Source organism: Dinoponera quadriceps, unplaced genomic scaffold (genome assembly GCF_001313825.1).
Source record: "Dinoponera quadriceps isolate SergipeBrazil2010 unplaced genomic scaffold, ASM131382v1 scaffold2102, whole genome shotgun sequence".
Lineage (NCBI taxonomy): Eukaryota > Metazoa > Arthropoda > Insecta > Hymenoptera > Formicidae > Dinoponera > Dinoponera quadriceps.
In genome coordinates, this window is record NW_014556306.1 from 7,595 (window position 1) to 77,536 (window position 69,942).

Consider the following 69,942-nt stretch of genomic DNA (forward strand, 5'->3'; position numbering starts at 1 on the left):
AATAGCATTACAGAATTTAGGGATCTCCTCAGAACGCGTTAGCGATGATCTCTGGGTCTTCGTGAATTTCGGCACAACACGAATGAACTTTCAGCTATTACTGCCCATGGCGAGACATATTCTCGCGCGATTCCGCTCCTCCGCTCTTTCCCCGACTTGTTCTCTCGCGGTTTTTTCGCTCTCTGGATTTCGAAGTTTCGCCCGAAGGTCGCAGCGAGGGACTGACCGTTGGACATGCGTCGTCGTTGCGTCTACATCTGCGCGGGATCGACTCTTTGCATATTTAAGCTACGCAATTGACAAGCGCATAAGAACGGGCGTATTATATCAGCGCGTCCCGAGACGCGGGGGGACGAGATCTTACATATTCCCTTTTTCCTCGCTAAGTTTCATGGAAACGTGAAAACAGCGAATGTATATTCGCCGTTTGCGCGTATCATGGTAAAAATATTTGATGAGCAGCCGCGATTGGTCGATCGCCCAAGGGTGCAGTGCGCTGCTTGATGACCTCTCGCACTTTGTTTCCCCAGTCATCGCGTAGGTACCTTGTGACGTGCATCGTCGGAACATACATTCGGCGACTTCGCGCACCGCTCTTACTCTCTCCCGGGAGTGCTCGTTTCATTATAAGTATTCTAATGCGCTCATTTCGACGCGAAAGAAATCATGACTCGTAAGAGCACGGTCATGGCTCGTAAGAACACGATCAGTCGTATGGTGGAGATCCTGCTGCCCATGTTTGGCGTCTGGCCGGGCAGACCGTGCGTTATAATCTTCAGGGTGTTTTGGGTCGCCTCGGCAGTATTCGTCGAGTTTTGCCACTATCGCTATTTCGTCTCGCACCTGAGCGCCGAGAATTTTTTCGATCTAGTGGACTGCCTGTGCAGCTTCTTGGCGCACGGAAAAGTGATCACCAAGCTAATCATGTTCTGGGTGAATCAGCGGTGAGTGAAGGGACGTTGCAGGAGCGACATCGCGGAGAGGAAGTTACGGTAACTTCGCTATTGTGATGTGACGATGATTTTCGAAGGTATTTGAAACTACTTACCACATGCAGTGGTAAACGGTAGATATCATTGCGATTGATTGCATCGGGTTTTCGGGGAAAACATTGTAATGTGATATAACAGGGCGCGAATATAGTGCAATATGCAATGTAGCACTGTCAATTTCGGCTACCTGCGTGCCTGAATCTTTCAGTAACTGATTATACGGCTAATTTCAGACATTATAAAAGATTGATTTTTCGAACAATAACAGATAATTGACAGATGACGTCTGATTTTAGCCGTACACTTAGTTACTGAAAGACTCGGATATCCGGATAGTCGAAATTGACAGCATCAATACGGTGGCATATCTGCCATATTTTCGTTCGTGGCTCGGAATATAATGACCTCCTCTATACCTATTATTTTTAGCATTCAGTTAACTTATCAATTTAATAAGATTGACAACTCCGTTTCATACATCACATGCGAGAAGGAAATTTTTAGACATAACTTAGCGACTAATAATCACCGCACATTCAACGCTCTAGGATTTTTTATCCAAGCAGAAACTTTCAGTGCACAAAAATAATTAAGAGCAATCGTCGAATCGTGTCACCAAAGTTATCGCGATCATATCGTAGATAATTCCTGAATGTATGTTTAATCGCACGAGGCAAAAAAATATTGTCGCTGCCTAAAATCCGTTTCTCTACCGATGCGATTAATTAGGCCGTAATTAACGAGAGCGAACGCCGTGATCGATCGCGCTCGGTAATTACGTAGCCAGCAGTCCACCCCGTCGCAATTGTCTCCTTACGCGTACTCGATGCTTTCCCGCGCGGCCGCTCGAGAAAATCCGAGCGATAATAGAAAGCGGAAAATAAGAAACGAAAAGTCGCGATTTAAATGAAAAAAAGAAAAAAATGATTAACGTCAATACGGTTCCGCCAGTTGAAGATGGCGTACATCTACGACGTCCTGCGACGCGTGGATTAGGATTTCCCCCTGAGGGTAAGCGTGTGATCGAGGAAACGCAATCATTCGCAGAAAACTGATGGAAACGTTGGCGCTGATGACGGACGACTGGAGCGATCGCGCGAATAACAACGATGCCGGCATGCACATGATGGCGCGCAAGGCGAAAACGTGCAATCGCATCACTAACGCGATAATGATCCTTCACACCATGACGATCGTAACATATTGCACCGGGATGATCATCGCCGACGTAAACGTCACCGATCAAACGACCGAAGTGCCTTACATCAACAAAGTGCAGATGCCCTTCCGGGTAGACACGCAGCCGATGTACAGATTCGTGCTAATTGCGGAATACGTGCACATGATAATAAGCAACTGGGGGGCCGGCATCGCGAACGCTATACTGCTGACCCTGGTGAGTCGCAATCGCGTGTACGGAAGAGAATAATTTAGAGGCATGGCAAATCCTTTATGTCGCAGCAAATAAATGTACGGGATATTTCTTAAGTACACGCGGGAAATTTTTGTTAAATAATGTAGCATCCCATAAAGCGTCATCCCGTAAAAACTAACAACAACATAATTGCAACATCACAGCATTGCAATTGTGTCGCTTTCCATGCTTTCTAAATTTCTCGTATTGCCTGAAAATGAAATTATTTCGACGTTATAAGTAGCCGAGCAAGACTATTATAGTATTTTTTCAATTCATGAATGTTTATATCGTCCAGAAAAATGTTCTGCGTGTATGTCTAACATTTCAGAAATTCATATTTGAAGTTATTTTGTAAAGAAAAATTCACGCGAACATATGTTCATTTCTTTACAAAATATTATCAAAAATTAATTCCTAAAATATTAGACAATATTTAAGGAACCCTGTTATATATTTATTCATTAGCTACTACAGCATAAAATTTGCCATCCCTCTAATTTATTTTTCTTTGCGCGTAATAAACAATTAATACATCGACCGTCGCGTTGATTCCCGTTGATTGCGTAATCGCGGCCGAAAAGGTCGGGGCGTCCTTTTCGGAACGCATCCGATCCACTAGGAAAACCTATTTCCTGAGAATTTCTCGAAAACAAATTCTTCCATTGAATGTCAGCTGCGTTCCGGAGTATATCGGAGGAAAAGTGTGTCAACCTTTATGCCCACGATTTCACAAAAGTTCAACTGAAGATTAAATTTACGAGAAGATAAGATAAATAAATCCAATTCGAGAGACGTATACCTTTCGCCCCATTTCATCCAGGCTCTCTATTGACCGCACGACCGATCTTTCTTTCTTTCAAACGCAATTAATTGTACTTCGTATGCAAATTAATGAAATGCTGTAGTAATATAGTGGCGACTGTAAGGACATATTAAATATCGAAGATGAATAAAAATGGCCGGACGCTGTTATCAGTACGCCGAGAGGTAAAACTTCATGCGTTATTATACATGCTTCACATTTAAAAACAAAATTCCCCGGTCCTTTGTTCCTACTTTCTATTATGTGTTGCGTAATTATTATAATGATGAAAAATTAAAATCTTCTACCGGACGATGTTGAAATATTATAGAGCGAGGTTTTCCGAGAACGTCGCTCCCGAAAAACTGAAGGCGGCGTATATCGCACACCCGCCGAATTAATCCGCTGAATACGCGTTTTGCGAGTGAAATTTGTGCAAAGCATATTCACGGAAATGCCACTTTTACCGCTCCTGGGTATAAACCGCTCGCGCGTCTGATCATTTTTATACGCGGCTGATTTCGTGTAAAAATATTCAGCGCGTTGAAATCGGATTTACGCACCCTCAGATCTTGCATGTCGGCGGCCAAATGGATATTCTGCAACGCTGGTTGTCGGAACTCGCGTCTAAGGATCTCGGCAGCGAACGGGAATCGATCGCCAGGACCGCGAGCAAAATCATTCAGAAGCATCAGAGGATCATCTACTTTTCCGAAAACATCGAGAATCTGTACACGCACATCGCGTTGTTCCTGTTCGCATCGAACACCATACTGATCTGCTCGCTCGGATTTCTCATCGTGACCGTGAGTGCAAACTAGTCCAATATCAGGGATGTCCGTTCTATTCCGTCGAGTCGATTGTTCCGAGAGCTTTCTAGACGCTCGCCCGATTCTTTTTCAGGCGATTGGTTCACCCGACGCCACGGAGCAGATTATGAAGTCTCTCTTGTTTTACACGTCGACGAACCTCGAGGCGTTCCTTTTTTGCTTCGCCGGGGAATATCTGAATAACAAGGTCAGTGGCAAAGCGGAAGAATGAAGTATCGCGGCGAAAACAATCGAATATTTCTAAATGTGAATTCTACCACGTAACATTAAAAAAACGTCGTTTCCACCCTCGTAGAGCAAAAAGATTGGATTCGCGGCGTATAATTGCGCGTGGTACAATTTGAAGCCCAAGGAGAGCCGTATTCTACTGTTCATAATATTAAGGTCGCAGAGGCAATTAACGCTCACGGCTGGGAAGATGATGGATCTCACTTTGGAATCCTTCGCAAGTGTAAGATTCACGTTGAACGATATAATAAATGTAGAGCAATTATTCTCCGTACTCGCGATTCAACGGCTTCCCGTGGCCGTGCGATGTCGCGCGATAAAAGCCGCTGGATAAAAAAATTCCGCCGTCCGATGACCAGGAGCATTTTAATTCGCGCTTGCAACATGTTGACTTGTAGATCATGAACGCATCGGGATCGTACCTGTCGGTGCTGTTGGCGATGCAATGAACGTCGCTCGATGACTCTCGATCGGTAGTGATCGGTAGTGAAGCGTGAAGTGTACCGGGCGGATATGTAAATATATCTTCACTAGTTATACAGACACACACGCATTGTAATAGCGCTTATCTCTCGCTCAAATATATTCCGCGAAGCGTATGTGATTCACGGAATCATTTGCAGGACAACGTTGTCAACCGCCCGAGAAATTGTCCGTAGCATTTGCTTGGGGACTGAAACAACCACGATTGTTTCCACGGATCGTAAAATAAAGAAAAGCCCAGAAGGAAAGTAATCAAACGAAGTGAAAGAAATGAAAAAGAAACTTGCGGATCGAACGCAGCTCGAGCGGAGAAAGAGCGTCGCACACGCAGAGGGGGACACGTAGTCTCGCGATAAATCGGTCATTTCTTCTCCGACGTGTCACACCTTTTAAATATTAGAGCCAACACCGAAGTTCAGTGAACGCGATCGCATATACAGCGTTCTCGCACGCAATATTGTATATTTAAAGCGGACAATTCGCGGCTGCGCCGCCCACCGAGCCAAGGAGCTTCCCTCTTCCAAGGGAGAAACAAATCCAATTGTTCTCTCTACTTGCCATTAAAATTACCAGAACTCTCTGTGTACGGCGAATATAGTCGCAATTTACATACGGTACAATAAGAATATTTAATGAGAGGCTCCCATTGGTCGGCGGAGTCGCAGTCAGAGGCGCAGTCGATGATGACTCTTCGGCATTGTGCGATTACTCCACGATACACTGCAAACGTTGAATACGTTGGGACTCGCGGCGGAGATACTTCCTCGTTTCGCACCCATTCGATGCACTCGGTCGATTAGACGTGACGAGAACGAGAAGCAAGCGAGCATGACGATCAAGAGGAGCACGATTAATCGTACATTAGAATTCATGTTCACTCTGTTCGGCATCTGGCCGGGTGCCTCGTACGTATTGGTGCGCCGAATGTTCTGGATCGTTACAATAGTAATCGTCCAATACTGTCATTACCGGTACCTGCTCACACACTTTTACTCCGACGATCTCTTCAACCTGATGGACTGCCTGAGCAGCCTGCTGGCGTATGCGAAGGTGATGAGCAAACTCGTTATGTTTTGGTTGAATCAACGGTAAGTAGCGCGGTCGAGCGACGGTGTACTTATCTTACGAACGCACCGCGTTTGCGAACGTCGCGACGTTGTAGAAATGGTGACCCGCGGCGAAAGCGAGCCGACCGCTTGCTTGTTTCGTTTATTCAATTGTGCTGACTAATTAAGCCGCACGACGGGGTCCGGTTGAATAATTACATACTGTGTATGTACTCGCGCGAATTCGACGTTTACCTACTTTTAGCGTGAGCATGCTTCCGAAAAACGATAACATTCTCAAAGAGCCGGGAAAAAGAGAGAGAGAGAGAGAGAGAGAGAGATGTATACATAAATAAATAAATAGAAAGAAAGAGAAGAAGGAGAAGAAGAGAAAAATCTGTCTATTAGTCTATAACTGCATTCTTAAAAATCTACATTCTAAATTTGGCGCATTCATTTAATATAATTTGCAACCTACTTCCGGAAGGATTTTATATTTCTTTAACCCCTTGGGTACCGATTTATTTGAGAAAATATTTGCATGTGGAACGGATATAATTTTTGGTTGCTTGGAGTAGTATGTAAAAGCAGTACATTTTACGTAAGAATTTATTTATTTCTAAAATATTGGTGACATATGTAGTATTAAGATGTCTTCAAGTAATTAGAATCGCAAAACAAAAATAAATTAATAACAACNCGAAAGGAAGTAATGCCTGCCTTGGTTGTGCAGTTGATTTTAGAATATAAAACATGAGCATTATAAAAGGCCATATCTATTAGATAAAAAAACATTTTCTTATAACCCTTTACACATTTTCTCATAACTGGGAAGCACGCTAGCAATTGGTCTTGTTGAATAACGTCTCTCAGACGTCAAATATACCCAAGAGTTTAATTTTTGGTTTGACGTCTTAAACACGTCATCCGCTCCTAGGGGAAAAAAGTGAATGACGTGTCTCAGACGTCAAATGTACCCAAGAGGTTAATATTCTATTGATTCTCTGGTAACCTATTGTACATATTCAAACCGTGATAAAGAGAGAGAGAGAGAGAGAGAGAGAAGGGAAAAGAGAGAATTCGACGAGAAAATCCGCTCGAGTGGAGCAACCGTGGTCGACGTTGCGAATGCAGGCGTTTTTCGGAGAAGACGGTTTCCCGATCGATTATTAACGCGTCCGATCATCCGCAGAAAATTCGTCGAGACGTTGACGATGGTGGCGAAGGACTGGGACGATAGCGCTAACAGCGAGTTCAGCGTACGCGAGACGATGTCCAGAGCGAAATTATCGGATCGCATCACAAACGCGATCATCACTCTGCACACGTTAAGCGCCATCGCGTACAGCAGCCGCGCCGTGCTTGCCAGCACCGATATCAACGACTCCACATCCGAGCCGCTCTACGTGCACAAAGTGGAGATTCCTTTCAACGTGGACAAGCAACGGACGTACGGGACGATCTTGACCGCGCAATTAGTGTACGTCGTGATGGGCAGCTGGGCGGCCGGTGCTGTCAACTCGTTGCTTTTGACTCTGGTAAGACGCGAATACCAGGTGGGCTAATTTATAACCATCGCTGTACCGTCAGAGTACTTAATTTTGCTCTTATTTTGCTCGTAACATTCAATATTAATTTTCATTTTAATTCATGGATCTGATGTTATAATTTTGGAATTTTTGACAGTTCTAACCACTTGTGAATGTCGATGTGATTTTGATTACTTCTTAGAGGAAGCGTTTCGAAAAACAAGAAGAAAATTTACTTTCTTTTAGACGGATAGAAATCAGTCTATCTTGAAATGAGCATATAATATGGCGTATCGAGGATTAAACGAAATCAGTATTTCTGTGTTCTCAAACTTCGCGAGCGGAGCTTGAAAAGCTTCGATCTCTAATCGCATCTAATCGCATTTGTGCCCCTTCTGTACTCTATTGCAACTTTATGCTCTAGATCGCAGTTCTTCCTTCTCTTTCCTTTGTCGAACTACGGCATATTTCTTGTTTTCAGATCTTACACATAGGCGGCCAAATGGACATCGTGCGTTCCTGGTTGAAGGAGTTTGCGTCCCAAGAGGGCGAGAAAAAGTCGAGTGTCGCGAAGACTAATGAAATCGTCGAGAAACATCGGAGGATCATCAACTTATCGGAAAACGTCGAGAATCTGTATACGCACATCGCGCTGATGCAGTTCGCGTCGAACACGATAATGATTTGCTCGCTAGCGTTTCTCATCGTGAGCGTAAGTAAAAAATCGAGAATATCGCGTACCCTCGATAAGATGGATGCTCGCCGTTTCTTGCGTCGTCGCGATATGTCGATTTATAAACGTAAACGCGACAGAGACAGCCGCACGCGCGAATACACTAATGAGCTTTTGCATGCCGGTTTGATGTTACAGGCGATAGGCACCCCCGACGCGGTAGAGCAGATAATGAGATCCCTTTTATTTTACGCCATAACGAATCTCGAAGCGTTCGTGTTCTGCTTCGCCGGGGAGTATCTGAGGAACAAGGTTAGCACGGTGAGACGATAATTACGACGATTATGTGAACGTACGCGGAAAAAGTGCCAGATTCGAGCAAATAATTGCCCCAACATTTCCCAACAAATTCATCGTTAGATCAGTAATGTTTACTTGATCCGAGTAAAATATTTTCCAAGTAAATTATTCAAGTAAAATATACTTACTTCATCCGAATAAAATTTATCTGATCTAAGTAAAATTTCGCCAAGGAGTATTGGAATAATTATTCACTTGAATCTAATCTTTTTCTGCGTAATAATAACGGATGCAATGTATTCGCTATGTTAAAAAGGGATACTGTAAGATATACCGTAATCGATAATATGAAAATCTCCTCATATAACTTCTGTCTTCGCAGAGCAAAGAGATCGGAGCCGCCGCTTACAATTGCGCGTGGTACAACTTAAAGCCTGAACACAGTCGTTTGTTGATGCTCGTAATACTCAGGTCGCAAAAGCAATTAGCGCTCACTGTGGGAAAGATGACGGATCTCTCTTTAGAATACTTTGCAAGCGTAAGAGAATCGTGCGCACGAAATCATTTCGCACCGTAATTTTATTCATACACTGAGAAGAAAAGTTGCGGAATCAACAAAATTTTGCTCAATCGAGCGGAATTTTTCAAAGCACAACGTTCAATCCACTAAACAAATTATGCAGCTGATGTAATGAGTTATCAATTGTTTTAACGATTGCGATTTGGTCAGCAACTGTATCAACGCAACGTATTGTTGCGCCAACGCACAATTTCCCCAGTGAACACGATACTTTTTCTCAATGTAATGTGACGGTCGGAAATGTTTCGTTATAATATTTCAGAATTAATAAATTAATAATAGGGACATATTGCTGGAATAAATAGCTTTCTGTATCGACGTACTAACCAGTACAGTCAATCTCCGAGTACCCGGATATTTGGATACCCGAGTCTGTCGAGTATTTCTCGAAGACCCCGATAACCGATTACTTTACCAGTTACTCGAATACTCGAATGTATTCTTTTTAATGAGTTAACCTTAAACTTCAACGCCATAATATTTAGTATGCACTTATTTGCCATGACTCTGTAAATGGTTGTTTTTAATGCAAACAACAATATTATTATAGATCATGAACGCCTCTGGATCGTATTTGTCGGTGATGTTGGCGATGCAATGAACAACACCACGACATCGATTTCTTGCCAGTACTTGCGAAGCATGCAGCGAATAGCGCGTAAATCACCGGGAAAGATACATTGCAACATAGCCTCTTATTTCAGATATGTTTTCTTAGCTGAATTGATTACACGACATAAAATGAGTTTATAATGTATTAAATTGTCAAGCGAAACCGAGATATATTGTGCTTACAGTAAAAATTAGATAAAATATTAGGTTGGTGCAAATGAAATGGCCGTTTATAAATATAAAGTTGAAACTTATATTTTTCAAATTTATAACTTACGTAACTAATCAAAATAGCTTCCACCTATTTCAATATACTTCTGCCAACGTGATCCAAGTGCATCAATGCACTTTCTAAAAAAATCTAAGGAGTGTGAATCGATAAACTCCTTAATGCATTTTTCACACTTCTTTCTTCATTGAAATTTTTGCCCGCCAAAAACGCATCCAGATGCTTGAAAAGATGATAATCTGTTGGTGAGATGTCTAGAGAATAGAGAGGGTGAAGGAAAACTTCAATGTTCACTCGGCGAGTTTTTGAACGGTTTGTTTTGCAATGTGTGGTCTAGCGTTATCGTGCAACATGCCGTGTCTGTTGACCAATGCTGGCTGTTGAGCGCACAGTTTTTGGTGCATGGTGGCAATTTCCTGACAGTACTTATCAGAATTTATAACCTCACCTTATTTGGTAAATAAATAGTGAACGATACCTTTACTAGACCACCATACAGACATCATCATTTTCTTGGAGTGAAGATTCGATTTTGGAGCCTCATTCGTATGTAACCACTACGCAGAACGTCGGTGGTTGTCGTATAAAATCCATTTTTCATCATAAGTCACAATCCTGTGTACAATTCCATCTGTATTCTGTCGCAATCGCAAAGAAATGCAAATCTCCAAACGTCTCAATTTGTTTCTCTCTATGATTTCATGGAGGACCCATTTACCCAATTTTTTCACTTTTCCCAACTTGTTTAAATGTCGGACGGCAGTTGAATGATCAACTTCGAATCTTTTGACAATCTTTCAGACTGTTAACCTTGGATCTGTTTCAACCATTTCCTTCAAAACAACGTCATCAATAACGGAAGGTGCGTGTCCGCGAGACAAATTGTCGAGGTTTGTGTCCCCAGAGCGAAATTTTTCAAATCAATCCCTCGTCGTTCTTTCACTTACAGTACCTTCACCAAATGCAGTATGAATGTTACGCGTTGCCTCGGCTGCAATATGATCAAATTTGAACTCGTGTAAGTAAATTATACAAATTTCTCTATTTTCCATCATGGCGCTAATACAAACTTCTATGACTAACAGTATAATATAGAAATAAGGTTATGTGCGCTAAATCACATAAGGATCATGTACTTTTCACACAGTATATATACACCGTCCTCTGTATGAAAGAAAAGTAATCTATAGGAGTGGGAAATTTAAAACACTGAAAACGGCCATTTCATTTGCACCAACCTAATATATTCGAGATGGGGACATCATTGAAATAAATATCTCTCCATGTCGATGTATTAAACAGAAGTGTCGATTTCCGAATATCTGAGTATTTAGATAACTGTTCTAATACCCGAGTCCATTGGATATTTCTCGAGTAGCTCGATAGACGATTACTTTACTAGTTACCCGGATACTCGAGTATCTGAATCGGTATATACTTTAGAAAAACGAGAAGACATGCAAAATCAGCTAATATGACGCTAATATATGACGCTACGTACTAAGCTCGTTATTTTTTGGTTGAATCAACGGTAAGTGACGTAACGTAAGGAACGCGTACGCGGTATGAAAAGTATTCGGTTGATTCGGAAGTCTTTTCCCACAGAATATACGTGTGTCGGCATATTTCTGTTCGAAAAATGCTTCCTTCACTTGTCCGACATTTTCGACATTTGTGGAAAAGGACATTTTAATCCTATTCTCACATTCAATTCTCAAATTTAAATTAAATATTTTAAAATTCGATTTCCGAATTTAATAAGTATTACGATCGATACGATAAATCGCAGCACGTGAAGCGCAAACGCGTGATTGTGTGTAGAACTTTCGGCAAAATCTTAAAAATGATGGCAGACGACTGGATCGCTAACAGCGACATGGAGATGCGCGAGACGACGAACAAAGCGAAAACATCGGACTGCATCAACAACGGGGCCGTCGTCTTTCACGCGGTTAACGTGATTGTGTACAGCTTCGTTAACATTACAATCGACACCGACGTCACTGATCACACCAATGAAATAATTCACATCCACAAAATTCCATTCGACATACGCACGCAGAGCATCTACAGATTCGTATTAATCATCGAGCTGGTGCACTTCGTCGTGTGCGCCGTAGCGATCTGTATTCTGAACATTTTGCCCATAAGCTTCGTAAGTGCGTGTTTAACGCGAACGACGTGTCGGTGTAAGGAAAATGAAAGAAAAAAGAAAAAGTAATACCTGTGAATGTCGAAAAAAATCTCGAGCGCCTTCGAGCTCTTGGCAGCCGCAAACGTTAAAGCGGTATGTTTGCTTCGTTCGATACGCTAATTAAACGTTGATCCATCAAATTCGTTGCTCCGAAGGAAATTCCTTAATTTCCCGGCTGAACATGAATCTCCACTTTCATAGGCGGTGGGCTGTTTCTTTTTAGACCCTACACGTGGGTGGCCAAATAGACATACTGCATTGCTGGTTGGCGGAACTCGTGGTCGAGGGAACCGGGAAAAAAAGCGGGTCTGTCGTCAGCATGATACCTAAGATCATTCGGAAACATCAGAAAATCATTCGCCTTTCGGAGAACATCGTGAGCATGTATTCGCTCATCGCATTGGTGCACTTCATATCGAACGTGATTATTATTTGTTTAGTAGGATTTCTGTTCATAACGGTGAGTAAAGCGTATGAAATATCCAATAATACGAACAGAGAAATATGTATAATTAATATTAAATATTTAATTGCTACGCGGACCGCCACGTTTTCGATATCGTTTATGCGTGTTTGTTTGCGTTCGATTGATTATGTTAATATTATACATCATTAATTTCTCTATATTGCATTCGCGTATAGAAAATAGCGCTGATAAAGGCAACTGGTTTCGCGGTTTAACGCCACGTCAAATACGTTCGTTTCGCGTTTCATTTCGATATTACAGGCAATTCCGACACGGCAGGAAAGATAGTGCGATCACTTACGTACTGCGTGACGAATGTGGAAGGGTTCATCTTCCGCTGCGCTGGAGAATATTTGATGAACAAGGTTAGCGATGAGGGGGGTGAGATTATAGTAGAATGATTGAGAAGCGATGAGAATAATACGAGAAATTTCCTCAAGGACAATACGAAGAATCCCCGTCACTTTTCATCTTTACTTTCGCAAAGCAAAGCGATCGGACACGCTGCGTATGATACCGCCTGGTGCGACATGCAACCGAAACATTGTCGCATTTTGTTGTTCATTATACTGAGATCGCAGAAGCAATTGACGCTCACAGTTGGAAAATTGATGGACCTCTCGCTGCAAACATTCGCGAGTGTAAGCCGCACTTCGTGCATGCTGCACAAAACAGTTCCCTTGATTGCTCGCGACGTTTCTGGTTGTTCCTTCGATGTTTTCGCGGATTAAAAATTAAATCGTCAGAAATCCTGTTGGTGTTCCATGAAAAATGAGTAAAATCGAATAAGGTTGTTATTCTCAGGCGCAAAATAAAAAATAAGCATGTGTGCATCAGTAAATCAATTTTAATTAAATCAATGCTATGTTTAGATCCTTTTCCGTAAAATTTTCAAAATGTGCTGATTTATTAGTGCATCCACGCTTGTTTATTTATTTTATATTACACTATGGGGTATATTACACACAGGGTATTACTGGCTCCTCTTTAGCTAATTCCACTGATATCTTCCAACACGTTATCATATGCATCATAATAATGTGTTGGAAAATAAAAATATGTATATGAAGAATATATCGAACTCTCATATGAACAACATTGTAATAGATCATGAATTGCGCGGCATCCTACTTGACGGTGTTGTTGGCGATGCAATGAACATCTCGCACGTGCGTCTCGTTTTCATCCGGACATCACGAAATGCGTATGTTTCGACAACTGACATGCAACTGACATCACTAGTCAGAAAAGCGCATGTAAATAGGACTCTTATAAAATTTGTTATTTATCAAACCGGCTTAATTCTAACACATTTCTCTGAGATTGCATTCTTTGAATCGGGTAATAAAACAATTTCAAAAATTACGTCAAGCTGCGAGCTAAGCTTATTTATGATCACCCAAACCGTAAGCTAACAAAACATTACCGTAGTATAGTCAATGATTTTCACGAATTATCGTACGACTTTCCCTTCAGTGCAAAACTCCTCTTCATTTTCTTGAAATCGTCGCGCGAGACTCTCGGGACGTAGACCACCTGCGTTCATCCGTCTCGCGCGTGCATTTTTAACGGCAAGTGCATACACCGCACCCTAAGCGTCTTGGACGAAAAACGTCTCCCTTTGTTTTTCCTACCATCCGCCAAATTATCGATCATTGAACATGCGTACTGCGCCTACATTGTACGCGGAACGGTAAAAATATTTAATGACCAGTTCCCATTGGTCGTACGTCCCGAAGTACCGCCGTTTGAAGATCTCTCACGACCACTCAGTCCTCGCGCGGCTATTCGATTACACACATCGTGCTCTCATCGGTTACACTTGACTCGAAACACAATTCTGCTCTTATTTTTTCGGGGGGCTTCTTTTCTATATACGTGTACTTCAATGGACTCGCTGTGCACAAGCGAGTACCAGAATTCTAATGAGAAGTACCACACTGTTAATCATGAACCGGCAAAGTTGGAGATAAACGTTGAAATAAAAAACCTACTTAATTAAACTTAAATAAGGGACATTTCGAAGTACGTGTAACCAAATATCCCCTGTAATTACGTAGAGCTTTTATTTCAAAGTGTACTTTTAACTTTGGCGATATTTGGTTAACACTATAAAGTTATCGCTCGCGAGAGTATGATCAATAGCACGGTCAAATACTTGCTGATCTTGTTCGGCATCTGGCCAGATATATCGTACGTAGTGTTATGCAGAGTGTACTGGAGCATGTCATTAACGATTATCCTAGTTTGGCAATACCAATATCTTCTTGTGCATTTTTATACCAATGATTTATTCGACTTGATGGATTGGTTTAGCACCTTTATAGGATTTATGAAATTATTCTTCAAGATCGTCGTCTTTTGGTGGAACCAACGGTAAGTAATCATTTTCCTCGATTAGAAGCAATTTCTCAATGTCCGATTGAATCAAAATCCACAAGTGTCTTCTCATAGAATACACATTTTATTTGCCGGCGCATTTCTATTTGAAAAATGCATCGTTCAAATCAATACTTATCCGGTATTTATCGAAAAATACTTTTAAATCAACTTAATAAATGCTAATCAAAGCGAAGCTTACGAAAGAAGAAGCGAGACGTTAAATTCGTATAATAATTTACAAAAGAGATTGTCTATAGAATATTCAATCGAATTTTGAAAATCATGGCGGAAGATTGGAAGAATTGCGCGAACAGTGATATCGAAATGAGCAAAGCAGTTAACAACGCAAAGATATCGGATTACATTGCCAATGCGATGATCAGTCTGCACACGCTCGCTGTGCTCTTTTATGGCATCGGAATAATGCTAGATGATGTTGATCTTACTGATCCCACGATCGAGATACCTCACATATACAAAATAGAATTTCCATTTAACATAAAGACACAAAGCACGTATAAATTCGTGTTATTCACGGAAATGATACAGCTCATCATAAGTAGTTGGGTAATGGGTATTATAAACACAATGCTCTTGATATTGGTAAGTGCAATTAACAAAATATGTGCAATTAACAAAAACAGACACAATTTACGATTGCACTGAACGTAGGTCGAAATATTATTTTTCGAAACAACTCTGGGAATCTGGACAAGATACTTCAGAATATTTAATAGAAACGCCTGTTTAGATAGATATTTTAATTTTTTAAAGTTTTTCCTTAAATATATCACTTACATAAGATTATTCTTGAGTGAATTGCTTGAATATGAATTTTCATTTTCATGAGAGGACATTTTCTTTTCAGACCATACACATAGGCGGTCAAATAGATATATTATGTTGCTGGTTGACGGAACTAGTGTCTGTAGAGGATACAAACAATAATAGAACTAAAATGATGGAAAAAATCATTCAAAAACATCAAAAAATCATATATTTCACGGAAAATATCGAAAATTTATATACATTTATTGCGTTGATGCAATTTGCAACGAACGTGCTAATGATTTGCCTATTAGGATTTTTAATTATAACTGTGAGTAAAACTGTTAATTATACAAATACAACAGTTAAACAAAGATAAACACGCGTGTCGGTTCGTGAAATAATACAGACAGAAGTAAACATTTAATTTGTAAACTTTAATTTTAATCTTTAAACTTTAAGTTTAATCTTTAACCATCAATTAACTTTAATTGCCAAGAATTTAATTAGTTCCTACGCACGATCATATTAAATATTATTTATTCTCTCTGCTTTATTACTATTCAACGTACATATCATGATAAAGACACATGTTTATGACGATCAATAAAGCTAACCGTTCATATAGTCATTGCTATTGCAGGCACTCGGTAATCCCGATGCGACAGGGAAGATAATGAGATCACTTTCGCTTTACAGCGTGACAAATGTAGAAACGTTTATATTCTGCTATGCCGGGGAATATCTAATTAACAAGGTTTGCGAAAATTGTACAGAAAAGTTAGCAACCGGTATTAAAATATTTTGTATTCCTTCTGTACTCCTTCGATTTTTACCTTCGCAGAGCAAAGCGATCGGATATGCTGCGTACGATACCGCCTGGTATGACATGGAACCCAAGCAATGTCGCATTCTTTTGTTTATTATTTTAAGATCGCAGAAGCAATTAACACTCACGATCGGGAAGTTGATGGACCTCTCGTTACAACGTTTTGCGAGTGTAAGTATATCTCGCGCACAACGTGAGACAATTCTTTAGTGGTGTAGGAAGCATTTATATATTTATATATATTCATATATTGCGTAACCTTTCTTTCGTTATATAGATTGTCTGTATATACATTATGTACTTGTAATAATATCCCTAAAAGTGTTTATAACTTGCTATAATTTGCTATAATAAAGGCAAAATAACGGTTTATAATATATGAATCACTAATCGAATTTTGTATTAATTTTGTATTAATTATATTGTAATTGCAATGTGTTGCAGTTATATTGTAATATGTAGTAATAGAATTATAATAATAATGTCTTGTAACTGTCACAGATCATGAACTCTGCGGGTTCGTACATCTCGGTGTTATTGGCGATGGAGTAAAGAATAATATAATAAGGTATTCGACATCTTGTCACCGATAGTTGTGGAGTACGTATCGAATAAACATATCTAAATCACCAGTTAGGAAACGGCACATATAATGTAACTCTCGTGTGATATCTTCTTCGTGATAAACAGAATTAAAAAATTTAATTAGTCGTAAAACAATTTCCAGAAGTAAAGTCGAAACTACGAAATAAGCAATTTCCTCCCTGACTATGAGTTAAAAGCGTACCATAATGTACGAGGAAAAAGCATACGACAACGTACCTCTTGGATTCTATGAATTAGTGGGTGACATTTTCCTTTATCTCGAGCGCGACCCTCCGAAACTCCTCTCTGTTTCCTTGATATATCATTGCGCATGATCCTCGCTCGGCCATAGACCGTCGGGGCTTGTGCAGGTCCGTCCCGCGCGGAATCGTGCATGTTTAACGACAATTGCATATATCGTACCTTAAGTACTCTGGACGAAAAACACCTCTTTTGTCTTCCGTTCGCCAAATTATCGATCATTGAACATGCGTAATGCGCCTATATTGTACGCGGAACGGTAAAATTATTTAATGACCACTTACCTCGGTCGTATGTCCCGAGGTATCGCCGATTGAAGCGCACCTCTCACAACTACTCATTCCTCGCACCGCTATTCGATGACACACATCGTGCCATCATCAGTCACAATTGATTAAAATACAATTCTGTTCTTATTTTTTACGGAGAATTCTTCTCTACGATATACGTGTATATTAATGTACTCTCCGTGCACCAGCGAATACAAGGGTTTTAATGAAAAATATTAAAGTTATCGCTCGTAAGAGCACAATCAATTGCATGGTGAAATATTTGCTCATCTTGTACGGTATATGGCCAAATACATTGTGTGCCTTGTCCTGCAAAGTGTTCTGGAGCGTCTCATTAGCAATTATCCAAGTTTATCATTGCCGATATCTTCTTGTACATTTTTATAGCAATGATGTGTTCGACTTGATGGATTGTTTTAGCACCTTTATAGGATTTATAAAACTATTCTTCAAGATCATCGTCTTTTGGTGGAAACAAGAGTAAGTAATCAATTTCTTCGATTAGAAGCAATTTTTCAATGTCCGGTTGTATCAAGATCCAGAAGTGTCTTCTTACAGAACATACATTTTATATAAAGGCACATTTGTATCTAAAAAATGGTTCCTTCAAATCAACGCTTATTCGGTCTTTATCGAAATAGACTTTTAAATCATCGTAATATATAGCTAAATATGTCAACTCCCTATTTAACATTGCAATATTTTCCGTATAAGTTCCTTTTTTCGCGTTGTTAATGAATTTCGGAAACAAGAAAATTCTAGAAACGGTAAACTGTAATCTACCCACGCAATTCTTACGAAAGAAAAAACGAGACGTTATATTTGTACTGTAATTTACACATACACGATCATCCATAGAATATTCAATCGAATTTTGAAAAGTATGACGGAGGATTGGAAGGATTGCGCGAACAATGATATCGAAATGAGAAAAGCAATTAGCAACGCCAATTTATCGCATTATATTGCCAACGCAATCATCGGTCTACACACAGTCGCTGTGCTCTTTTATGGCATTGGTATAATTCTAAACAATGTCGATCTTACTGATACCACGATCCAGATACCCCACATATACAAAATAGAATTTCCGTTTAATATCCAGACACAAAGCACGTATAAATTCGTGTTAATCACGGAACTGATACAGCTCACCATGAGCAGCTGGGGAATGGGAGTAATAAACGCTTTGCTCTTAGTATTGGTAAGTTATATATGCAATTAATAAAAACGACATAATTTACAATTACATCGAAAGTAGATCGAAACAAAGTTTTTCGTAATCGCCGAGAATTTGAATAAGAAACATGCTAATATTTCATTGAAACATCTGTTCAGACAGATATTTCGATTTTAAACAGTCATTTATCAAATTTTTTGACACTTATACATAATTATTCTACAATCAACTACTTGAACATGAGTCTTCATTTTCATAGGCGGTGGGCTCTTTCTTTTTAGACCCTACACATAGGCGCTCAAATAGATATATTATGTTGCTGGTTGACGGAACTGATGTCCATACAGGGTGCTAACGACAGAAACAACATGATGAAAAAAATCATTCAAAAGCATCAGAAAATCATCTATTTCACGGATAATATCGAAAATTTATACACATTCATTGCGTTACTGCAATTCGTATCAAACGTGCTCATGATTTGCTTATTAGGATTTTTAATTATAACAGTGAGTTGATAAACTGTTAATTATACATATATGAGAAAGAGACACTTTTGTGAAATAATATAGACATAGAAATAAACATTTAATCTGCAAACTTTAATCGCAAAGCGTCTAATCATGTGTTTGCTTCCTACGCACCACTAATTATGTAATATCAATTATGATAATATCACAAACTACTTATTCCTTCTGTTTTATTGCTAATCAAATATATCATAATAAAGACACACGTTTATGACGATCAATAAAGCTTAACGCTCACACAGGATCGCAGGATAATGTAACAATGCTCTTCGCTATTGCAGGCGCTCGATAATCCTAATGCGATGGAGAAGATAATGAGATCACTTTCGTATTACAGCGTGACAAATCTAGAAGCGTTTATATTCTGCTATGCAGGAGAATACCTGATCAACAAGGTTAGCGTCAATTGTTGAGAATCGTTAACAAGCAGTGTTAAAGTGTTGTATAATCCTTCTGTATTCTTTTGTTATTTTTACCCTCACAGAGCAAAGCGATCGGAAACGCCGCGTATGATACCTCCTGGTACAGCATGGAACCCAAACATTGTCGTATTCTTTTATTTATTATTTTAAGATCGCAGAAGCAATTAACACTAACGATCGGGAAAATGATGAACCTCTCGTTGCAACAATTTGCAAATGTAAGTGCGCTTCGCACACATTATATGAAGTAATCCTTTAGTTACGCACAAAGCATTCGTTATGATATATTTATCGCGTTTATATATGTTTATACATTTATGTAACTATTCTCTTGTCATACAAATTGGACGCGCATATTATATTCTCGCAATAATATCTCTAAAAGCATTTATAATCTTGCTTTAATAAAGGTAAAGTAACAATTATAAATATATGAAACTCTTATATTAAATTAATTATAATGTCATTTTAATGTGATGCAATTATATTGTAATGTTATTATAATTACATAGTAATCATAATGTCTTGTAATAATATTATGTTGAGATTATTATGGTATTGTAATTGTCGCAGATCATGAATTCTGCGGGCTCGTACATCTCGGTATTATTGGCGATGCAATAAAAAACAACGTAATGAAGTACTCGCCTCATCCTGTCATCGATAGTTGTAGAGTATGTATCAAATAAATATGTAAATCACTAATTAGCAAACGACACATATAATGTAACTTATGCGTGATATTTTTTCCGAGATGACAAGAGTAAAGAAATTTAATTGGTCGTAAAACCAAATCCATAAATAACGTCGGAAATATAAAATAACAATTTCCACAGCCCCGACAATAAGCTAAAAGCATATCATGAAGTACTCTATAGTTTCCATAAAGCCTCGGGAGACTTCTCCCACCATCTCAAGCGCGATCCTCCGAAACTTCTCTCTGTGTTCTTGATAAATCAATGCGCATGACTCTCGCCCGGCCATAGACAGTCGAGTCTTGTGCACGTCTGTCTCTCGCGAAATTGTGCATTTTTAACGGAAATTGCATACATCGTATTCTGAGCGGTTTTGAACGGAAAACGTCCCCTCCGGTTTTTCCTTCCGTCCGTCAAATCGTTGATCACTGAACACGCGTTTTGCGCTTATACGGTACGAGAAACGATAATAATATTTAATGAACAGCTGTCATTGGTCGTATGTCCCGGGGTACCGCTGTATAATGACCTCTCACGACCACCTAGTCTTCGTGCGTCTTTTCGATGACACACATCGAGCTCTTATCAGCCATATTTGATTAAAACATAATTCTGTTCTTATTTTACCAGGAGAATTATTTTCTACGATATACGTATATATTAATGTACTCGCTGTGCAATAGCGAGTACAAGGATGCTAATGAAAAATACTAAAGTTATCGCTCATAAGAACACGTTCAATCACATGGTGAAATATTTGCTCATCTTGTACGGCATCTGGCCAAATACATCGTGTGTCATGTTCTGCAAAGTGTTTTGGAGCATCTCATTAACAATTATCCAAGTTTACCAGTGTCGATATCTTCTTGTACATTTTTACATCGACGATGTATTCGACTTGATGGATTCCTTTAGTTCCTTTATAGGATATTTGAAATTCTTCGTTAAGATCGTTGTCTTTTGGTGGAACCAACAGTAAGTAATTACTTTCTTCGGTGCAGTAGAAGCAATTTTTCAACGTCTGATTGAACCATTAGGTTTTTCTACAAGTGTCTTCCTGTTGAATACATACTTTATTTGTCAGTACATTTCTATTGGAAAAATGGTTCGTACAAATCAACACTTGTTTGGTCTTTATCGAAAAGACTTTTAAATCATCGTAATATATAGTTAAATATGCCAACTCACTATTTAATGTTGCAATATTTCCTGCGTAAGTTCCTTTTTTCGCGTTACTACTGAATTTCGGAACCAAGAAAATTCTGGAAACAATAAACTGTAATCTCCCAATGCAATTCTTACGAAAGAAAAAACGAGACGTTACACTTGTGCTGTAATTTACATATACACGATCATCTATAGAATATTCAATCGAATTTTGAAAAATATGACGGAAGATTGGGAGGATTGCGCGAACAATGATATTGAAATGAGAAAAACAACTAGCAACGCCAAGTTATCGGATTATATTGCCAACGCGATCATTAGTCTACACACATTCGCTGCGCTCTTTTATGGCATTGGTATAATTCTAAATGATGTCGATCTTACTGATCCCATGATCGAGATACCCCACATATACAAAATAGAATTTCCGTTTAATATCCAGACGCAAAGCACATATAAATTCGTGTTAATCGCGGAACTGATACAACTGATTATGAGCAGCTGGGGAATGGGAGTTATAAACGCTTTGCTCTTAGTATTGGTAAGTTATAACTGCAATTAATAAAAAGGACGCAACATACAATTGCATCGAAAGTAGATCGAAACAAAGTTTTTCGGAAACTCGGAAAATCTGGACAAGATACGTGCAAATATTTCATTGAATCATCTGTCCAAACAGATATTTCGATTTTAAAGAATCCTTTATCAAATTTTTTTGTAACTTAAACATAATTATTCTATAATCAATTGCTTGAACATGAGTCTTCATTTTCATAGACGATGGGCTCTTTCTTTTTAGATCCTACACATAGGCGCTCAAATAGATATATTATGTTGCTGGTTGACGGAACTGATGTCCATACAGGGTGCTAACGACAAAAGCAACATGATGAGAAAAATCATTCAAAAGCATCAGAAAATCATCTATTTCACGGATAATATCGAAAATTTATACACATTCATTGCGTTGCTGCAATTCGTATCAAACGTGCTCATGATTTGCTTATTAGGATTTTTAATTATAACAGTGAGTTAAGAAACTGTTGATTATACATATATGAGAGAGAGATAATTTTGTGAAATAATATAGACATAGAAATAAACATTTATGTGCAAACTTTAATTGCTAAACGTTTAATCATGTGTTTGCTTCCTACGCATGACTAATTACATAGTACCAATTACAATTATATCACAAATTGTTTATTTCTTCTGTTTTATTGCTAATCAAACATATCGTAATAAAAACACATGTTTATGACGATCAATAAAGCTAACCGTATACACAATATTCTTCGCTATTGCAGGCGCTCGATAATCCTAATGCAATGGAGAAGATAATGAGATCACTTTTGTATTTCAGCGTAACAAATTTGGAAGCATTTATATTCTGCTATGCTGGAGAATACCTGATCAACAAGGTTAGCGTCAATTGTTGAAAACCGTTAGCAATTTGTATTAAAGTGTTGTATAATTCTTCTGAATTTATTCGTTACTTTTGCCCTCACAGAGCAAAGCGATCGGAAACGCTGCGTACGATACCTCCTGGTACAACATGGAACTCAAGCAGTGTCGTATTATTTTATTTATTATTTTAAGATCGCAGAAACAATTAATACTAACAACCGGGAAAATGATGAACCTCTCGTTGCAACAATTTGTAAATGTAAGTGCGCTTCGCACACATCGTATGAAGTAATTCTTTAGTTACGCACAAAGCATTTGTTACGATATATTTATCGCGTTTGTATATATTCAAATATTTATGTAATTATTCTTTCGTTATAAAAATTGGAAGTGCATATTATACTGTCGGAATAATATCTCTAAAAGCGTTTATAATCTTGGTTTAATAAAGGTAAAGTAACAATTATAAATATATGGAACTCTCATATTATATTAATTATATTGTAATTTTAATGTGATGCAATTATATTGTAATGTTATTATACTTACATAGTAATCATAATGTTTTGTAACAATATTATATTGAAATTATATTTCAATATAAATTATGTTGAGATTATTATGGTATTGTAATTGTCGCAGATCATGAGTTCTGCGGGCTCGTACATCTCGGTATTATTGGCGATGCAGTAAAACGCAACGTAACGGAGTAATCGCCTCGTCCTCTCATCGATAGTCGTAGAGTACGTATCAAATAAATATGTAAATCACTAGTTAGCACACCACATATATATAATGTAACTTGTGCGTGATACGTTCTCTGAGATAAGCGGAGTAAAGAAATTTAATTAGTCGTAAAATAATTTCCAGAAATAACGTCGAATATATGAAATAAGTAATTTCCACGGCCCTAACCATAAGCTAAAAGTATACCATTGAGTACCCTACTGGGTTTCCACAAAGCCTCGGGTGACTTCTCGCACCATCTCAAGCGCAGTCCTCCAAAACTTCTCTCTGTTTTCTTGAAAAATCAATGCGCATGACTTTCACCCAGTTATAGACAGTCGAGGCCTGTGCGCGTCTGTCTCTCGCGAAATTGTGCATTTTTAACGGAAATTACATACTTCCTGAGCAGTTTTGAACAGAAAACTTTCCCTTCGGTTTTTCCTTCTGTCCGCCAAATCGTTGATCACTGGACACGCGTATTGTGCTTATATGGTACGCGAAACGATAATAATATTTAATGAACAGCTGTCATTGGTCGTACGTCCCGGGGCACCGCCGTATGATGACCTCTCACGACCACCCAGTAGTCTTCGTGCGGCTTTTCGATGACACACATCGAGCTCTCATCGGCCATATTTGATTAAAACACATTAAAACAGTTCTGTTCTTATTTTTCCCGGAAAATTCTTTTCTACGGTATACATGTATATTGATTTATTCGCTGTGCATCAGCGAATGCAGGGCTTCTAATGAAAAATGCTAATGTTATCGCTCGTAAGAGCACGATCAACCGCATGGTGAAATATTTGCTCATCTTATACGGCATCTGGCCAAATACATCGTGTGTCATGTTCTGCAAAGTGTTTTGGAGCATCTCATTAGCGATTATCCAAATTTACCAGTGTCGATACCTTCTTGTACATTTTTACATCGACGACGTGTTCGACTTGATGGATTGTTTTAGTTCCTTTGTAGGATATTTAAAATTCTTCATTAAGATCGTTGTCTTTTGGTGGAACCAACAGTAAGTAATTACTTTCTTCGGTGCAGTAGAAGCAATTTTTCAACGTCTGATTGAACCATTAGGTTTTTCTACAAGTTTCTCCCTGTTGAATACATATTTTATTTGTCGGTACATTTCTATTAGAAAAATGGTTCGTTCCAATTAACACTTGTTCGGTCTTTATCGAAAAAGACTTTTAAATCATCGTAATATATAGCTAAATATGTCAACTCCCTATTTAACATTGCAATATTTTCCGTATAAGTTCCTTTTTTCGCGTTGTTAATGAATTTCGGAAACATGAAAATTCTAGAAACGGTAAACTGTAATCTACCCACGCAATTCTTACAAAAGAAAAAACGTGACGTTATATTTGTACTGTAATTTACACATACACGATCATCCATAGAATATTCAATCGAATTTTGAAAAGTATAACGGAGGATTGGAAGGATTGCGCGAACAATGATATCGAAATGAGAAAAGCAATTAGCAACGCCAATTTATCGCATTATATTGCCAACGCGATCATCGGTCTACATACAGTCGCTGTGCTCTTTTATGGCATTGGTATAATTCTAAACAATGTCGATCTTACTGATACCACGATCCAGATACCCCACATATACAAAATAGAATTTCCGTTTAATATCCAGATGCAAAGCACGTATAAATTCGTGTTAACCGCAGAACTGATACAACTGATTATGAGCAGCTGGGGAATGGGAGTTATAAACGCTTTGCTCTTAGTATTGGTAAGTTATATATGCAATTAATAAAAACGACATAATTTACAATTACATCGAAAGTAGATCGAAACAAAGTTTTTCGTAATCGCCGAGAATCTGAATAAGAAACATGCTAATATTTCATTGAAACATCTGTTCAGACAGATATTTCGATTTTAAACAGTCATTTATCAAACTTTTTGACACTTATACATAATTATTCTACGGTCAACTACTTGAACATGAGTCTTCATTTTCATAGGCGGTGGGCATTTTCTTTTTAGACCCTGCACATAGGCGCTCAAATAGATATATTGTGTTGCTGGTTGACGGAACTGATGTCCGTACAGGGTGCTAACAACAGAAACAATATGATGAGAAAAATCATTCAGAAGCATCAGAAAATCATCTATTTCACGGATAATATCGAAAATTTATACACATTCATTGCGTTGCTGCAATTCGTATCAAACGTGCTCATGATTTGCTTATTAGGATTTTTAATTATAACAGTGAGTCGATAAACTGTTAATTATACATATATGAGAGAAAGATGCGTTTGTGAAATAATATAGACATAGAAATAAACATTTAATCTGCAAACTTTAATCGCTATACGTTTAATCATGTGTTTGCTTCCTACGCACGACTAATTACATAGTATCAATTACAATCTTATCACAAATTGTTTATTCCTTCTGTTTTATTGCTAATCAAACATATCGTAATAAAGACACACCTTCATGACGATCAATAAAGCTAACCGTTCACATAATACTCTTCGCTATTGCAGGCACTCGATAATCCTAATGCGATGGAGAAGATAGTGAGATCGCTTTCGTATTACAGCGTGACAAATCTAGAAGCGTTTATATTCTGCTATGCCGGAGAATACCTGATTAACAAGGTTAACATCAATTGTTGAGAACCGTTAGCAATCGGTATTGATGTGTTGTATAATCCTTCTATATTCTTTCGTTATTTTTACCCTCACAGAGCAAAGCGATCGGAAACGCTGCGTACGATACCTCCTGGTACAACATGGAACCCGAGCAGAGTCGTATTATTTTATTTATTATTTTAAGATCGCAGAAGCAATTAACACTAACGATCGGGAAGATGATGAACCTCTCGTTGCAACAATTTGCAAATGTAAGTGCGCTTCGCACATATCGTATGAAGCAACCTTTTAATTACGCATACAAAGCATTCGTGTTTTCTTATGATATATTTACCGTTGTAATATGTTTATCGCGTTTATATATATTTAAATATTTATGTAACTATTCTCTTGTCATACTTATTGGATGTGCATATTATATTCTCGCAATAATATCTCTAAAAGCGTTTATAATCTTACTTTAATAAAGGTAAAATAATAATTACAAATATATGAATCTTTTATATTGAATTAATTATATTGTAATTTTAATGTGGTTGCAATTATACTGTAATGTTATTATAATTACATAGTAATCATAATGTCTTTTAATAATGTTACATTAAAATTATATTTCAATCTAAATTATATTAAAATTATTATAGTATTGTAATTGTTGCAGATTATGAATTCTGCAGGCTCGTACATCTCGGTATTATTGGCGATGCAGTAAAAAGCACCGTAACGAAGTAATCGCCTCGTCCTCTCATCGATAGTCGTAGAGTACGTATTAAATAAATATGAAAATCACTAGTTAGCAAACATATAATGTTACTTGTGCGTGATATGTTCTCTGCGATAAGCAGAATGAAGGAATTTAATTAATCGTAAAATAATTTCCAGAAGTAAAGTCGAAAATACGAAATAAGCAATTTCCACGGCTCTGACCATAAGGTAAAAGTATACCATACCCTATGGTTTCCACTAAGCCTCGGGTGACTTCTACCACCATCTCAAGCGCGTTCTTTCAAAACTGCTCTCTGTTTTATTGAAATCATTGCGCATGACTTTTCCCCAGCCAAAGACCGCCGTAGCTTGTATGCATCTGTCTCCTACGAAATCATGCATTTTTCACGACAATTGCATGTACCGTACCCTCAACGCTTTAGACGGGACAACATCCCCTTCGGTTTCCATTCTGTCTGCCAAACTGGCGATTATTGAACACGCATACTGCATTCTACGCGGAACGATACAAATATTTAATGACCCGCTCCCATTGGTCATACGTGCCAGAGTATCGCCGTTTGATAACTTCTCACGACCACCCAGTCTTCACGCGACTATTCAATGACACCCTTCGACCTCTCATGAGTTACGCTTGGTTAAAACATAATTCGGTCCCTATATTTACTGGAGTATTTTTTTCTACGATATACTTATATCTCGATACAGTCGCTGTGCATCAGCGAGTACAGGGGTTGTAATGAGAAACACTAAAATTGTTGCTCGCAGGAGCACGATCAATCGCATGATGAAATTCTTGCTCACATTATTCGGTATCTGGCCAGATACATTGTGCGTCACATTCTGCAGAATGTTCTGGATGATCTTATTGGGAGTTCTCGAAGTTTGCCTATACCGACACCTTCTTACACATCTTTATTCCAGTGATGTGTTCGAATTGATGGATTGTTTTAGTACCCTCATAGGATATGTGAAGTTATCCCTCAAGTTTAGTATCTTTTGGTGGAACCAGGGGTGTGTAACTGTTTCCTTCAATCGGATAGAACAACAATTTCCTCGTTGTTTTGTTATATAGAGACATGAATTTTCCCTTTGAGCCATATTAGATTCACTCAGAAATTTTCTCTCATCCAATATATAATTCAGTCACCGGCATATATTTATTTAAAATTAAAAACGCTTTTCTCATATTAACACTTTTTCAATGTTAATAAGAGAAGATTTTTGAATCAACATAACATATGGTTAAACGTATCTATTTCTCATCTATTATTATAATATTTTTCATATCTCCTTCTTTTGCGCTATTGCTGATTTTCGGAATAGTCGAGAAAATTCCAAAGACGCAAAACTGAAAAATTGGTGGTGAACGTGGTTTCTCCGAATATAGAAATAAGACTTTAAAATAAAATAATGAGTTACATGAACAATCTTCTATAGAGTATTCAATCAAATCTTGAAAATGATGACGGAGGATTGGAAGGATTGCGCAAACAATGATAGTGAAATGTATAAAGCAGTCAGCAAGGCGAAGTTATCGGATTACATTGTTAATGCGACCATCAGTCTACACACAGTCGCTGTGTTCTTTTACTGCATCAATACCGTTTTAGACAATGTCGATATTACCGATCCCACGATTGAGATACCCCACATATACAAAATGGAATTTCCACTTGACATAAAGACACAAAGCACATACAAATTTGTTTTAATTATAGAAATGATACATGTTCTAGTGAGCAGTTGGGGATTAGGTATTTTAAATGTTTTACTTTTGACATTGGTGAGCTATATATGCAATTAATAAAATAGAAAACAATTTACAATTCCACCGAAAATGAATCAAAACGCTATTTTGCGCGGAATATCTGGAATTTAGGCACTATATATTTAATCGAAACATTTGCTCAAACATCTATTCAGATATTTTATTTCTGGAAATTTTCTTTAATTTTCCGCTTACATGAGACTATCTTTGAATCAACTGCTTAAACATGAGTCTTCATTTTCATAGGCGGAGAACTCTTTCTTTTTAGACCCTACACATAGGTGGCCAAATAGACATATTGGTTTGCTGGTTAACGAAAGTAATGTCCATAGATAGTGCCAACAAACACAGATCTAACATATTGAGAAAGATTATTCAGAAACATCAGAAAATCATTTATTTCGCGGAGAATATCGAGAAACTGTACACATTAATCGCATTGCTGCAATTTGCGACAAATGTAGTGATGATTTGTCTATTAGGATTTTTAATTATAATAGTAAGTAAAACTGATAATTATGCATTTATAAGAGCAGAACAGATATGCACGCATGTGCGTTTGTGAAATAACATGGATAGAAATAATTATTTAATCTGCAAAATTTAATTGCTATGCATTTAATCGTATGTCCACTTCTTGTGTAGAACTAATTACGTTCATGTCACATACTGCTTATTCCGCCTATTTTATTGCGTGTTTTCATTGTTCCGTTTTACTTACGTTTCATTAAATACATCAATAATGACATACATTCATGATCAATAAAGCTAATTGTTTATATGCGCTATTCACTATTGCAGGCACTCGATACTCCTGATGCGACAGAGAAGATAATGAGATCACTTTCATATTATAGCGTAACAAACTTAGAAGCGTTTATATTCTGCTATGCCGGAGAATACCTGATCAACAAAGTTAGTGACAATTACTGACAACGATTAGAAAACGGTATTAGAATATTCTATAATCGTCTCTTCGTTTTTTATCTTCCTAGAGCAAAGCGATCGGATACGCTGCGTACAATGCAGCCTGGTATAATATGGAACCTAAGCATAGTCGCATTTTGTGGATTATTATTTTAAGATCGCAAAAAGAATTAACGCTTACGATCGGAAAGTTGATGGATCTCTCATTACGTCGCTTTGCAAGTGTAAGTGTGACTTATCCGTAGCGTATGAGGCAATCATTTAGATGCACACAAAACATTCATCGTGATATATTTGTCACATTTATATATTAAACATTTTCGTAACTTCCTACTCGTTAAATGTATTGGGTATGTGTGTTGTATATTCGTTACAATATATTTAAAAGTGTACACCCACACATAAACAGATATACATGTATATTCTCTATATATTACAACATAAATACAGAACATTTTTATATATTTATAATTATAATGTAATATATATGTATTATTATGTATATATATATACATAAGATCATATGTATATATTGTTGTAATAATGTACTGTAATGTAATTGTAATTATATTGCAATTGTTATAGATCATGAATTCCGCGGGGTCATACATCTCGGTGTTATTAGCGATGCAATAAAAATCCACATAATGAAGTATTCTTCTCGTCTCATGTCTTGCCATCAATAGTGAAATATGTATCGAATAAATTTGTAAATTTCAGGTTACTGAACAACACATATAATACTATTGGCGAGCGATACCTTCTCCCAGGTGGGAAGAACAAAGAAATTTAATTAATCGTAAAACAATTTCCAGAAATAACGTCGGAACTATGAAGTAAGCAATTTCTACGGCTCTGACCATAAACTAAAAGTATACCATAATGTAGCCCACGACTTTCACAAATCCTCGAACGACTTCTGCCATATCGAGCATAACTTTCTGAAACTCCTCTCTGTTTCTTGAAATTAATACGCATGACATTCGCCGGGCTATAAGCCATTGTGCCCGTCTATCTCTTGCGAGGTCGTGCATATTTAATGACAATTGCATGCACCGTACTCTCAACGCTTTGGATGGGGCAACATCCCCCTCGGTTTCCATTTCGTCCGCCAAACCGGCGATTATTGAACACGCATACTGCGCCTACATGCTACGCGGAACGATACAAATATTTAATGACCCGCTCCCATTGGTCATACATCCCAGAGAATCGCCGTTTGATAACTTCTCACGACCACCCAGTCTTCGCGCGACCATTCGATGATACACATCGATCTCTCATCGGTTACGCTTGGTTAAAACATAATTCGGTTCCTGTATTTACTGAAGTACTTTTTCCTACGATATATTTGCACATCGATACGCTCACTGTGCATCAGTGAGCACAGAGGTTCTAATGAGAAACATTAAAGTTGTTGCTCGCAAAAGCGTGATCAATCACGTGATGAAATTCATACTCACATTGTTCGGTATTTGGCCAGATACATTATGCGTCGCATTCAGCAGAATATTCTGGATAACATCAATAGGAATTCTCGAATTTGGCCTGTACCGATACCTTCTTACACATTTCAATTCCAGTGATGTGTTCGAATTGATGGAGTGTTTTAGTGCCCTTATAGGATACATAAAGTTATCCCTCAAATTTAGTATCTTCTGGTGGAATCAAGGGTAAATCAATAAACTGCTCTCTTCAATCGAATAGAAGCAACTCAAGCCATGATTTCCTCGTTGTTTTGTTATATAGAGACATGAACCTTCCTCTTGAGCCATATTAAATTCACTCAGAAGTCTCCTCTCATTGAATATATAATTCATTTAACGGCATATATTTATTAAAAAAAAAAAATACACTTTTTTCATATTAACCCTTTTTCAATTTTAATAAGAGAAGATTCATGAATCAACCTAACAAATTGTTAAACATGTCTATTTCTTATCTATTATAATATTTTCCACATGATCTTCTTCTTTCGCGCTATTGCTGAAGTCCGGAAAAGTCGAGAAAATTCCAAAAATGAAAAATTGAAAACTTGGTGGTCAACGTGATTTTTCCGAATATAGAAATAAGATATTAAAGTCGCATAATGAGTTACATAAACAATCTTCTATAGATTATTCAATAAAATCTTGAAAATGATGATGGAGGATTGGAAGGATTGCGCAAACAATGATATTGAAATGTGCAAAGCAGAAAGCAAGGCGAAGATATCGGATTACATTGTTAATGCGACCGTCAGTCTACACACAGTCGCTGTGTTTTTTTATTGCATATCCTTTGTAATCAATGCCGATATTATCGATCCCACGATTGAGACACCCCACATAAGCAAAATGAAATTTCCATTTGACGTAAAGATACAAAACATGTACAAATTCGTATTAATTACAGAAATGATACATCTTCTAGTGGTCAGTTGGGGATTAGGTATTTTAAATGTTTTACTTTTGACATTGGTGAGCTATATATGCAATTAATAAAATAGAAAACAATTTACAATTCCACCGAAAATGAATCAAAACGCTATTTTACGCGGAATTTCTGGAATTTAGGCACAATATATTGAATCGAAACATCTGTTCAAACATCTACTCAGATATTTTAATTCTGGAAATTTTCTCTAATTTGCCGTTTACATAAAACTATCTTTGAATCAATTGCTTAAACATGAGTTTCCATTTTCATAGGCGACAGACTCTTTCTTTTTAGACCCTACACATAGATGGTCAAATAGATATACTACTTTACTGGTTGGGGGAAGTAATATCCATGGGTAGTGACAATAATTACAGATCCAACATATTAAGGAAGATTATTCAGAAACATCAGAAAATCATCTATTTCGCCGAAAATGTTGAGAAATTGTACAGATTAATCGCATTGGTGCTATTTGCGATAAATATAGTAATGATTGGTCTATTAGGATTTTTAATTATAATAGTAAGTAAAACTTTTAATTATGCATTTATAAGAGCAAAACAGATACGCACGCGTGTGCGGTTTGTGAAATAACATAGAGAGAAATAATTATTTAATCTGTAAAATTTAATTGCTATGCTTTTAATCGTGTGTTCACTTCCTGTGTAGAACTAATTACGTTCATATCGCCTACTGCTTATTTCGTCTATTTTATTGCGTGTTTTCATTACTCTGTTTTACTTACGTTTTATTAAATATACCAATAATGACATACATTCATAATCAATAAAGGTAACCGCTTATATACGCTATTGCAGGCGCTCGATACTCCTGACGCGACGCAGAAGATAATGAAATCACTTATGTTTTACGTCGTTACAAATTTAGAAATGTTTATATACTGCTATTCAGGGGAATACCTGATCAACAAGGTTAGTGACAATCACTGGTAACAATTAGAATGCGGTATTAAAATATTCAGTAATCGTTTCTTCGTTTTTTTATCTTTGCAGAGCAAAGCGGTCGGATACGCTGCGTACGATGTAGCCTGGTATAATATGAAACCTAAGCACATTCGCATTCTAGTGATCATTATTTTAAGATCGCAAAAAGAATTAACATTCACGATCGGGAAAATGATGGATCTCTCGTTACGTCGCTTTGCAAGTGTAAGTGTGGCTCACCCGTAGTGTATGAGGCAATCCTTTAGTTGCACACAATGCATTCGTCGTAATATATTTGTTACGTATATATTGAAACATTTTCGTAACTTTCTACTCGTATTGGTTGTGCATGTTGTATTCTCGCTACAATATACTTAAAAGTGCACACACATAAATATAAACAGATACACACGTATATTCTCTATATATTATAATATATATACAGAAAATTTTTATAAATTTATAATTATAATATATATCGACATAACATCATATTTATATATGTATATATATATATATGTATATATTATTGCAATAATGTACTGTAATATAATTATATTGCAATTGTTATAGATCATGAATTCTGCGGGGTCATTTATCTCGGTGTTATTAGCGATGCAATAAAAATCCATATAATGAAGTATTCTTCTCACGTCTTGCCCCCGATAGTTGTGAAATATGTATCAAATAAATTTGTAAATTACTAGTTAGTGAAAAACACATATAATATTATTGGCGAGCAACGTCTTGTCCCAGGTGGAAAAAATAAACAAATTAAATTAATCATAAAAGAATTTCCAAAAATAACGTCGAAACTATGAAGTGAACAATTTCCACAGCTCCGAGTATAAACTAAAAGTATATAATATAATAATGTAGCCCACGATTTTCACAAATCCTCGAACGACTTCTCCTACCATTTTGAGCATGACCTTTTGAAACTTCTCTCTGTTTGTTGAAATCAATACGCATGACTTTCGCTGGGCCATAAGCCATTGTGGTTTGTGCGCGTCTGTCTCTTGCGAGATCGTGCATTTTTAATGGCAATTGCATGCACCATACCCTGAGCGTTTTAGACGGAACAACATCCCCTTCGGTTTCCTTTACATCCGCCAAATCAACGATCATCGAACATGCGTGCTGCGCCTATATTCCACGCGGAACAATAAAAATATTTAATGACCAGCTCCTATTAGTCGTATGTACCGTCGTTTGATAACCTCCACCTCACGACCACTCAGTCTTCACGCGGCTATTCGATGACACACATCGATTTCTCATCGGTTGCACTTTGGTAAAACATAATTCTGTTCTTATCTTTGCTGAAGTATTTTTTCTACAATATACGTGTATCTCTCGATGCACTCGCTGTATATCAGCGAGCACAGGTATTATAATGAGAAGTACTAAAGTTGTGGCTCGCAAAAGCACGATCAATTGCACGATCAAATTCTTGCTCATAGTGCTCGGTATATGGCCCGACACATTATCCGTCACATTCTCTAGAATATTCTGGAGTATCTCATTAGGGGCTCTCGAAGTTTGCCAGTACCGATACCTCCTCACACATCTTTATTCCAGTGATGTGTTCGAGTTGATGGATTGTTTCGGCGCCTTTATAGGATTCGTGAAGTTCTCCTTCAAGATCAGTATCTTTTGGTGGAATCAGCGGTAAGCGACTGCCTTTCTTCGATCGAGTAGAAGCAATATATTCAAGCAATGATTTCCTCGTTGTTTTATTATATTTAAACCTAATTCTTCCACTTAAACCGTATTAGGTCGATGCAAAAATCTTTTCCCATTAAATAATTCATTAATCTGTACACATAAATTAAAAAAATAACTTTATTCATATTAACATTTATTCGTTGTTTGTGGAAGATGATCCTTGAATCAATCTAATATATGGTTAAATGTACCGATTTCTCATTTACTGTTATAATATTTTCCACGTGTTTTCTTTTTTCATGTTAATGATAAATCTCAGAAAATCCAGAGAATTCCAAAAACAAAAAACTAAAATTTTTCAACGCGGTTTTTGCGAATATAGGAGTAATATGTTAAATTCCCGTAATGAATTATATAAACGATAATCTATAGAATATTCAATCAAATTTTAAAAATGATGGTGGAGGATTGGAGAGATTGCGCAAACAATGATAATGAAATGAGCAAAGCAATCAATAAGGCGGAGATATCGGATTGCATTGTTAATGCGATCGTCAGTCTGTACACAGTCGCTGTGTTCTTTTACGGCATCAGTATCATTCTAGACGATGTCGATATTACCGATTCTTCGATCGAGATACCCCACATATACAAAATGGAATTTCCGTTTGATATAAAGACGCAAAGCACGTACAAATTCGTATTAATTATGGAACTGATACATATTTTAGTGGGCAGCTGGGGATTGGGAGTTTTAAATGCATTACTTTTAACACTGGTAAGCTGCATGTCTAATTAACAAAAAAAACAATATTACCGAAAATGGACTTACAAAATACGGTTTTCGCCGAACTTTTAGAAATTAGGCAGGATTCGTTTAATCGATATATTTGCTTAAATAGATATTTCGATTCTGAAAATTTTTTTTAATTTTTCACTTGCATGAAACTATCTTTGAGTCAACTGTTTAAACATGAGCCTTCATTTTCATAGGCGGTGGACCCTTTCTTTTTAGACCCTACACATAGATGGCCAAATAGACATATTGCTTTACTGGTTGGCGAAAGTAATGTCTATAGATGGTGCTAACAAACGCAGATCTAACGTACTGAGAAAGATTATTCAGAAACATCAAAAAATCATCTATTTCGTGGAGAATATCGAGAAACTGTACACATTGATCGCATTGCTGCAATTTGCGACAAATGTAGTGATGATTTGCCTATCAGGATTTTTAATTATAACAGTAAGTAACAGTGTTAATTATGGATATATGATTAGTTAGTTATGGATATATGACAGTGTAGTAGATATGTATGCGTTTGCATTTGTGAAATAACACTGGTAGAAATACAATAAATAAACAGATAGAAATAAATATTTAATCTGCAAAAATTAATTGTTATGCATTTAATCGCGTATCCGCTTCCTGTATTCGACTAATTACGTTCATATCACATATTGTTTATTTCCTTCGTTTTATTGAATACTAAATAAAGATACGTTCATGATGATCAATAAAGTAACCATTTACATACGCTTCGCTATTGTAGGCTCTCGATACTCCTGATGCGACGGAGAAGATAATGAGATCACTTTCATATTACAGCGTGACAAATTTAGAAACGTTTATATTCTGCTATGCCGGGGAATACTTGATCAACAAGGTTAGTGAAAATTACTGATAACAATTAGGAAGCGGTATTAGAATATTCTATAATCGTTTCTTCGTTATTTTTATCCTCACAGAGCAAAACGATCGGATACGCTGCATACGATGCAGCCTGGTATGATATGGAATCTAGGCATAGTCGCATTTTGTTGATCATTATTTTAAGATCGCAAAAAGAATTAACACTTACCATCGGGAAATTGATGGATCTCTCGTTACATCGCTTTGCAAGTGTAAGTATGACTCGCGTGCAGTCTGTAAGGCAATTCTTAGTTGCGCACTCGTAGTGACGCGTTCGTAGTGATATATTTGTCGTATATGTATTTCAATGTTTTCATAATTCTCTGTTCGTTAGATATATTGGTTGTACGTGTTATATTCTCGCAATAATATGTTTAAAAGTACACACACATATATATAAACAAACATACAGATATATATATATATATATATATATATATATATATATATATATATATATATATATATATATATATATATATATATATATATATATATATATATATATATATATATATATATATATATATATATATATATATATATATATATATATATATATATATATATATATATATATATATATATATATATATATATATATATATATATATATATATATATATATATATATATATATATATATATATATATATATATATATATATATATATATATATATATATATATATATATATATATATATATATATATATATATATATATATATATATATATATATATATATATATATATATATATATATATATATATATATATATATATATATATATATATATATATATATATATATATATATATATATATATATATATATATATATATATATATATATATATATATATATATATATATATATATATATATATATATATATATATATATATATATATATATATATATATATATATATATATATATATATATATATATATATATATATATATATATATATATATATATATATATATATATATATATATATATATATATATATATATATATATATATATATATATATATATATATATATATATATATTGCTGTAAGAATTATATTGTAATATAATTGTAATTATATTGTAATTGTCGTAGATCATGAATTCCGCGGGTTCGTACATCTCGGTATTATTAGCGATGCAATGAAGAACAACACAAATGAAATATTCGGCTCGTCTCATGTCTTACCACTAATAGTCGTGAAATACATATCGTATAAATATGTAAATTATTAGTTAATAAACGACATATATAATGTAATGTAACTCACGCACAATATCTTTTCCCGGAAAGAGAAAGTAAAGAAATTTAATTAATCGTAAAACAATTACCAGAAGTAATATCGAAACTCTGAAGTGAGCAATTTCCATGATCCCGATCATAAGCGGAAAGAGAGAGAAAGAGAAAGTGTGTGTGTGTGAGTGTGTGTCATAATATACTCCATGATTTCCACGAATCCTCAGACGACTCTCCCTACCATCTCGAGGGCGAACCTTCGAAACTCCTCTTCGCCTTCTCGAGATCATTGCGCATGACTTTTGACGGCCTATAAAAAAAAAAGAAAATATGAAACCTGACTGTGCGTCGACCTCCGCGTTTCCTCCCACGGAATCGTACATTTTTAACGGAAATTGCATGCATCGCACCCTCGACGACAGAGCGGCCGGACGGAAGGACATTGTCCCCCTCGATTTCCTTTCCGTTCGCGAAATCGCGCGATCCACACGATGCAACTTGATAGCGTACGTGGAACGATGAAAATATTTAATGAGCTGCTCCCTGTCCGCTCGACGGTGGGCGAAGGTAGGGCTCGCAACTCTCAGCGAGTGACCCCCCGGTATCCTTCAGTCTGTCCGCGGAGTCTACAGGTGCGCGTCCTCGAGTCTGATCAAGTGTCGTACGCGGAATCGACGTTTCTTCCGATCTTCCGTGCGCTTTGATCGAGTACCAGCGAAGTGCGTCTTATTAACGCATTAATTTTATCAATCGACTGGTGACGCAGCAGGCGGACCAAGCTATTCTCGTTGTCTCCGTCCGCGTTATTTCGACGAGTCGTTTGATTGGCCTCGATAACTTCGATTCGTTTCACTTCGAAAAGTTTCTGCACGTGTTCGTGCAGACGAGCGTTCCCTCTGGTAGACGTGCAGCGTTCCGAAAAAAGCATATCGAAATCCGAAAAGTGGGACAATTTCCCGGACGTTCGCAATCCCGAAATCCGAATATCAAGGCAATCTTCCGAAATGCAAATTTTCAGAAATATTGGAAATATGCAATTGTCATGCAAAGTTACAATATTGAAATCGGTGCAACGAGATGAGATGATCGAAAAATTATTCATATGGGAATGAAAGGAAATAAAATTATTTCAAGAGAGTTGTTTCTCGGAAAAATTATATTATTATAAATAAAATAAAATTATCAAAAAACCCGTTCTCCGAAAGAGCGTCTTGGTGTTTGGATTTCAGAGTTACGACTTCGCGTGAGATTGTTCCAAATCTCGAGATTCGCATTCGTCGGGAAAACGCATGTTCACTTTTCTGCTCAATGAACACTTTTCTAACGCTAATTCGCAAATGTATCTAATTTCCTAATTCTCTGCACGCTGCTTATCCGCGTCTCGGTTCCACGTGCATGATAGTCGAGTGTTGGCATGGTCAGTGAAAAGTCGAGTAGCTCGCCGACGATGTTCGCGTTCACCCGCCCAATCGAGATCGGGCTTCAAGTTATCGGTATCTGGCCAGGCGCGCCTTACGCGATCATCAGTCGAATCTTGTGGACGACGTCGATGCTGGCCGCGCAGACATTTCAGTACCGCCACATGGTGTCGCATTTACGTTCGGAGGATTTGTCACTGCTAATGGATGGCCTGAGCGCGACGCTGTCGTACAGTTTGTTGTGTGTCAAGTTGATTGTTTTCTGGACGAAGCAACGGTACGTCGTTACCACTTGAAGCTTGCTCTCCGCAACTCGGCCGAGTCGTGCGAGTCGAATGAGCACTTGGTAATACGAAGCAACTCGCATGCGCTCGTAATTATCACTACGAATGTCGGAACTTCGTAAAATTACTGATTGCGTCTGTCAATACGAAATCATGACGTTAGATCGACAATTTTTATATTTTATTCAAGTCATGATAAGCCATAAGTTTCGTCTATTATCCTTTCTTATCACGATCGTAAAGAAACGAAAATCGCAAAGAACCGACGCGCAAACGCACCCTGGCGATATTTCTATTCTCATCTTTCCGACTCACATTTCTCGTCATCACGTATAGACAAGTAGTTCCGTAATCATAGTCTTCGAAGGGGCACTCGCTTCTCACGCAGTGCAAGCACGATATCGATTCTCCCCAGAATATTCCACGACGTGGTAGCGGGTATCTCGACGGACTGGGAGGAATGTGGAGAAGCCGGCGGTGCCTTGTGCAACATGATCAACGTGGCCAGCCTGTCTCATCGTTTCTCCAATTTAATCATCGGTTTGCACTCGCTGGCCGTGCTGTTCTACTGCATCGGGGTGGTCGCGCTGCGCGGCAATGACGCCGATCAGAGCGACGTCGGGCGTGAGCTCTTCCTCAAGATGGATCTACCCTTCGAGAGTGACGCGTCGCCGGTTTACGAGCTCGTAATGACCACGCAGTTCCTGCATCAGATTACGTCTGCCACCGTGATCGGTGTGCTCAGCGCGCTGCTCGTTACGCTGGTGAGTCGGCACCTCTCCGGGTTTCTCCTTGCCTTGCCTGCCCCCGGGAGATTTCCAACACCCGACTGAGATTACCTTCGGGAACGGGATCCCTGGAGACAGAGAGAGAGAGAGAGAGAGAATCCGCGGGCGTCCCAGCTATTCACCGAGATCGTCGATGACGCGTTCCGGCTTATTCGCGGGAAGAGGTTGGGAAAAAATTTATTCCCGCGAGATTGATTCCGAGCTGGCGCCGATTCCGCGGGATTATTTATCGACAGTTTCGACGCGTCGTTTCGTATCGTGTCTGACTGATCTGGCCAGATCGATTTTCACATCACCGCGATACGCGCCTGATTATTACGTTTCCCATCGTGGAATTACGTTAAGAGAAAAGGTAATCGGTGCTTGTGCTTATAATTACACGGTGAAGCGATTACAGTCAAGATAATGATTTTTCTAATAAGCGTTGCTATAATATTAGCGATAATAACTGTAAATCCTGCATATCGCCATTGCTATTATTCTATCAGAAAGAACCAAAAATATGGTTTGTGCCTCAAGTGACTGTGATTTTAATCGAATTTTAATTGAATTAACCAGTTCTTCGCTCAGTGCATTTGTTACGTTTAATTTCACTGTTTCCTACCGTAAAATTATCCATCGTGTCCGGCTGCCGTGTTTTTCGTCGTAAAAATGATTTGTTCCCATATTCCGCGGGAGATTTCGGACTTGCTCAGGACTCATCGATGAGACTTCGTTTCAGGACGAGCTTCACGATGTTTTCACACGTGCCGGCAATTCACTCTTAAGCTGTCACATACGAGAGCGGATAACGGGCTCGAATTTCTAGGTGCTGCACGTAGGCGGTCAAATAGACATCCTGCGTGAGAGACTGCTAGAAATTCTGCCGACGGACAGGAAGTCGACTATATCCGTGATCACGATGGGCTCGTTGATCCGTAAGCACCAGAACATCATCGTTTTCACCGACAAAATCGAGAACCTGTACTCGTACATCGCACTGGCGCAATTCATATCGAACACCCTCGTCATCTGCTGCTTAGGGTTTATCATCGTGAATGTAAGTCGCTCTCTCGAACGGCCATCGCCGTCAAAATGGATGCAAATTGATAATCGGATTCCAGATTCGCAAGCCAATGGCTCGCGCATATATCGAATGCATGCGAGCGCAAACCGATCGAGACTTGCATGAACGTGGTTCATTTCGTACTTTGTATATATATTTTCCATATTACATTCTGTAAAACGCGGTTTCGATTTATACACGAACAGGAAAAAGCATTTGATTCTAGTAATTATAATATTACATAGTAAATAATTATAGTAAGGGAAATCATATATATATTATATATTCTATGCCGTTTTTTTATTAAAACAACAAAAAAATATGAATCACGCGGGGAATGCTCGTAATTTTACCAAAATTGACCATTTTCTTCTGTCAGTGCAATACAAGCCGTAATGCAAAGAAAAAAAGAAGGAAAGAGAGGAACAAACTGCGTGTACTAATACAATTTTAACATTGCAGTCGATCGGCGACGATCAGGGCTTCTCTATGCTATTGAGATCTCTCTTGTTTTACGTCGTCATCAATTTGGAGGCGTTCATCTTTTGCTACGCCGGCGAGTACTTAAGCATTAAGGTAGGCACAATTTGGTGAGGCGGGAATTTCGAGTGGCACCCGATTTTTTGTCCGGTTTCAGACGTTGTCCGAAATACCCGCTCTCTCTCTCTCTCCCTGCTTTCCAGAGCAAAATGATCGGCGACGCGGCGTACGAGTCTCTGTGGTACGATTTGACTCCCAGCGAGACCCGAATCCTGCTACTCTTGATAATGAGGTCACAGAAGCAATTGACAATCACGGTCGGCAGATTTACGAATCTCTCTCTGCAGCAATTCGCGAACGTAAGCTTCATCCGTTAGTTTATGCGAGATTGCTCGATAAACTTGGCGCACAGTCGCGATTAAACTCGCAAGCGTGTGTGTGTGTGTGTGTGTGTGTACTGCATGTGAGTATGCTAGATGACACCTTATAATTATCTTAACGCGTAATCACGACGGTATTCATTTCTTACGCACTGCAGCAACGTTGTCTCCCCGGCAGATCATTAAATCGTCAGCCTCGTACGTCTCCGTGCTTCACGCGCTGTAACCAACGGCTGTGCCCCGACTCTCGCCGGTCGATATTTCGCGCGCACATCGCGCACCATCGCCGCCGGCCGTGAGCCAACCGTTGCGAACGTTATTCCGACGTAAGTCGCATAATTTAATAGAACGTTATTCTATTTTTCAATAAAACTCCACGATCAACCGTGAACGCAGCGCTGTTCATCCCCCGTTTATCACCGTCTCGACCCCCCTTCCCCTCTCTCCCTGTAGCAACGATATTTTAATGCGAATGTTGTCGAATGCAAGCGCGAGTCCATGCTCATACACCGCCGCCGGCTCATTGAAAATATGCCGTTGCTCCTCCCGTTACGGGGGGGTGGAAAATATTTTTCGCAAAGCCGAAGCTCACCGCGCGAGTTTTCATCCCCTGAAAGAACTTCGGGACATCGTTTCGCGTTAAATTGCTGAAGTTGCCCCAACTAGACGGCGAAGGGGCGGTTTTTCCTCCCCTCCCCTCGCACTCTCCCTCGATATATATATATATATATATTGGGGACTATGTATCTCTTTCTCTCTCCCTCTCTCTCTCTCTCTTTCTCCCCTGCGTCGAGAAAGCTACGAGCACGCGCGCGCGCGCGCAATAGCGCCAGATGGCCAGCGAACGGATCACAACACCGACGAAATTATAACCGGGATTACTTAGCGCTACTTCGCGCGTATAATCAGGACGCGACGATGGGAACTGGCCTGAAGGGACTGTTTTATTAGAGGCGACCATGGTGGAGCGCGGTACACCACGGTAACATTATCGCTCCTCGCGACTGGCGCACGCAATTTGCAAACTTACGATTCGCGCTAGCTCCATGCGAGCGCAGGGAGTTTACGCTTGCACCTCGCGAAAAATGCACACCTCGCCGTTCGGACCATGCCAAGGCAACGTATACGTGCAGTATGAAAAAAAAAAAGAAGGAAATGGGAATAACTCAAATCGAGTCAAACTCAATTTCGGGGTCGTGTATGAAAAATTGATTTTTGCAGAGAAATTCGGAACTCTAAAAGTCGGAAATGAAATTCCAAATTGTGAAAATCTGTGGACGTTCTTTTACTCTCTCGTTCGTGTAAAACATGCTCAAGTTTAGTTCAATGAGAGAAATATAAAGTAGTAGAAAGAATATTTATGTCATACACGCAGCTGAGTATCGTTAAATTTTTTTCTGTTGTATACATTTCTTACTTCAAATTGCTAGATTCCAGATCGTGTGTGACAGATCTGACTGGATTTCTGCTTGATTTCAGCCAATCGCAGTTGAATGACAAAATCTGCCTTGAACCTCGGAACTTGACTTCATTTAATTCGGTTTTTATTTCAACGTGTGAAAGTAACTCGATTCTTTTTCTTCCAATGATCTACCGTCTATCGAGAAAAGTCTAAGTACCGAGAAAATGTCTATAATTTGCTTCTACATTCGAATGGATTTTTTTAACATCGAGATCCGCTGCAAATAAATCGAGAGTCATTCGTGTTACGTATGAAGAAAATGTAATTCTGAGAGATTTTTAATTTCTGATATTAAACACCTCGCGAACGAACGCGTGCACGTTTATGTTCGCGCAAAGGGAAACGTAAATTGTGTTTTATTCGAACGACAAGACCTCGCGAACTGCTCATGAATATTCCGCTTTGGCACTTTGTACGGAGCGTTTTTCGAGAAAATTGCCTTGCAAATTCATCTCGCGTAAATAGTACAATCTTGCGTGATCTCGCGCGGACTTTGCAGTGGCCTCGTCATCGTCCGCGCGGGAAAATCGATTTTCCGGATTATCCCGGGAAATTATATCCCGGCGATGTGTAAATCACGAATTTCCGTCTCGGGCTCGCTAAGACTCAGCGGTGACGTCGCCGCGTCTTACTAAGTGCCAAATTATCGGCGCGTCGAAGACGTAGGCGTCGCAAATTCCTTCTCAAGTTTCTTATCGTCGTGCCATGAGAACACTCGATTTTCCTACTTACAGCCGCGTCAGTGTCAAGTTTCGCGCGCGAATTTACGTGCTCTTACGCAGGTGACTAACGATAAAACGCCAAATCAGAAATTAATATGCAGGGAAATGCCGATATCTGAAAGCGGCGTGCGTCTGATTGTCATTATTTCCTCTTTACCGCATCGACTCAACGCGCGAACTCTTCGTAAAGCGACTGTATGAAAAAATAAATTCTCGTTACACGTTATGCTTTGATGTAAATCTCGCCCCGGGGATTCGTCGGATGCAAAACTGCGCGTCGCGAAAACATTCGATTTGTTTTTCATCCGTTTCTTTTTTCCCTCTTTCTTTTTTTTAATATCTCCGCAGTAACCTTCCCACGTGTACACCCAATATTCGCCCTCTCATTAGAAGGTAAATAACGGAAGACGGAGTTGCAGAGTTGCCGCGCTTGCTCGTTACACCGAAGCGCGACGCGAATTTACCATCGGCGCCCGAAGGTAATCCGCGTCGAGCACTTAACTCGAATTTAATCGCGACGGGGTAATTTCGCGCCGATGAGCGACTCAGCCACGATGATTTTATTTTTGCGCGGAGCGAAGATCTCGTGGCCGAACGAGTGCTCGCGGGCCGATCGTTTCCAACTTTTTGGCGTTTAGAGAAACCATACGAATTTTCCGGGGAAAGCTGCGTCAGTGGCGGCAGTAACGACGGCGGCAGCGGCGGCGGCGACGACTTCCCCGGGCCGAGCGAATTGGTCTCCATGGAAACCATCCCGAAGCCAATCCGGGGTGCATTCGTACGTACATTTACCCTTGTCGTGGCACGTCTGCAGCACCCCTCTCGCCACCCTTCACCCCTATAAACTCGCACCCTCTCCGGCTCTCTCTCGCTTCCCCCGCGTAGCTTTTTCCGTCCGCTCTATTCCGTCGTTCGGTCCGTTTCTTTCTCTCGCTCGCTCTTTCTTTCGCGTTCTCTCCCTTCTCTACTTTTCTCCTTGATTCGAATTGTTCTTTCGTTCGCCATTCCTCACCGCTCTCTACGTCTGCCGTTCCCTCTTTCCCTCTTTTCATTTTTTTTTTCCGTTCCGTCTATCTTCCATTCTTTCTTTCGTCGTCTCCGCCGTCGCCATTTTATTTATTCCCTATCCACTTTTGTTGTCTCGTCTGTGTGCGGCACGGTCTTACACCGTATCTCCGCACTTTCATTTGTACAGCCAGGCGATGCTCGGGAATAAAGTTTCCGTCTCCATTTAAACGTTTTTGTCGACTTTCGGGCGAACGCGTCTGCGGGAATAACAGGCAAAGAGGAACAGTTGGATTCATGTCTGCGTATTATGTGCTCTAATTTTACGAATGAACTTTTCTCAAGTCGCCGTCCCCCACTCCGCTCCCCTCGACACCTGAATTATTCTAACATGTATTTTCGGTGTGACAGAGGTCATGACGCGAAGAGAACCGCGCCCTTTCGGTGCCGCATGACACGCCCGGGCAATTGAAAAATTCCGCGCGACGATAGAGCGACTTTCAGCGGCTCTTCTCGCTTTCCGTCGCGAGAACGGGAATATTTAATGTTCTCATTTATAATTTCATAGTTCTCTCGACAATTTTCCCTCGGTCGCCCGATTTTTCGCCAGCTTCCCCAGCCGCTTTCAGTCGTCGTATCGGCGTGCATTGTTCCGGCTCTCTCTCTCGCTCTCTTTTATCCAATCCACCACTACACAAACCCGCCAAATCCATAGGGCGACGATTGACGTGTCGATCGTTATGCGACCCTACAGATGTTATTACCCCTGTGTTCCATTAACCCCAGTCCGAAATACTTAGCAGCCTGATTCAATGGTCTATAAGGGTGTAGTTCACCGCGTCGTAACGTTCGACGAAGTGCGCGCAACGTGTGCTTTCATGCGCTCGAAAACGACGCGGGTTTTGTTCGGGGATTCACGCGAGAATAGCATCGTCGCGATGTCGATTTCGCATTGGCAACTTTTCGCCTCTAATCTGTATCTCGCATCCGAAATACATAACGTAATATAGAAAGGAGAGAACAGAAGAAGGGATACAAAGGCGAGTTATTGGATTCTATCCGTGGGAGAAGGCTTGTGTTCAACGGAAGACGGGATCGATCCCGGAAGACGAGGTTCTGTTCGCGGGACATGAAATCGAATCGAGACACGCGGGCTGACTCTTTTGTTTCCTCTTGAAGAAAAAAAAAAAATCAGACGACGCGACGCTCATGCATTGGACGAGGGAGAACGTTCGAAGAAGTTCGACGTCGGTTGTTCGATACCCCGAGAAGGTACGGCTCCTTTGTCGAGGGCTCAAGGAGCGGCCACTTCGTAAATACAGTATAAGCACATCTTCGTTTAATTAATAGAGGAATGCAAAAGTTGGCCGGAATTTTAGTCACATCTCGAGTCAAAATTTTGTGATACTTCTTTGATACCTCTTAGGGTAGTTTGACGCTTTTAAGAATAGTTTGTGCTTATTTAAATAACCTATAAATTGGCGAAAATCTATTTTGACAATATTGACACTTATTAATATACTTCTCTCCTGAAACTGTAATTCTGCGGATTTAACTTTAATGCTATTTTGAACAACCTATATTGACGCTAAAACAGCGAAAACGAAAATTGAAGACATTATTGAAGTCAAAGTAGGAGTAAATTATATTACATTACAGTGAAAGTTCCTTATTCACGGTTTCCTTATTCGCGTTTTCACTATTCGCGGGTTAAAAAAATTGCGACACAGTTCCTGTATTCACGGCTAAAAATTTCTTTATTCGCGGATCCAATCGGTATATAATCGGTATCCAAATGTAAAGGTGATATTTTTGCCACCTAATACGACGGCTTTACTTCAACCCATGGATCAAGGAATAATCCAAGCCTTTATTACATTAAGCGAACCTTCAAAATCATATTGGACGCCATGGAAGTTGATCCTGATATGAACGTTATGCAATGCTGGAAAAAATTTGACATAGCGAAATGCATTGTTAACATAAAAGAATCGTTGGGAGAACTGAAGCCAGAGACATTGAAATCATGCTGGAAAAATCTGTGGCCTGTTCTGACTGTCGAAAATGATGAAGAATCCGTGCAAATTCAAACTTTAACTGCAAACATTGCTGAAGTTGCGAATGGAATAGAACAAGATGGCTTCGAACAAATAGAATCAAATGACATTCAAGAGTTGCTTGAATCGCAAGATGAAGATTTGACAGAAACCGACTTAGAGGAAATGTTAACTCCGCATCCCATTGAAGAAGAGGCTTCAACGAGTTCTGAAAAGGTGGTCTTCAACTTGAAAAATCTGAGTGAAGGCTTACGGATGGCAAATGAGCTTTGTGATTTTTTTATGAAAATTGATCCGTCTATGGAAAGAAGTCTCATTTTTAAAAGGCAAATTATGAATGCCACAGCTGAATATCAATCTGAATTGAAAAACCTTTTAAAAGCAGCAAAACAAGAAAAAATTACTAAGTTCTTTAAACCCTTCCCTAAGCCTGACAATAACACAGGACCACAAAAAAAAAATCGATGAAAGGTTCTTTCGACCAGACTACGTGGATTATATGTTTTTTGGGTCGCTGAAACCGAATCCGAAGCCAGTTTTTCTCCATCACGTCAGGATTTTTCATAACCTCAAAATTAAGCCCAAAACTCAGCAACTCGTGAAATCATTAATCACCGCAAATTCTAATCACCGAAAATTCCTTGATCCCATAACCCTTCTACTTTGAAAACCCAAAAACGCATAACTTCATTACCACATAACCTCAAAACCCGATCCGAAACAATAACACGTATCTCTTACGTCAGAAAATCGCAGTAAATGAGCTCTTAATCAAAGTATTATAAACCTCATTATGTTCAAAACCTATAACCTCTTAACCCCTTAACCCTTCGACCTGTTAACCCAAAAACCCTATAACCCCGTAACCACATAACTTCGAAACCCGATCAGAAACAGGGACACGCATCTTTAACGTCAGAAAATCGCAGTAAATGAGTTCTTAATCAAAGTATTGTAAATCTCATCTTGTTCAAACTATATAGCCCCTCAACCCCTTAAGGAAATTCTTATCAAAAAGAAGTTTGAAAAATCTGAATCGTGCTAATTTTTTTCAAAATTGCAAAATGTACTAGCACGTGAGACTGAAGCTCCGAATCTCAGTTTTAGCTCGTGTGTCGACATTCGGGGCGTGGTGACGGTGAGCAACGGAGTTGTCGGGTTTGAAAGTTATTTAGTTACGAGATTATGGGGTTTTTGGGTTAAAAGGGTGTAGAGTTAAGAGGTTAAGAGCTTATAGGGTTTGAACAAAATGAGGTTTACAATACTTTGATTAAGAACTCATTTACTGCGATTTTCTGACGTCAGAGATGCGTGTCCCTGTTTCTGGTCGGGTTTCGAAGTTATGTAGTTACGGGGTTATAGGGTTTTTGGGTTAACAGGTCGAAGGGTTAAGGGGTTAAAAGGTTATAGGTTTTGAACATAATGAGGTTTATAATACTTTGATTAAGAGCTCATTTACTGCGATTTTCTGACGTAAGAGATACGTGTTATTGTTTCGGATCGAGTTTTGAGGTTATGTGGTAATGAAGTTATGCGTTTTTGGGTTTTCAAAGTAGAAGGGTTATGGGATCAAGGAATTTTCGGTGATTAGAATTTGCGGTGATTAATGATTTCACGAGTTGCTGAGTTTTGGGCTTAATTTTGAGGTTATGAAAAATCCTGACGTGATAGAGAAAAACTGGCTTCGGATTCGGTTTCAGCGACCCAAAAAACATATAATCCACGTAGTCTGGTCGAAAGAACCTTTCATCNTAAGCCTGACAATAATTAGTAATAGATATTGTTAAAAATCACTTATTAAATTTATTTTATTCTGATATTTTTTTTATATTTTGGAACCATGGAACGTATCCCCTATAATCCTATACAAATTACCATTCCATATCCACGGTTTCTGTATTCGCGGCAAATTTATGGAACATATCCTCCGCGAATAAGGAACTTTTACTGTATTAGAATTGAAAATGCGAATTTATTTTGCCATCTTACTACTGTGTTATAGAATTAAAGGTTAGGATTTCAAATTTTCAACTCAAGGGATTTCTTTTATTATTAAGTTGGTGAAAAAAATTTGTTATTTTTTTTTTATTAAATTCTCGTGCAACGATATTAATAAATTTTGCTAATTCTCGTGTCCAGATATTAACAAAAGGAAAATAGAAAATCTTTGCCGTACATCCAAAAATACCGAGTCAATGTTCAGTTAATTTGTAAAAATTAATTTTTCAAAATTAAATAATTTCTTTTCACATTTCATTTGACAAGCACAATGAAACTTTTTGTGCTAATCTAATGATAGTAACGAAACAATACATGTATAGTCAAAACATCTTCGTTAAACCAACTTTTTATTCAGCGCTATCTGCCACGTTTCAGATAACGTTCTGATTCCACGCTTGTAAAGTGACTCGCATCGAGCCAATCACAGACGACCTGGTGAAGTTTAGCAAACTCTTAATAATCATCGAAGAGCCGACGACCGTGAAAACTCTCCTCTGCGAATCAAGTCAGATCGTGGAAGTATGTAAAAAATTATGCTGGCTTTCTCTGGAGCGCAAGTGCCAACGATTCAAATGAAAAGTGAAAGAAAAGCGATTGAGACGATATTGATACGACGTCGCGTTAACGCAGTCGTTTAATTAGAAGCCAAGTCACCAGAACAGCGCTCATCGGTCCGGTTTCAAGATGCTGATGTTACAATGCCTATCGATCAACTTCGCAACGTCTGGGCGCGATCGTCAAGGGCGATCGCGGCGGCAAAAGAGAGACGGCGAATCGGAACGTTCATAATTCATGCGGTGTGGCTACGATATGTAAACGAGTGCGATAAGCGAACGGTCTATATAATTCATGCGTTACCCTCCGGTTTACCATTCATGAATCATCGGACGCTTGCACATTCCCGCTCACCATTCGCGACCCCGGAACATCCATTCGCGGAATTAAAATTCATACCGAGCACTATCTGCCCGCGATTAACACGCTTCGCATATTAACCCGGCGGAGCTGGTTTGTCACTATCAACGACGACGGAGGAGGAGGAGTGGAGAGAGGACGACCGACCCGGCTGATCTAAGCCACGTCTTTTCCACCAAACCGCAACGCAATTAATGGTCCGTGCGTCCGAACCATACATTAGACGTGCATTCGAAATCAGGAGCCGCGCGGTAGAGCGCAGTGGAGAGCTTCATTATTCTGCGTACAGGCGGCGAGTTAATGCCGGCCGATACCGTCGATCTCCCCGCCGTGCACGGCAATACGCGAGCGGGGATCGTGAGAACGAGCGTTTGGCTTGCGCCTGTTAAGTCTGGATTCGCAACGATCGGCCGAGATACTCTCATGCGCGCAAACAAGCGCGCAGCGTGTCGTCCAAAGGCTACCCTCGTGTGAGGGCTCATTATTCACCTAGACTTTCTCTCTCTCTCTCTCTCCTTCTATTTTTCTCTGCCCCCGAGTTCGTTTTCCCCGTCTCCTGTCGTTTCCCGACATCGTGGAAAACGGCTCGTCCCGACCAATGAGAAGGACACTATCGTTCATATTCTGAGCGCGTACTTAACACTAAATGTCAGACGCTTGGCTTGAAGTATAAATGCACGCGACCTTCGTGCAAAGACAAACGAGGCTCAGAATCAACGTTCGATGCTATGTACGCGCACAGTCGATCTCGCGTATATTGCGCGCATAGTATCTGAGGTAAACCCCGCTCACAATGGCTGTCGATACCGGAAAAGTGGGACGCGTTTGTCTGCGTTAAAGTTTTCAACATCAATTTTACGCATCAACTGCCTTGGATGCTAAGCTCCGGATCTCCTACTTTCGAATCGCATCTGTCGCCGTGTACGAGCTGCTCGAAAATTCATCGACGAGCGGAGCCACATCTTCGTGATTCCGGGACAATTTAAATTCAAATTGCCGCGGCGAATCCGTGTATCGCTGTTGGACGCTGTTGTTTCATAACGCGGATTAAAATAGCGGGCACGGTTGCGCGTCCGTCCTCCCGCACCGAAATGTCCACTCTGTATCCGAGGGTGTTTTTTTTTTCTTTTTTTTAATATCATATCGGTTTTGCGCGGTGGAAAATTTACAGGCTCGAAAGCGCGGACATCGCAGCACTGATAGAATTTTTTTGCCCGCTACATAAACGCTTCGCCTCGCGAAAGTCGTTTAATTTTTTCGAGAATGTAACTCCAAAATCACTCGCTGCGAAAAACGACGCGCGCTTACGTAACAATCACGAGCGAGAGCGCGTAAACGTGATAAAGAGGGGAGGGAGAGAGGGAACGTTAATGGAAAATAAAAGTCCCGTTGACGATCCTATTTTAGTTTTGTAAGCGACGTTCATAACAATTACGCAATAACGAACCAAGTGCGGATCTAAAATGGATAAACGTGGTTTATCATGCGGAAACCGGTTATACAGAGGAGAGCGCCTTCCTATCAGCATTACGCAGTCGTTCTACTCTTCCGTTAGAACAATTAATATGCATGAGGTGGAATTAATTCGATTTATCGTACAAAAATATCATAGTTTATCCCCGCCGTTACGTAACGCCGCCGTTACAATCACAAATGTATTGTGTCGAATACGTCACTGTCCCACTACCATTCCGCAAACGTTGTCGTTGAGTTCCGCGCGCAAGCAAGCCGGTTATGTTCGAGTTTAGCTGCAATCTCCCGGTTCAAAGCGGGAGAGAGAGAGACCTTTCTAAGGTCGAGCCTGTCTGCTAGCAACCCGCCAATTTCGGCGCAATTTACATTCGAATCGCGAGCGACTCGATCTCGCGGCTACCAAGTGCGCCTATTACGTGCAAACGCCGCCTGAAAGAGACTTCCTACGGAGGAGAGACGCGACGATAACGAGACTTGGACATCTTCGGTCGGCTAAAGCAGCAGCCACTACCGACGGCAAAGGAGAGAGAGAGGTGGGGAAGAAGGGACGCTTAATTAAGCCGCCTTCCTCTTTTCCGTTCTCCCGGCCCTTTTTCCACCCTCTCGTCCCGCCGGGCACAAATCCACGCGACCCTTCGTCCCTGCTCCTTGTATAACTCTCCTCGGGGGTATTCGCGGAGCGGCCACCGTAATCGCGTAGCGATCGACATCAAACGTAGGGGGAGGAGAATCTCTCGCGAGTTTTAATGAGCGGTCGCGTGCGCAAAGCGAGCGCGACTCCGTCGCGTAGGAGCGTCTCGTAATTATTCAATTACCGCGACTCTCCTCATGAACATCGACGGCCAACCGAGATCGAGTTAACTTCTTAATCGACTTCGGATCTTTTTCCAGCCGAGCGTCCCTCAAAAACCCTGAAATTAAAGCATCCTCGGCACAAAAGTGTGATTTTTGATGTTTAACATTTCAACATACTTTATTAAATAATGTATTCGTCATAATATGCTTACATATAGTATGCATACGAGAAAAAAGTACTATCGTACAAGTAATATTTACTCGATCCGGGTGAAATATTTCCAACTCCAACATTGCTTGACAAATATTTACTAGAAGTAGAATTATAATTTGAATTATAATTGTATAAGAAGACATTTATTTGTATGTATTAAAACAATTGCGACAAATTCATATTGTGAATATACGAATTTATTTTTAGAGGACATTTACTGCGCGAAAATGTTTAATTTAACCACTAGATTTCTTCAATAGAAAAAAAGGTTAAAAACAAATTTGGAACCATTTTATACTTACATCCAATAATCCATTTATAAATTAAGGTACTGCGTTCAAAAATAAGTATTTACTAAAAGTTATTAAAATACATTTAATTTGATAAAAATATTATTTGATTTAAGATCCGAAAAAAAAAGGTAATTACTAGCACTTTCTCTCTCTCTCTCTCTCTCTCTTTCTCTCTGTAGAAATAGTTACGAAAAGTAATGTTGCACGGAGAAAAATAATGTTAATCATGTACAGAATTTTTTAAGAATGTATTCGTTCTTCGATCCAAATATAATAAAATGGTTAAAGGAAGATGAAGATTATTGTTCTATGCATTTCCGATTATCTCCTACACGATAAACCGACGAGACACGCGTCCATTGACAAATCGTTCGCGGATGTTCCGTGAAGATCGAACGTTATCACGACGGAACAGACGATTCTCATGTGTATTACTCGCGGCGGCTTAATGGCACGGGGGCTCTTAAATCCCTCATACATTCATAAAGACTGCCTGCGAGCAAACAAGCAAGACGGATCTCCGTCCCTTCGGCCACAAAAGGGCCCGTTTACACCGAAAAAGATGGGCGGAGCGACATATGCGGGCTTCCTTCTTTGTTCTGCCGTTCCCTTCGTTCTTATCGATTGGCTTCCACGTGACGGATACGCACGCACTCACGCACACACTCAGCCACCCACACGGCGGATCAAAGTGCACGAGTATATCTCATGTGCATGTATGTGTACGCGTGTACAGAACGTGGCAGCAGGCCGAGGGTCTTTCGCGTGTACATCTGGCAATTTCCGTCGATACCGCTCGAATCCTGCGTATCGTCGCAATACTCGAGAGAATCTAGGAGCTCGACGCAATTTTATTTCATTTTCAGTTGCGTCCGCAATCGCGCGATAATCCAGCTTGCGAAACAATACGGCACTTTACTCCCTCGCGGTGTCGTCTCTTCGAAACTTTAAAACCATATTGTCCAAAATATTGAAAGTCGAAGATGTTGAATGTGTGTGTAGTATGAAATAAATATATACGGGTTTTCAGGATAGCCCGAAACGGATTTAAGTCAAATTTCTAAAATTTGAAATGACAGATTCGTTTAAACGACAGATTCGATATTAGCTACAAATATCGAAATTTAATATGGTAATTACACTAGTTTGCGAACTGAAATCCTACGATCATTTCCTGAACTCAATAAAGTAATTTAAGGTTGGTGCGCTGAATCCCAAAGTCAAATTCATTTATTGCTATCACGTAAGAAACTAGTAAAATTGCAATAATCATATTATACAACTACAAATAGAAAAAATAATAGTCGCTACATGATGGGAATTTTCTGGCCTCAATTTTGGATTTAGCGTGACGTCAATATCCTAAAATCATAAAAATATCCGAAGCGAATGAATTCATCGCAGAGTAGTGTCGTTTTTATTATACTTTCAAAATTGTTATTAACATGCTGCCGATTTTTATCCAAAAGGAGCGCCTTTTCTTTCCACGTCGCAACATGGGGAACAGTCACGCGATTTCCAAAAGGATCAAACGGGAAAACACTGGGCGATTTCATTAACATTCGGTCAGCTGCGAGAGTTAACCGGCTCTTTGCCGCTCTCTTACTCCACGTAAAATGGCGAGCGGATGATCCGCTGTAGTTGCCCGTTTAATTCCTGAACTCATCACCCGATAACACATGGCAGGAAAGAAGGTCGACAATATCGCGTGTGCACCTTTCAGCGAAGCACCGACGACACGGAGAAAAGGGCTATAGGCTCCGCAGGTCTTAACTTTTAATTTTTCAAAGATAGCCAGCCGCCTCGGGAGAGCCAGATGCACGAAACCCGTAAAAGCGTCTAACAGTTGTCTTTTGGGAGGCCGGCTACAGTTTCAGTGGCACGAACGTGTCGTGCATGGAAAGAGCGAGGGTCGAAAAAGAAAAAATGCCGGAGACGGGCGGCAAATGATACTTTCCGAGGAAAATCATCTGACTTCTTTGTAAAACAATATTCTGACATGTAACTTAATATCGCGTGGACTTATATGTACAAAGAGAGTCCGTACAAGGATACTAGCTATAATTTTTGCTTTTGATAAGAATACTTATCAAGAGTAACCGAGAGTTTCCAAACATGTTAATACGTCTATTTTTTTTTTATTTGTTCAGTCAATGATTTTTTAGTTAAAATTTTATTTACTGGTTACAATCGACACAAATGAATCGATTTTCCTTTATAGCATCTTTTTTGATAAAAATACTTGTCAATGCGCGTGACTAAAATTTCAGATATGTTAAAGCATCATTTCTCTTTAATCTTTCTGCCAATCCGCGTGTCTATCGATCATAAATCAATATGAACCAATCAACTTCCCTTTTCAGAGTCCCTTTTTCAGCGCTATCGCCAGAGCATCGTCGAGATAACTCCTCGCGCTTACATCTGCCTCGTTCAATGGCCCGCACCGAGCAGCGTGCAAATCTGCAGTAAAAAAGAGAAACGGTAAGCTTTTCTTAAAGCCGACCGGCTTCGTTGTACGGCTGGAGCTTTTTTTTTCAAAACCACCCGGAGCCACGCCCTTGAGCTGCAAGCGGAAGATCGTCACCTCGACTATTGTTGCACCCCTCATGTCGCGTGTCGCCTCTCTGTGTGTCATGCAAGCACCCCCTCTGTTCACCCTTCGTCATGCTAATTCTTGCGCGGCCCTCCCTAGGAAATTGTGTATGAAACGCGAGAATACGATGGAGGCGATTTCTTTATCTCCCTCTCCCTCTTCTCTCGTGGGTTTCGTTGCGAGCATTCGTCTGCGTATTTACGTGTGTTCGAAGTTACATGTACAATGGCTCTCATTTCATTCATCCCCGTACACATCCATTCATTCTGTGCGCGCATATCATTAAGTCCGCTACTTCGTGAAGGAAATCAAACGGAACCTTTGTAACTTCGTTATCTCAGATAACATCGTTTGACGCTGATGAACAGCCTGAGTTGATGAGACAAAAATTCAGAAGACAAATGAAAATTAAGAAATGAAAATAAACACCCTCCGAACGTTTTTCAGACACTTTCACCGTTCATTCGCTACACCGCAACAATAAATTATTCTCCGAGATTTCCGTTGCTTCGTATGCATTCGTTATTACCGTTGTTACTCACCGCCCCAATAAATGACCAGAAATGAATCGGCCACGGCAGTGCCGTCGCGTAACAATCGCCCGTATAGTATCTCTTTACAATTCCGCGCCGGCGAAGAGGAGAGAAACCATGACGCGCGTCGAAACGCGCACACACTGTATTATGATGAGGCCATTACACGAGGCCTCGGGGAGGCCCGACGAAGACCCGTTCGCGCGTGCACGCGTGCAGCCTCTAATGGCAGATGGTACCGTGTGCGGGGCAGCTGCGAACGAGAAGAAGGGGCCCGAGATCCCGCGGAATCGGAGTGACCATCCAACCCCCCGTGATCAACGCGGAGTCTGCTGCCCCGCTGTTGCTATTAACCTGTTGGCCGTATCAACTTGGCAATTATTGCGCTCGGCGCGAAAAAAAGGTCGTCGAGAAACCGGAACGAGCTGACGTGTGCGGCGCGTGAGAGAGCGTGAATCTTGTTAGCTGCGATGTGCGAGCGAGCGCGTGCCTGCTGCGGATGATGATGAAAAGCTCGCGCCCGCTGGATGCGGGGGTAATGGATGTACGTTAAGCACGCGACAGCGAGCCCCGTCGTTCAGCTCCGCCGATACGCCCACTCTGCAAATGGAAAATGCACGCTCCGTCGTTTAGTAAATTGATTAGTATCGGGGTAGTGCTGTTTAATCAGATTAGAACGGAAAGCTCCGAGCGTGCATCAAGATTTTCGAAAATTGACTCGCCTACTTGGAGAAGCAACTACTGAATAGCACGTGCGAGAGAAAGAGAGAGAGAGAATCGGATTTTCCGAAGTTTAATTCGGATTTGGATTCGAAGGTTTAATTTGCCGCTCGTGCACTCATCGCAGAGTTTAATCCTTAAATACCGCGGCTGAATTTAGGTAGCCGCTGACGACGGGGGATAGTGAAAAGAATTAGAAATTTATGCGAATCTACTCCTGATGCTTAATAAGAAGATAACCGGAGCTGAAACCGAGAGCCCCCTTTGCGGCAAATGAGCATCAGGTAACGATGAGGTATAAGAAATGCCTTTTTGCGACGATACGTTTCTCGCGAACGAATTCGTAACCATTCGGCTGAGACGGAATTCATAAGGATTCGATTTCGTATTCATGGCTCTCGATGTATCAAAGAGATTAATAGCGAGAGAGCAAGACAGAGAGGGAATAGCGACTACCGCTGATTCCTTTAACGTTCTAGCCGATAAAACGGGACTTTATTATTGCACTACATGTCGGAACCAGTCGCGACTGCAGTCCCATATGTATCGCACAGCCGTAGGCTCGTCCATGGAAACGGTGAATCCTCTGAACGAAACAGCAGCTGCAACGCTCTCGGCGCAGCGGGGAGAGAGCAGCTGTCCTCCCTCTCTCGCCCGATCTCTCTCTCGCTCCCTCTTTTCATCCATCGCTCTCGAATCTGGATCTCGATTCTGGTTCTGGCTGCCGTATCTGCCGCGCCATATGGGCAAATTCATTGCCCGCAGAGGCCCGCAGCTTCCAGAAAGCGGATTTGCCTAAATAAAATAAACGCCACACTTGCAGCGACGCGATCGTACGAAAACCGACACGAACGGATTAGATCAAACGCGCTCTCTCTCTCTCCTTCTCTCTCGCTCGCAATAACATTTTATCTTATTTATTTTAGTCTCCGCGTTGGTGAAACGCAAATTTTAGTTTTTGAAACATACAGAGAAAGAAAAAGTGAGAGGAGAGAGAGACTTGATCGATTTGTGGGAAATTAATTTATACTTGAGATTTCTCCCATTGTCAGACTAACACTTTTATCCCCCCTCTAAAATGAAACTCAACCAAATCTCTATATTTTAAAAACGTATCAACGATATTTATAAGAACAAATGGTATATGAATGGGTTTCTACGGGTAACGGGTATCCCCTTGTTACGTTTCGATGTGACGACCGATATGATTGACGCAACCGCAATAAGCGCGGATTTATCGAGTCGGTGCATCGACGATACGCGTCGCGGCAGCTTTGTCCAGGCCGCAGACACCGGTAAACAACGAAAAAAACACACACCCATAAAAATACGTACAGAGTACAAAGAAGTTACGGTGAAAACGATGGAAACTGCAGACGGACATGAAAACGATCGGTGTGAGGTCTTTTATTCCGCGCGCGGGAACACCATTCGCTTATCTGCGCGTTGATATCGCGAAAACCAGTACGATAACGAAAAAGTAAACTCGCAGGATCTTCTTCGCGGAGACCTTAGGTGGGATCGATATGAACTCATCATGGTTATTTACGAAACCGGAACATACATTCGCGATAAACTGATACACCGTGTCCGATGTTCCGTAATTGTGTTCGTCTTCGACGAAATCAATGTATTATAACAATAATAATCTTTATTTAAGGAGAAATCCCTTTTACATGCGATGATAAAATAAAATTAAAAAAAAATCGCAGATGAATAGATCGGATTCAATCGGATTCAATCGGATTCAATCGGATATATGAAAGTTAGGGAACTTTAAATAAAATTAAAAAATATAAATATATCATAGATATTCATTAGGGATGATCGATTTCGAATCGACTTTTAAGAAAATCATTGTTTTCTTAATAAGAACCGAATATTTTCAATCGATTATTTTCAATCCGATTTCAACGCGAATTGATTCTTTTAACAAAAAGTCGATTTTCAATTTGTATAGGTTATATATAGAAAAAAAGAACTCTATAACTGGCCAATAATCGCTGACCCCGGCTATAAAAAGGCGAGGAACACAGACTTATGCATAATACATAAGGAAACAAATCAGAATCCTTTAATCTCTAGTAGGCTTATCATTTCCGTCCCGGGCATAGAAATAAATGGATGTGATTGGTTCATTTCCTCATGCGCTACATATTATGCAAAAATGTATACTCCTCCCTTAACAAATAAAAATGCTTTGAAGAGACATCTTACGATGCTTCTATATCGATTTTCGTAGAATTGATCTTTTACGGTCTAATTTTTTAATGAATCAGTTTTAGTTGTTCGATACAAAATCAATTCAAGAATCAATTTTCATAGCGGCTATCCTCGAACATCCCTAATATTCATGATTCAATGACCGTGGAAAAAAAATGACGACCGCCGAGCTCGCTCTCTCGTTCCCTGACTCGCTCGCCGGGAACTCGCCGCCGAAACTCGCCGGTCGATACACCGCCGGGTTTCGAACCCAGACCTAATTATCCGGTGTATCGCCGCTCTGTCATTGAAAATTTTCTCCGGCCGAATCCGGCCTCGCCCTCGGTCTAATAACGTTGCATTCCCCTTTCGCGCATCCTCCGTGCCGATTATAGCGAATACCACGCAAGAATGATCACGTGCGCGTGTCGATCTACTCGCAACGGTGGCGACCGCGGCGGCACCGAGAGAGAGAGAGAGGGGTGTTTCACCCTCTCTCAATCCTGGTCTGCATTGTCCGCCGATTCTGGTCTCGCCGCCAGCTGTTGCCATTTTTTTGTCTCTCCTCGTCCGCGCTCGCCCCCGGGCTTCTTTGTCGAGCACCATCCTAGTTTGCGCCAGCCGATCCGAGCCGAAATTAATCAAAAGGGGACGATCGGCCGCACGTGGACAAGCCACCCTCTTGCGCGCAGACGCGCTCTTTTCCCCGATCAAAATATTAAATAGCGCAACCCCCCTTGACGATTCCGCTTCGAGGCACCGAGCCCGGAACAATAAGTGAGAAGGGTGGACGTGGGGGACGGGACGGACGAGAAGAAACAGGAGAAGGTGGAGAGNGGAGAAGCGAACGGCCACGTGCCAACCATGGGAATATAATGCCGCAACGGCCACGTGCCCACCACCTATCGGGTGTACCGGCAGAAAACGACCACTGGTTGCGTCGTCGTGGCCGCTTACCCTTCCAGCTCTCCCCTCTACCTTTCCTCTCTTCTAAGCTCTCCTGTGCAGTGCGCAATTATTTGCATTTGGGATTTATTTCGGACGATCTTAAAGCGAGGAGCGTAAAAATTGAATCGCCACCGGCGGGAAAACAATCGACTCCACGGTCGGCTGTTTATTTATAGGACTGCGAGATTAAGTGAAGTGAATGTGAAGTTGCATATAGATGCACGGGAAGGCACTTTTTTCTTCGTAGTCTCGAGAAATGGACATCGATTTTTTGCTGCATCGCGATGCGAATTATTTACTTTTATTTACTGTTATAAGTTATTTTCTGTCTGCTCTCTCGCTGAGATTTATACTCGTTGTAATTTGAGTCTGTATTATTTGCATCGTATAACTACAGATAAAACGAGCTAGAATGTACTTCCGGTTGTCGTTCACCGTGTCTTCGGCTTTCCATTGAAAATTGCTGTGTATATGAGGTTTAGTGAGAGACAAGGTGTTATGAAATTCCGGCGAAAACGACGATATTTTCTGACTCACGCTCTTACGCCAAATCACTCGATACAATCTCGCCGTGGCATCGTCGACGCCGGCGGATAAAACCAAAAGAGAGAAAGAAAGAGACGCGAATGACATGAAGAATCGCGATTGGGTCCTAACGCGCCGAAGTTACAATCCAGATTAAGAGAACGGGACGAGCGGCGATGCCGGGTCGTCGCACGATCGGGCATCGCGCGCGCTCTTTCCTTTCGCGCATTAACTAAAGGGTCGATAAATTACTTCTCTCCGCATGCTAATAGAACCCGAGCGAGGGTAGATAAGAACACGATTCTCCGCCGACAACTATGTAAAATTTTAATCTAAGTTCAACTCGGCGAAACCCCAACTGATACGGCGACATGATTTAAGACGCGACTTATGATCGCGACGTATCGTTTCGCCCATATTTCGTCGATGAAGATACGCGTATGAAAATGAATTATATTAATAATATATCAAGTATATGCAAAAAGAAGTTTGGTTGCATTAATGTGACAATGAACGAACAAAGCTTTGATTAGAAAAAATCGAATTTTTGCATTGAAAGAAGGATTTGATAACAATTGCCAAGATTCGGTTAATATGTTTATTGTATGTGTATAATATTATAGTACGTGGTATATGGAAATGATTTGGTTATAGTAATCAAACATTTGGTTGAAAGCAAATCTTTTGGTAATTATTATTAAATCCTTCTTTCAATGTAGTTTTTCTTAATCAAATTCAGCTCTTATAAGAAATTCTTTTCTTCGATCGAAACGCCATCGGCTCGTTCATTGTCACGTTAATTCACCCAATTATTTTCTCCGTGTAGGATTGCTATATCCTGCATCGAGAAAAAAGATGGTTAGAAAGAAATGGTCTCGCTAAAATTAAAGTCATTTCCCGCTACAATCATACGGAAAAAAGGAAGTAGCTCCCACAGGTAAAAATTACCTGTCCATATAATACAACTGAAATTTATTTAATTTAGTTAAGTTTTTATCCCTGTATCTAATTACTAGTACTAGTATTTAGCTCTCACAGCTAAAAACTAGATCTAGTAATTTCAATTCTATTATATGGACAGCCTTTCTTCCATGCATGTCTTTGTTTTTGTTCTGATGAGAAAATAGCAGCGATAATATGATTATCGTCAATATTATTGTAACAGTACTTGCAAAAAAATGATTTCGCTGACTACAATGACTGCACTATGCAGTCACAAACACTTTCTCTCCGTGTGTGCAAATATTCACTTTTCGCGGGTACGAGGCGAAAAACGTTTAAGCTTAAAATATTTTTAGTATCATATAGTTTACAGTTACAGTATAGATAGTTTATCGCTATTTTACAATTTATTATTCCACCATTTGAGCAGACTCGCAGTTAGGCTTGCACCAAGACCTCGTAGTCTCTTTTCGAGATCTCCCTGCCGTCGTACGGGATGTACAGGCAACCATGGCTCCGGTGAACCTGCCGGACAACAGACAATGTAACCCTCCTATCGCATCGTTCACACGCGCCTATCGAACGTTACCTTTCCTACGCAGGGCACGCCATTGTGATAAGCGCGGCCGACGAACAACACTTCCCCGTTCGAAGTTCTTCCGGCCTCCACCGCGTGATCCGGTATATGACCGTGGCTCGAATGGATCCAGTTGAAATGGGCCGGCATCAGTATCTGAAGTAAAAGCGGGCGTTTTTCCGAGGTATCCCGCCGGTCGATCACGCGCGCGAGGTGCCCGGCACCCTTCCGACCCCGCCCAAGGCAAATAGATTAACGCGGCTATCCGCGACTAGAGGCGAGTGTAAGAAGAAATTGATTTGGACGTGCGCGATCGAGTGCACGCCACGGCAAACAGAGGGTTCGTCTAATGCGAGCGGGATATGCTCCGTGCCGAATGCCGTCAATCGATAACACCGTTTCGTTGCGCGCGCTTTCTTCCCGGCTTTCGCTCATCCGACATCCTCGGGAAATCGCCGGAAGTTATCCGTTACAGCGACGCGAACAACGACGTTCATTTCCACGGAGTTTCCGCCATCGGCGATCGAGACATGGCGTCTCGACCCGATTTCGTTAAAGAGACGCGAAGACGCGGAGGGAGACGCGAGAAAAGCGAGAGCGGAGAGCCGGTGTGAAACGCGCGTTCCATTGTGCACGCGGTATCCCGCGATGTATGGATTTCCGCGACTCATAATGCGCATCGTGCAATATCGCACGCTCGTATAATCTTATCTTTCATCGTCGGGACGTAGAGTATGGACGAGACGCGTTATATAAGCTTTTTGCGCGAGTTCTTTAAGTAGTTAGTCTGTAAATTTCTTTCTTTAAGAGTCTTCCCGAATTTATAATAAAAGCACATTCGAAACGCGATCCACGTGCTGATCTTACACTGCGTGAATGCTTGTTACTCCCAGAATATTCGCTTCGCTTTCGCATAATTTCGCGCACTTTATGAGTTTTTCAACATTACGTATAAATTTGATTCTTTTGTAATCGAGTCAAAGCTGTATATCATTTACCTTATAATCATTTACCACAGATTTGTCGAGCTTCTTCGTATTGTATCAATCATTGCCTTTCCAACAATATTATCACGGACGAACTACCTTAAACTCGCTCATTAAAATAAAAGAGAATGGGGTGGCATTATGAAATCACTGCGCGCCCATGAAAGTCGAAGCATGCATAACTGCAAGGTGCCTTACGTAACCGCGAATGAATCGATGATCCGAAAAATAGCGCGAACATCGTCGAAAGTGCCTCGTCGAGGTGATCGCGTCTGCGAGCAAAATTTCGCGGGGAATTCCGGTGCGTTTGGCAACGAAATCTGTCGATGAAAGTTGATCAAGTTCCTTGGCTCGTGTCATAAATTATACCTCGAAATTGTGTTTCGTGTACTCGGAGCCTCCGTGAGACACGTAGGCGACGCCGTGTTCCGGCTTAACTTTCGCTGGTAACATGTCACCCTGGTGCATGGCACGTCCTACGACGAGATTGGCACCGTCCAGATCCCTCCCGACGGAGATCATCGTGTGAGGATCGGCATAATGCACAGGCCATCTCATCCATTTGTATCCTGCGACGGAAATAATCGACGTTCGCACGATCGTTACTTTCGTCAAAAGGTCGTGATTTTCGGGACGAGACTTGGGATCGATTGTTCGCTCGCTGCCGATAATTTCGCGCGAATAACATAACCGTTATTATTATCCACATCAAGTCATTACTAAGCAGATTCTTATGAACTTTCTTATGAACTCTCCACTCGGAAAAATCTCATCTCTTCGGAGCAGATTTTTATCTCCGTACATTTTCTTATCGCGTCTGTCAATAAACAGCTCGCTGTGACAATAAGTGACTGAAAGATATATAAATATGAAATAATCGTGTTACAGCTCAAAATTCAAGAGAGACTTTGGAACATAACGTTATCGAGGAGATAAACCGCTTCGAAAAGCAACAAATAAAAGTTTATCCTGAACGCTATCAATGCCGTATCGTGAGATAAGATCGCTCCATCGATACAGCTATTATTTCAACAGGTAATGTATCATAATACGAATCAATTCTATGAATCAACTCTTTTGCTCTCTCAACGACGTGGGCGATTTATTCTGCATGATATGAGTTTAACGATTGAAATTTGTTGAATTTTTTAAGTTATCTAAATAAAGCAAATTTCGACAGCGATTTGCGAATCAATAAAACAGTACTTACAGTGTTTGACTTAATCATGCTTTCAGTCAATTATTTCAAAGCGTCAATTTTACGCTAATTCATCTTCGACCGCTTACCAGGCATCGTTACCTCCTCGATCGAAGCTCGTGGACACACGTTATGACGGATGGTTGAACGACACGAATGACGGTGCTCGCGCAGCGACGCGTCCCGTCCGAAGGATTATCACCGAGTGTATTGATACTTTGGGCGTAGCGAACTTGAAACCACATCCTCGCACCTTATCAGTCTTATCGATAACACCGATTACAACGAAAGCGACATGTGTCACGCAAAAGTCTATATTTCCTCGCACACGACGACTTCTTCTCCCATTCATTCGCGTTAGGTCACGTAATGTCTTGCCACCCGATAACCTTGCGATTATTATGATATCCGTATTGATTTCTCACACTTACGCGCCGACGAGATTCCAATTATTTGATGATTCGGTCGTTTACGACGTATACTTTCCGACATTAGTCAGCACGATACGACCAATCATTCTCGATAAGACGGCTCGATAATCGGTACAATATGTTTACGGTAACTCATAATCAAAAGTAATCCGAACAGGCGATATATTTTTATTTTTATATTTTTCATTTCATTTCGAGTCCATTTAAGTCCAACGGTTCCCTGCGACACAAAATACGCGGCACTTCGTCCAAATTTCATCAAGTCGCAATAAAAGCGGATTTTTGGACCGATTTATTGTGCGCGATATGAGTTTAACGATTGAATTTTGCATGTCAATAGAGGGCTTTTGGCAAAATACTCAATTCGCAGATAAATGCGGGAAAAGCTTGCAGCAGAGTTAAACTGAGCGGAGCCGTTGGTTTGCTCCGCATTTCGTCACGAACATCGCGATACGGCAATAGCAACGGTGATGGTAGGAGCGTACTTTCTCATTCGTGCGCAGCAGGAAGCGGACGATTTGCCGCGCTCATCGAGCAAAGAGACGCGGCTCTTACGTATCGCTGTCGTGCAGAAATACGCGTTACGTCCTCGCGCTTCGGGCGACCATGCACCGGGTGCTTGTTCATTATCGTCAGGTGAAATCATGCTCCGAGGCGCATATTGCGTAATGAGAGAAAATACAATACACGTGGTCCGGCTAGAAAGAACGAACGAGCGAACAAATGAACGGAAAGGGGACGAGGATGGCCCAAGGTATGCATCACCGGTAGTCATGATGTAAGAACGATCCTTCGCTCGGTGAAACGGAACGAACGGGCTTGAAAATTTCCGATTATTGCGACATGCCGATTTTGGTGAAAATTTGAAACCGCCAGAAAATCGCGATTGTTCAAATTATGCGAATATTTCATTTTTCAACGAAGGAACCATTATATTAAGGCCGCTATATTCGTAGTCCGTCGTTATTCTACAACCTCAATCACGACTTCATGAATTTCCAATGCATACTTTTTCACAAGGAAAATATCGACCGGAACTGTTGAATAGCAGTCCGCGAATATGAATCTGTAATTAATGGAGCTCAATCAGAGATCGTAAATGATTCACAGCAGTAAATATTGACCTAGACACTGACGTGTGTACGAAATGCATGAAATCAGTGAGCACAGATTTCGGCTAAATGACTCCGTCATCGTATTTCGAATCACGCGATCAGATTAGAGACTTGTTTAAATAAACAATTCCACCGAGATCTCCTCTCTTGAGTGTTACGAGGAAATGTATCTTCATTAATGAATTTCATTATTTGAAATCATATAACCTTGGAAGAAAAGAACATACATTTATAATAATCGCATATTATGAACATGAATATTACTTTTAATCTAACAACAAATTAATGCGTTTAATTACTCTGGCAATGTATGACATTTTACAATAAAATTGTCGCTTAATTAATCTACAATATGTACTCTTCCGAGATTATTCAATTTCAAATGGTTCTAATAGGTTCCAACAACTATATATTAATTTAAATATGAAAATTTAATCTGAACACAATTTGAAAGAGATATTGTTTAAATTATTGTTTATTAAAATAAATAATGATTATTAATATTAAATATTAATAAATAATAAATAAATAATTTAACTAAACTAAATAAATTTTAATCTATCCCATAAGTTCAAGGGTAATACATTCGATAGCAATCAGATGACGCTTCTGTTTACGTATATATAACGAAATATTCATAAATATAACAAGAAAACACAAATATGTAATATAAGAGAGGGAAAATTACACGATACATTCGCGTTACTATACAAATACAGTAGCGGGCAAAAAGGTTGTCCCACTCTCTAGACATGATGATATCGGAAATTCCAAATTTGAAATATTATTTCTGAATATTCATTCATCATGACTGCTAATTATTTTGTAAACCGACAAAAATATCCCAAAATAGCAGTCCCGTGCATGAATTTTCAAAAATGATACGCCTAATTCGAAAATTCCGATACCACTAAGGAATAAAATAACTTTTCTATTCACGACTGTATAAAAATACGAACATGCTTATATTATTTCTAAGCACAATATATAAATTTAGATCATATACATAATTTGGAAAATATGTTCAATTCTTTTTATTGCACTAGTTACAATTTCGAATTTTAGGAGCTTCCATTCCACTGTACGTCCGTGAATCTTCCTCTTTTTTTGCAAGCAACATATGTGGGAGCACGGCTGCTTGTTTCCATTAAAGTCACGATAAAATTAGCAAAGCGAAAGGTCCTTTCGCCAGAATCACCGCGACCGGCCTCTTCCAATCGCTGATCCGTACTTAATCGTGGCATAGATAATGCATTTAGAGCAGAGCCGGTCTAATGAGACGTGTAACGGGTGTGCGCCGCCTCGAGCGTGAAAAAAGAAGCGAATATTTAATGAGAAGTCTCGCTCGAAAATACCACTTTCGATGTTTCTCCGTAGAAATTCCGCGCAAATTAATCGCCACCGCGTAATCGCGCCCGACCGATGGCGGACCACGTTGACGGACGTCGTCCGAAATTCGAGACGCTTAATCGACCGAGAGAGATGAGATGGGAAAATCCTTGGCGCTCGGTCCTCCTCCATGCAAGAACGTTGCACAGAAGGGTGATTTAAGCTCGGCGAGGGTGCTTTAATGGATCTGCTAAGGCGAGTGCTATCTCTCGGATATACTCCCTCGCCTCTTTGTGAATAATGCCATCGCCCGCGCAGTGCGATCGTCCCTTTTCCTTTCTTTCCTTTCCGCGGCATATGTATATATCTGTGTATATACGTGCTCGATATATATATATATATATATACGCTTACATAGCGTATATATATATATATATATATATATATGTAAGCAAGGCCCGACATAAAATATCGGAATCACGTCGCTATTTGCCCAATACTATTGACACGACGCGAGAGATATTGCCGAGTTTCGCCCGGATTATTTGGCAAGCTCCGACGGTGATTATCAGGATATGTTGAAGCAGAAGTGTTGATAAAAAGACAAAATACGTACAATTAGAATGGAATCGAAGCTCATTGTGATCCGGCACGAGAGAGAGAGAGAGAGTTTCTTTGTCAGCTACCCGAGTGGTTTTAAACCGTGAGATTCTTCGTCGTTATAAAAGCCAAGAAAAATATCGATCTCGCGGTACAAGTGACGCAACGTGCGAATAAACTTCTTCGCGAACGACTCGGCACACCGGAAATTGCATATTCAGAGCAGCTGCTTTCGGAATGTTTTCGGGACACGCGTGCGCGGAAATCGTCGCGAATTCAATCGGTACGCCCATGTGTTCGCGAAGTTCTATTCGGCGAGGCAACAAATCGTACGCCAGGGTAACATTCTCATGGCGTGACACGATCCAGCCGCTCCGGTTCGTCACAGAACTGGGTTAATTTTGCTTAACGCTTAACGAGCGCGCTTTCCTTTCCAACGAATGTTAAATCGCAGGATTCAAGCGGAGGTGCTGTGCAACGGCGTTGCTGCAACGATGGAACAAGGGAGCCGCGCACTCGCGAACCGCTGAACCGAACAAAACACTCCCTGGCCAGCGCTTTAAGCTGACAAAACAATTCCGCCGGCGTAGTGGCGGCTGGCAAATACGTTACCGGTAGTCAATGTTCCAAAAGGATCCATTTGTCTCGCCCGACAAAACGTCGGGTCGAGCGCGATACCAGCGCTTATTTCATATCGCGAGCAAGAGAGGGAGAGAGAGGAAGGGAGCGCGCATTCGCGTTGCATTCAACACGATGGACGATGCAGTGTTAACGTGTTAAGTGCGATTCAAGCCACGTTTGATGCGCGTCTGTAAATCAGCACGTCAGCCGAGAAATCTAACGGATATACGCAAGCGATTCACAATTCTTCATGTGTCTCTGGAACTCTTCACTTTTTTCACGATTTACAGAGAGAAAAGATTGATTGAATTAACATGATGGGGAACGAACCAAACACGTTTCGCCGTAGAATTTCTAGTTTTTTATGAACTAAATTCGTTTATAAAGACCAGAAATTCTGTTCCTTTTAACCAAAATATTTTTGGTTCGTTCACCGTCACGTTAATTCAGACAACCCATTCTCTCTATGTTGTGATTAAGTAAAGTAGTCGTCGTCGAGTCGAAAGTATCCACTTGTGCTCGGAATATAGCAGTAATTAGTCTCTGAAATGGTTATAATTGTTCTTGAGTTTAAAAATACTACGCAGGGAAAAGGGTTTCTTTGAATTTAATCAAATTTCTTTGATTAAAACAAATTGGTTCTTTTGGAAAAGAATAAACAAACGAATGTTTGATTCAACAAGCAAAATTATTTGGTTTCTCGAACAAATCTTTATATCACATATCTTTATGTCAAATAACAAATTCCTTTTATATTTTCATTCAAATATTACTACATTTATTACAAGTAATAAATTATTTGAAAGAAGTAACACTGTTAGAAAAGTATTAAGAAACATCCTTTTTGTTTCGGTGAAAAAATATTTGATATATAATGAAATCAATGTTTTTATTGAAAAGCAAATATTATTTTTTCTAAATAATACTGTTATTTCCATCAAACAACATGGTTTATTCTAATGAAACAAAAATTATTTTCATTCAAGCCAAATGATATTTAATATTAAATGAAGTTATGTATATTAAATAAACCCGTATAGTCCAACAAACACGTATATTGAGTCCAAAGAAAACTTTTTCTCCATACATACAATATGAGACTAAAATCTTTCCGAACTGATCTCAAACAAATATAGGGATGAAGAGAGTTCTAGAAGAGCGGCTACGTATTTCACCGCCGCCATATTTCCTCGTTCGCGGAATCGAAGAACAAACCGCGAAATTTCGTCGACGACACTAACAAAGAAGATTAAGCAAAGTGCACGTCTCTCCGCCCGACGGTTCCTTTCTTCGTGCCGCAATGAAGATCCTCTTTAATGGAGGCTCTTTAATATTCGTCGAATAGAAACGTAGCTGTGTACTTTGAATTAAACGGAAAAGTTTGTCGAAATTCGCCGAGATATATCTGGATTGTTCGAGAAAACGGGAAGGTTGAACTCTGCATTTCAATAATATCAGCTCTCGGGCTGTGTTTGAAAATTAAATGCGTCTATTTATATATCGCCAAATGATTCTTCCATCTGCCGCGCAGAAGCGAGCTCTCCGAATGTAACATCACCTAATTCTTATTAATCTTTTGTTGAGTCCACCCAGGACGACCAGTTTCCACCAAATCCGTAATTCCTGATT

The 69,942-nt window shown here is 39.9% G+C and overlaps 10 protein-coding genes across 11 annotated transcripts in view; 9 read left to right on the top strand and 1 right to left on the bottom strand.

Annotated features, from left to right (window-relative positions):
- The first annotated feature begins 666 nt into the window (after positions 1–666).
- On the top strand, positions 667–4,718 carry LOC106747234 (odorant receptor 4-like). The gene is made up of 6 exons (XM_014624585.1): positions 667–944; positions 2,040–2,388; positions 3,781–4,017; positions 4,115–4,228; positions 4,337–4,492; positions 4,668–4,718. The coding sequence occupies exons 1-6, from the start codon at positions 667–669 to the stop codon at positions 4,716–4,718; spliced, it is 1,185 nt and encodes a 394-aa protein (XP_014480071.1).
- Positions 4,719–5,580: 862 nt separating this feature from the next.
- On the top strand, positions 5,581–9,481 carry LOC106747239 (odorant receptor 4-like). Its single transcript, XM_014624590.1, has 6 exons — positions 5,581–5,840; positions 6,991–7,336; positions 7,809–8,039; positions 8,199–8,312; positions 8,683–8,838; positions 9,431–9,481. The coding sequence occupies exons 1-6, from the start codon at positions 5,581–5,583 to the stop codon at positions 9,479–9,481; spliced, it is 1,158 nt and encodes a 385-aa protein (XP_014480076.1).
- A 2,083-nt stretch (positions 9,482–11,564) lies between these two features.
- Positions 11,565–13,539, top strand: LOC106747235 (odorant receptor 2a-like). Its single transcript, XM_014624586.1, has 6 exons — positions 11,565–11,876; positions 12,139–12,375; positions 12,576–12,582; positions 12,643–12,744; positions 12,865–13,022; positions 13,489–13,539. Exons 1-6 carry the CDS (start codon positions 11,565–11,567, stop codon positions 13,537–13,539), a joined length of 867 nt encoding a protein of 288 aa, XP_014480072.1.
- A 791-nt stretch (positions 13,540–14,330) lies between these two features.
- On the top strand, positions 14,331–23,590 carry LOC106747236. Its single transcript, XM_014624587.1, has 13 exons — positions 14,331–14,343; positions 14,499–14,757; positions 15,021–15,366; positions 15,632–15,862; positions 16,175–16,288; positions 16,376–16,535; positions 17,685–17,976; positions 18,355–18,700; positions 19,488–19,601; positions 19,691–19,846; positions 22,798–22,911; positions 23,001–23,156; positions 23,540–23,590. Exons 1-13 carry the CDS (start codon positions 14,331–14,333, stop codon positions 23,588–23,590), a joined length of 2,352 nt encoding a protein of 783 aa, XP_014480073.1.
- Positions 23,591–25,102: 1,512 nt separating this feature from the next.
- LOC106747237 (odorant receptor 4-like) lies at positions 25,103–26,967 on the top strand. The gene is made up of 5 exons (XM_014624588.1): positions 25,103–25,381; positions 25,639–25,866; positions 26,148–26,261; positions 26,351–26,506; positions 26,917–26,967. The coding sequence occupies exons 1-5, from the start codon at positions 25,103–25,105 to the stop codon at positions 26,965–26,967; spliced, it is 828 nt and encodes a 275-aa protein (XP_014480074.1).
- Positions 26,968–28,443: 1,476 nt separating this feature from the next.
- Positions 28,444–30,315, top strand: LOC106747240 (odorant receptor 22c-like). The gene is made up of 4 exons (XM_014624591.1): positions 28,444–28,767; positions 29,554–29,667; positions 29,748–29,903; positions 30,265–30,315. Exons 1-4 carry the CDS (start codon positions 28,444–28,446, stop codon positions 30,313–30,315), a joined length of 645 nt encoding a protein of 214 aa, XP_014480077.1.
- Positions 30,316–31,817: 1,502 nt separating this feature from the next.
- LOC106747243 (odorant receptor 67a-like) lies at positions 31,818–33,668 on the top strand. Its single transcript, XM_014624595.1, has 4 exons — positions 31,818–32,138; positions 32,919–33,032; positions 33,114–33,269; positions 33,618–33,668. The coding sequence occupies exons 1-4, from the start codon at positions 31,818–31,820 to the stop codon at positions 33,666–33,668; spliced, it is 642 nt and encodes a 213-aa protein (XP_014480081.1).
- A 772-nt stretch (positions 33,669–34,440) lies between these two features.
- Positions 34,441–37,571, top strand: LOC106747238 (odorant receptor 4-like). The gene is made up of 6 exons (XM_014624589.1): positions 34,441–34,715; positions 35,145–35,490; positions 35,728–35,958; positions 36,266–36,379; positions 36,462–36,617; positions 37,521–37,571. The coding sequence occupies exons 1-6, from the start codon at positions 34,441–34,443 to the stop codon at positions 37,569–37,571; spliced, it is 1,173 nt and encodes a 390-aa protein (XP_014480075.1).
- Positions 37,572–39,210: 1,639 nt separating this feature from the next.
- Positions 39,211–42,053, top strand: LOC106747242 (odorant receptor 67c-like). Its single transcript, XM_014624594.1, has 5 exons — positions 39,211–39,356; positions 39,779–40,127; positions 40,960–41,190; positions 41,659–41,772; positions 41,880–42,053. The coding sequence occupies exons 1-5, from the start codon at positions 39,211–39,213 to the stop codon at positions 42,051–42,053; spliced, it is 1,014 nt and encodes a 337-aa protein (XP_014480080.1).
- Positions 42,054–61,855: 19,802 nt separating this feature from the next.
- LOC106747241 (natterin-3-like) overlaps positions 61,856–69,942 on the bottom strand; it is a 62,425-nt gene continuing 54,338 nt past the window's right edge. Inside the window, exons 1-4 of one of the 2 annotated variants that reach the window (XM_014624593.1) lie at positions 64,307–64,387; positions 63,389–63,588; positions 62,046–62,189; positions 61,856–61,981 (exon numbers count right to left, since the gene is read on the bottom strand). In XM_014624593.1, coding sequence (XP_014480079.1) covers positions 61,895–61,981; positions 62,046–62,189; positions 63,389–63,588; positions 64,307–64,313 — 438 coding nt within the window. In that variant the 5' untranslated portion in view covers positions 64,314–64,387 and the 3' untranslated portion in view covers positions 61,856–61,894. Of the gene's footprint in view, positions 61,982–62,045; positions 62,190–63,388; positions 63,589–64,306; positions 64,388–69,942 lie in introns of those variants that run through there. The other variant, XM_014624592.1, reaches the window with a different exon arrangement.

What these genes read in the sequence shown, in the direction of transcription:
- LOC106747243 (XM_014624595.1), top strand. Translation starts at nt 31,818, where the DNA reads ATGATGATGGAGGATTGGAAGGATTGCGCAAACAATGATATTGAAATG. An exon ending in ATGTTTTACTTTTGACATTG is followed by an intron (nt 32,139 to 32,918) that starts GTGAGCTATATA and finishes ACGCTATTGCAG; the next exon opens with GCGCTCGATACTCCTGACGC. An exon ending in GGGAATACCTGATCAACAAG is followed by an intron (nt 33,033 to 33,113) that starts GTTAGTGACAAT and finishes TTATCTTTGCAG; the next exon opens with AGCAAAGCGGTCGGATACGC.
- LOC106747236 (XM_014624587.1), top strand. An exon ending in ACAACGTTTTGCGAGTGTAA is followed by an intron (nt 16,536 to 17,684) that starts GTATATCTCGCG and finishes TCCGTGCACCAG; the next exon opens with CGAATACAAGGGTTTTAATG. An exon ending in GTCTTTTGGTGGAAACAAGA is followed by an intron (nt 17,977 to 18,354) that starts GTAAGTAATCAA and finishes GATCATCCATAG; the next exon opens with AATATTCAATCGAATTTTGA.
- LOC106747240 (XM_014624591.1), top strand. Translation starts at nt 28,444, where the DNA reads ATGATGACGGAGGATTGGAAGGATTGCGCAAACAATGATAGTGAAATG. An exon ending in ATGTTTTACTTTTGACATTG is followed by an intron (nt 28,768 to 29,553) that starts GTGAGCTATATA and finishes TCACTATTGCAG; the next exon opens with GCACTCGATACTCCTGATGC. An exon ending in GAGAATACCTGATCAACAAA is followed by an intron (nt 29,668 to 29,747) that starts GTTAGTGACAAT and finishes TTATCTTCCTAG; the next exon opens with AGCAAAGCGATCGGATACGC.
- LOC106747238 (XM_014624589.1), top strand. Translation starts at nt 34,441, where the DNA reads ATGAGAAGTACTAAAGTTGTGGCTCGCAAAAGCACGATCAATTGCACG. An exon ending in GGGAATACTTGATCAACAAG is followed by an intron (nt 36,380 to 36,461) that starts GTTAGTGAAAAT and finishes TTATCCTCACAG; the next exon opens with AGCAAAACGATCGGATACGC. An exon ending in CGTTACATCGCTTTGCAAGT is followed by an intron (nt 36,618 to 37,520) that starts GTAAGTATGACT and finishes TAATTGTCGTAG; the next exon opens with ATCATGAATTCCGCGGGTTC.
- LOC106747239 (XM_014624590.1), top strand. Translation starts at nt 5,581, where the DNA reads ATGACGATCAAGAGGAGCACGATTAATCGTACATTAGAATTCATGTTC. An exon ending in ACTCGTTGCTTTTGACTCTG is followed by an intron (nt 7,337 to 7,808) that starts GTAAGACGCGAA and finishes TCTTGTTTTCAG; the next exon opens with ATCTTACACATAGGCGGCCA. An exon ending in TAGCGTTTCTCATCGTGAGC is followed by an intron (nt 8,040 to 8,198) that starts GTAAGTAAAAAA and finishes TTGATGTTACAG; the next exon opens with GCGATAGGCACCCCCGACGC.
- LOC106747235 (XM_014624586.1), top strand. Translation starts at nt 11,565, where the DNA reads ATGATGGCAGACGACTGGATCGCTAACAGCGACATGGAGATGCGCGAG. An exon ending in TGGAGAATATTTGATGAACA is followed by an intron (nt 12,745 to 12,864) that starts AGGTTAGCGATG and finishes CTTTACTTTCGC; the next exon opens with AAAGCAAAGCGATCGGACAC. An exon ending in CGCTGCAAACATTCGCGAGT is followed by an intron (nt 13,023 to 13,488) that starts GTAAGCCGCACT and finishes ACATTGTAATAG; the next exon opens with ATCATGAATTGCGCGGCATC.
- LOC106747234 (XM_014624585.1), top strand. Translation starts at nt 667, where the DNA reads ATGACTCGTAAGAGCACGGTCATGGCTCGTAAGAACACGATCAGTCGT. An exon ending in TCGGATTTCTCATCGTGACC is followed by an intron (nt 4,018 to 4,114) that starts GTGAGTGCAAAC and finishes ATTCTTTTTCAG; the next exon opens with GCGATTGGTTCACCCGACGC. An exon ending in CTTTGGAATCCTTCGCAAGT is followed by an intron (nt 4,493 to 4,667) that starts GTAAGATTCACG and finishes GTTGACTTGTAG; the next exon opens with ATCATGAACGCATCGGGATC.
- LOC106747242 (XM_014624594.1), top strand. Translation starts at nt 39,211, where the DNA reads ATGCTGGCCGCGCAGACATTTCAGTACCGCCACATGGTGTCGCATTTA. An exon ending in GCGCGCTGCTCGTTACGCTG is followed by an intron (nt 40,128 to 40,959) that starts GTGAGTCGGCAC and finishes TCGAATTTCTAG; the next exon opens with GTGCTGCACGTAGGCGGTCA. An exon ending in GCGAGTACTTAAGCATTAAG is followed by an intron (nt 41,773 to 41,879) that starts GTAGGCACAATT and finishes CCTGCTTTCCAG; the next exon opens with AGCAAAATGATCGGCGACGC.
- LOC106747237 (XM_014624588.1), top strand. Translation starts at nt 25,103, where the DNA reads ATGAGAAAAGCAATTAGCAACGCCAATTTATCGCATTATATTGCCAAC. An exon ending in TAGGATTTTTAATTATAACA is followed by an intron (nt 25,867 to 26,147) that starts GTGAGTCGATAA and finishes TCGCTATTGCAG; the next exon opens with GCACTCGATAATCCTAATGC. An exon ending in CGTTGCAACAATTTGCAAAT is followed by an intron (nt 26,507 to 26,916) that starts GTAAGTGCGCTT and finishes TAATTGTTGCAG; the next exon opens with ATTATGAATTCTGCAGGCTC.